This window comes from Chanos chanos, chromosome 5 (genome assembly GCF_902362185.1).
Source record: "Chanos chanos chromosome 5, fChaCha1.1, whole genome shotgun sequence".
Classification (NCBI taxonomy): Eukaryota; Metazoa; Chordata; class Actinopteri; order Gonorynchiformes; family Chanidae; genus Chanos; species Chanos chanos.
The window spans coordinates 40,662,524-40,723,471 of NC_044499.1; the positions used below are offsets into that span (position 1 = coordinate 40,662,524).

A 60,948-nucleotide genomic window follows, 5' to 3' on the forward strand; every position below is an offset into this window, starting at 1 on the left:
TGTTATAATTATAACAGGGATCACCTTCCCCCCGACACACACGCACACACACACACAAACACACACATACAGTGAGAGAGAGAGAGAGAGTATTGTAGCATACCCTTGGGTGATGTGTCTGTCAAGGGTGATGAGAGTGTGAAACGAAAGAAAAGAGAAATGTTAGGAAAGTAGACTAACCAATCCATGATTCTGACTCCACACATACACCGACTGCAGATGTGTATATTATTCAAAACCTCAACACCTCAGAGATGTGTGGAAAGCTCACAGGGCTGAAGATGGTCCACTGATAGGACAGCAAGTAGTCACAATCTGTATATGTCACTGCTGTAGTCCAGACTTTTTTGCAGTGAACTAAGTGTGCTCTTTGTAGACACCAGTACTTCACTATACTCATTATTATCAGGAACATGTTATGACCCACACACTTCACACATTTTGTTGTCTGGTAGAAGTGTGTTCAGTTCAAAGAGAACATAAATTGCTTGTATGGGAAAATGAAAAACTAAAGAAAGAAATGCAAATACTTAACACTTGCATAATATCACGCCTCTTGAAAGCCGTGCTATGCTGATTGTATATACTTCTGAGTAGAAGGACATTAGAACTGTGCTGACATAATTGACATAGTTAATATGAATAAGACTGTACAGCTTATCAACACCGAATCAAAAAGCCAGTGCATTTAGTCTGAATGTACATGACAGAAGTAACCAAAGTAATACAGTGCAGTGCAGTGACAGCAGAGTGAGGTGTCTAGTCTTTTTTATATCTGTCAAATGAGTTACTCCTCCTGGACTAGAGAAGTACAAGAAATTAAAAAGGTTATATTTTAACTTAAAGACATCAACCATTTCAGGCTTATTTTTTCTGTTGCATATTTGTGTATTAATCTGTCTCAGCACTACGGTGATGATTCAGCTGCCAAGTGGGGACCGATGCTGCAGTGCTAAGATGTTAAATCCCCGTGAGTTTGACTCATAACACAGCCCTACTTCAGACAGCTTTGATTACTAAACAGTCGAGAACACATGCCAGCCATGACCTGTCTTCCTCTGCTTATGCAATGTGACAGTGAAGCTGCAGAAAAACTCATCCACCGTGGAATGTAGCTCAGAACGCTAGACCGTGTTACTCACGGTACGCAAGTAAACGCAGAGAGCAAAAGAGTCGTTACGACTGGTCTAATGAGGGAGGAATGTGTTTTTAAAATCAGTTTCACAAACACAGACAAACTGTTGTGTACTTAATCTATATAATAAAAAAAAAAAATTACAATATACGTTAAAATGTCATCATTTGCTGAAATAGATGAGGATGTTCTTTGTACTGTGACACCTTGATGAGAGTATGATGAGAAAAGAGTGACAGAGACATTTGACAGAATCAGGAAAAGAGAACAGCAAAAATTGGCCGAGGGACAGAAGGACAGTGGAAGCAGAGACATGGAAAAAAGACGGAGAAAGACAGAGGGGGTTTTTCATCACTCAGGTTAATTGGCATGTGGGAGAGACTGGGTATAAAAGTGCTGTGATATCTCTTTGGCAGTATTAACGCTGATTTTACGGAGATTGTGCTGAGACATAAAGAACGCAAGTGAGGGTTCACATATGGTCAACATTTTCTCATGTGGTGACAAAGACATAGTGTTTTTATTTTGAATTCACGCACAAGCACACGCACGCGCTAATACACACACACACACATACACACACACACACACACACACACACTGATACGCGGTGTAATATTATTGATCCGTGCTGCAGACAAATATAATGTCTTTTGCTACTGGGTTTTAAGACAAGATATTAGTTTTGTTTGTTCAGGTTTCTTATGTCATATCTTGATGCGTGTACTAAATGTCAAAATATAGACAACAGAAAAGAACAGGACATGCTGTCTGCTGAAATAATGTATTAGAAAAATAGCATGGACAATTTCAATTCTCTCTTTTTCTGCCTCTCACTTTCTCTGTCTCGCAATTTCTCTCCCCTTTCTGCAGCTACAGAAACTGAAGCGCTCTCTCTCCTTTAAGTCGGTTATGCGGAGCAAAAGCGTTGATAACTTCTTCCAGCGGACAAATAATGAACCCCGACCTCCTCCAGATCTTATTACTGAGCGACCTCCCCCTGTGCTGGAGCCCCCATCTCCTCCACCTTTTCAGGAGTGCCCTGTGACCTTTGACAGATCACCTTCATTGTCACCATCACTGAGCCCTAACCCATCATTGTCCTCCTATTCGCCGTCACTAAGCCCCTCCCTCTCACTCAACTCCAAAGCCATGCCCCAATCACAGACACGCCCACAGAAGACACATTTCTTCCAGGAATACGTGTTCCGCAGACCGACTGTCTGCCAACAGTGCAAACAAATGATTACAGGTAATTACACTGACCCTGAAGATACATACACACACACACACACACACACACACTTACTCTCTCACTCACTCACAGAAGTGGACATAAATATGTAAACTGTGTTGATAAATTATTACAATTTCACCCACACATACATGATTACATTTGATTGTTGGTGGCTGGAAAGCATATATATATTTATATATAATGTGAGGTCAGAAATGTATTAGTTACAAAATAAATAAAGGGAAACAGTTTATGGTTTCAATGACGTGTTACACAGTGTGTTTGTTTCCGTGTAGGTAACTCTAAACAGGGATTACGATGTAAAACTTGTAAGCTGGGGGCTCACCTGTGGTGTTCTTCAGAGCTGTCTCAGCAGGCCTGTTATGGCAAGGTCGGTCTAAACACACACGCGCACACCCACACACACACACACTCACATGCATACACAAACACACAAACTCAAACACAGACACACACACATACACACACGCCCACATACACACATACACACACACACGTGCATGAGGGTGCAAATCCAAGCCCTACCCCTCACCTTTATTTATGAGATTTACAATTTCAAAATTTAAATATTTTCATTCTTCTCAGAGCACAAAGCTCATTGTCTTGTTTGGTTTCGGCGGCCGATCAATAACGTTAACCAAAGAGTACTACAACTGAATCTGTACAATTTAAAAAAGAAACACACACATGAAAAATAATCTTGGTCGATCAATTATAGCCCTCAAATAGACAGTGCTAAAAAGTGGCGAACATTCCATTTAACACAGCTGTCACTAAAACCATCATCACCCCGACTGCCTGGTAGCTCATCTAAACTAGGGTCCTGCAGATTTGTGTGTGTCCATCAAAAGCCGCTATTGAATTTATGGATTTGTTCCCTGACGGAGCGAGTACTTTCAGCATCAGCAGACAGAAAATGTTGAAGTTGTGATGTGTTTGTGAGTCAGCTTAGACATGGGTCCTCCAAGGCTGAACAGGGGCTTTTATAATCGTCTTATATTTTGCAAAGTAGGTCATCAAGGTTGACTGCATTTAACTACTGAGTTGAGATGGCGTGAAAAAGGAGAAGCAACATTGCTTAAGGAATATTTTGAGCGAAAGAGAGAGTGTGTGTGTGTATGTGTGTGTGTGTGTGTATGTGTGTGTGTGTGTATGAAAGGCTCAAATGAGGAAAGCAAATTAAGCATGGTACAGAAAGAGTGAGAGCATATGAGAGATGTAGGGAGAGAGGGTGAAAGAAATGAATCATACAATCTTAAGACAGAGCAAGAGAGAGAGAGAGAGAGAGAGAGGAGGGGATGAAATTGTCTGGGATAAGATTCTGTAAAAGCAATACAAGACAAGATCCATCCTGTGCAGTAAGACTGATCATTTTACTTAGTACTCAGCTTCTTCTTGTTCTCTCTCTCTCTCTCTCTCTCTCTCTCCTTCTCACTTTCCCTTTACTTCACCTCCAGCAACCGACATTGTTTCCTACCTTAAAGTCAGTTGGCGAATCAATATCTCCCGTGAGCAGGGACTATACCTAATACAGTGTGAAATTCAGGGTGTTTGTGCAAACACAAGGGAACGGCAGCATTGCAGGGTCATTTGCCCAGTGGCTGTCTTCAAAGCAGGGATGTACTAAAGTGTGTTGACATACAGAAGAGTCCGTTAACAGGCAGATTTCAGTATAGAAAGCACATTCTCAATTAGCAAGAGTTTTGATAAGTTCTTCCTCCTTTTGTTATAATTAATTGTGGCTTTCAGTCTGAAATTCTATGTGAAACAATGTCTATGTTTAGGTACAGTGCTCATCAGTGGCGGTTGAGTAGAATGATAAGATGAAGAAGAGGGGATATTGTGCTCGTATCTGCAGTCCTAAAACTTTAGACTTTTGCCTCTAACAAGTATTACCAGATGCCAGTTTTCAGAGGAACACACATTGCTCATTTGAGTGTAGGTGTAACACTGTGCTTCTGAAAGAAGGAGAAACTACCATTGTCACAGGCCCATCAAAAACTCACCTAATTCTGTCTGTTGCTGAGCTAAAGGTTTTAGGTGCTAGTCATCTTGTGAGGCAGTGTCTTTCTCTCTCTCTCTCTCTCTCTCTCTCTCTCTCTCTCTGTGGTGTGATATGCGAGACCGAAGCTGGGCTGAGGTAATGAGCAGTGAAATTACTCCGATAACTCAGCGCAGATGCTGTGCCTGGCAAGCTCCTGTCTCAGCGCGGGAAATGGAAAGCCTTTTATTTATCGACTGCTCTCCACAGCTGCCGGCGAGATGTGGCCGTAGCGATCCGATGAAAAGTGCTGCAATTACGCCAAGCCCTTTCACAACGTGATTAGTTTAAGGATGAGATAAATGAGACCCTACTGCAGAAGAATAGAGTCCGACAAAGCCTTGCCACCTGTCAGCAGGGCTTCTTTAAATAGTGCTGTTCCTGCTTCTTCCCCAAATTATTATTGTGCCTGTTGTCAGCTTGGCTACCTGTCTCCTTCTGCAAATTCTGCATCACTAACTCCATTTCTCTCGGTGTGAGTCTGAATCTGTCCCGAATAACCTCAGTTCATTTAACGACCTATAAAAACGCTCTCATTTATGTATTTATCGTTATGTAGTTACTCTATGGGTAACATCATAATTCATATTCATAACAGTGTAATAGATACATTGTAATTACTATGTAATAGGTTATGAGACTGGTCATGCTTGTAATATCTTTTTTCAGCAGTTCAAGTGGACCACAGCCTTACGCAATAACTCTTATAGTTCTCTTCATTCAACATCCCCTCTCCATACAGAAATACTCCGGCAGGCAGGTGTGGTCCTTTTAGTAGATGAGCAAAGAGAATTTCCTGATTCTGCTTGGATAGCAGTACTCAGTCAGTCTCTGCTAAGATGCACTGACTGCCTTAGGAAATACATAAAGAAACCTTCACTATATCCATTAGGATGTACCTGAATCTGAATACATTATTCGGGAAAGCACAAATAATGAGATGGAAACAGATATTTCTTCTACCCAAAGTTGCTCGTTATTTTTCAGGGAAAAAAACCATGACTGACATGTCAGCCGTTTCTTTAAACTAATTCATATCATTGTGGATGGCCACAAGATAAAAATGCCCGTTCTTTTTGCAACAGAGGCCTTTGATTCCACTAACTAGTCATTTCCTTTACTACACATTATTGAAAAGTGATCGCCATTCTGTAGTTGCCAAGTCAGGTGCAGGAGCTAGCGAGACAAAAGCCTGGTGTAGCCCTGGTTTACCTCTGCAACCTGTAGTTTTTAGCTGTATGTGTTAATTTCCTCCATTAAAAAAAACCCGGTCGAAAGTCTTTTCATTTACTACTCATTACTGAAAAGTGATTGTTATATTCTGTAGTCACCCCCACCGAGTCAGTGCAAATTACTGTTGTAAAATAATAGTTTATGCTTCCCTAGAAACCTGCAGAACACCTCAAGAATCGCAAACGCAGCACCATTGGAATTTAAGATTATTCCCTTCTACTGAAGAATATTTTTCTATATATCTTTACTGTAAATTGTTTTGCATTTCCAATACAAAAGAGAATGTTCTGATTTTATTTTTTCAGTTTCTGATTGTTCAGTGTCCCCCAGTTAAAGGAGGGGGGTGTTCAGACAGTTCATAAAACTTAGTTTAGTTAAAAAGAAAAAGAAAAGAGAGAGATGAAAAGTATAGTATGAGGATGTGGAAATATATTTCATAATTAATTATATACCAATATTAAATCTATGTGATGCTGTGAAGGCACAAAAAATTGCATTGTCAATGAATATTAGGTTAGAAAATACAACATTTACCCAATTTAACGTGACTTCCTGTATAAACCACGCCCACTTCCGGCCTACTGTGCAAATACAGATACAGAGACAGATCATTTTGTTGGTTGAAAAGATACAGATACAGATAATGACGTCTCTGTACACCTCTAATCTCCATACATAACACAAACACACACACACACACACACACACACACACACACAAAGCCACTTCTCATCTTATAACTCAGATAATACTGACACAGAAAGTCAGATCTGTTTATGAATTCCACACTCCTTTTGCTCCTCTGACATTTCACCTCTACCTCCTCTCCCCCCTCTGTCCTCTCTGTCTTGTGTTCTTTCTCTGTCTACCTCTTTCTCCATCTGTCTATCTTATCTTGACAGTCGGGTGCTTTCAAACGGAACTTCAGCTCTCCTTTGCTCACTAATGACCTTTTGGGGGTCGTTAAGGAGGCACCGCCCTCACAAGGTAAGCATTCTGCCCTTCTTTCCCTGCAAAACACGCCAGTTTTCCTGATTTTTTTCACATTTTCTTTTACTTTAACCTTTTCCCTCCATTTTTGTGCTGATATTCCCAGAATTATCTTACACTGAAAAGAAATTTCCCAGGGGTGAATTCCAATCCATAATTGCTGTCACCGCTTTCTGACTTTCCCCTCAAAGTTACCTGTCATCGATGTTTCTGGTTCCCAGAACATTCTAGATATAAGCAGACTCACTCATACTCAGTGAAGAACACCTCAGGGGCTTACTCAGGAAAGCCTTTTTGAACACACACATGCATGTATGCACACACAGACACACACACACACACACATGCGCGCGCGCGCACAGAAACACACACACACGCACGCACACACAGTAACACACACCTCCATCCTCTCTCTCTCTTATTACAGTCTACCTGCTTCTCTTTTCTCATCAATAGATGAAACTCTCTCCCTCTCTCTATGCATGCATGTGTGTGCAGCTGCACATGGATGCATGTTTAAACTTCATTGTTGAGATTTACTTTTTAAATTCATTCCAAATTTCTCTGTCTTTTATAATCTCTCCCTTTCATTCTGCGTGTGCGTGTGTGTGCGTGCATGTGTGTGTTTGTGTGTGTTTGTCCTTCTGTCTGTAGAGCAGGGGAAAGGGACCGTCGACCCTGTGTACGAGGCTCTGCGTTATGGGACTTCTCTTGCCCAGATGAGTCGCTCAAGCTTTGGCAGCATCTCTGAGTCGCCCTGTCACCATGTAATGACACTATTACAGCTGCCCTCTCAGATGTTTTGGCGTAATCACTGCAAACCTTATCAATATGTCAGCGCCAAGCTCTCTTCTACTCTTCTTCACTTTCTCCATCTCTGTTTTTTTCTTTTTTTTTTCTGTGTAGAGTGGTAATTTGGTTGAGGAGCGCTTGCCTATTGCCGAAGAAGATTCTGTTCCTAATTCAGATGGAGAGAAAGGTGAGAAAAATGTATGTGTGTATATGTATACTGTATATATACATATATATGTATACACACACACACACACACGTATCTGTCTGAGTGTATCTATATGTTCTGATATATGTTTTCAGTGCCACTCTCTCTCTCTCTCTCTCTCTCTCTGTCCTGCAGGTGTCTCTACTGCTGACAGTGAGAAGGCCGATTGTGAAGACAGGGTCAGTCTTAAGGTGCATGATGAGAGGTTACATATTCTGAAATTCATGCTCTCTGATCATCCACACCGCCCCCCAGCTATCTCTCTGCCCCATTCACCCAACTCTATACTGAATAATCTTCTTCACTTTCTCATTTTGACCTTTTCCTTTGCTTTACCTCTGTGTGTCTTCCTCTAATTCAGTCTTCCTACCGTTTGCACCTCAATAGTCACATTCAGAGTTATCATTACTGTAACTGTTACTCTTGTTGCTGTGTTAAAATCAAAAGCTGGTCAAGCCCTGTCCTTAAGGAGTGGTGTTCTCTTATCTCTTTGGCTCTGTGTGTCTCCAGGCCCCTAAACGCATAGAGGTTCACTCCATTCACACATATGTGGCTCTGTACAAGTTCCTCCCTCAGGAGAAAAATGACCTGGAGCTACAGTGAGTGATGCTGTCCTGTTGCTTTCCAGTTGCATCAGTGTGTGTGTGTGTGTGTGTGTGTGTGTATGTGTGTGTGTGTGTGTGTGTGTGCGCGTGCACGCGTGTGTGTATGTGTGTATGTGTGTGTGTGCGCGCACGCGCGCGCGCGCGTGTGTGTGTGTGTGTGCATGTGCATGTATTTATTGTGTTGACACAGTGACAAGCGGGGAATAATAATTCATCTACTAGTACAGGTAAATTTGTTTCTGTCTCAGAGTGAGACTCTGCTGCAGAGAAAAACATCTGATGAGGAGGCAAAAATTGACACCACACTGCGGTCCCAAAGGACTGAGTCCTGCAGTTTTTGTGAAGTGTCTGTATTTCAAGAGCAAGCCAATGTCACCACCTCCCTACACTGTAGTCTAGCACTCAAAGAACCAAGGTCCTTGGAAGTATAATTAAAACCTTGGCTGCGAGTGTCCTTAAAGCAGTGTACTGGTATCACACTGGCATATCTCTGTCGCTCCATTTCTCAGGACAACCATTTATAGCAAAACCTCAGCAGGTGAGACATTTAAGAGGATTTTTAATGTCAATATATAATGTAGTGAATGTCATACATATATAATGTTGTATAAGTTTTTAGTGCAGGTGTGCTAAAGACTTAAAGGAAAAGGCATGAGTCTAAGAACAGGGTCTTTTTATAACGTGAGAAAGAGATGGAGAATTGAAGAAATGGAAAGTCACATGGGCAGTGCTGCAGAGGGACAAAGGACATGTGCACAAGACAAAGAAAAAGAAAAGAAAAAAGGGTGACGTAGGCAGAGAGAGAGAGAGAGAGAGAGAGAGAGAGAGAGACAGACAATGTGTTATGATGTTGCAAAATCTTCCCCGTCACCATCTGGTGTGGTAGTGGGGGGTAGTGAGGCATCTTACACTAGCATGCTGTGAGCTCCACATGTTGGCTCAAGACAAGCAGCTGCACCATTGACTTACCTTAGCACAACCAAGCACAGTACTACACAGCACACAGTGACAGAGCATAGTACAACACAACACTGTATCACTGAATCATGCAAAACAGCACGGAGGACAACACAATTCAATATCACATATTAAACAAAACAGTTTGATATAGCACCGCATGACACAGAATAACACAGCACAATACATTACATCGCGCCTCTGCTGACCACAGCTTAAAACAAAACAAAAAAAAAAATACAGTATAGCACAGAACACACAACTAGAGTCTAGTCCTGACTTTGTCTACGTGTTGTCAAGGGGATCGTGTACAGCAATGTAATAAAGGGAGTAGTAATAAAAAAGAGTTTGTTGTAAAAAAGGTAACAATAATTCACTTATAGAGCTTTGTTTTGAAGATAATGCAACACAACATATAGAAATGGAAAATAGCATAGCACGTAGCCTGGCAGAATGTAAGACTACTGACAGTTAAAATGGTAGAACTTGATACATATGACCTATGACCTAGCATCTAGTGTAACCCTCTCACAACCCTCTTACTTTAATGCACTGTAATTTCAAATAGTAAAAAAACAAAAAAAAAAAACAGACAAAAGACTTAATTTCCAGAAAGAAAGAAGATCATGGTTGTATAACAGAATCTGTTTGAATTAAGGGGCAAGAGAACATATATACTTTTCTTTCAATTATTTACACGCGTAAGCTTGACTGGTTTTCCTGTAGTCTCTGGTGAGAGGCTAGAGGCCTTTTGGGTTCTATGGTGCTTTCCATTTTCTATTTTCAGAATAATTCTATTTCGTTCAGGGTACACTCTAAAGACTCTAGGGAGTTTGTTTCTATTTTTCCACAAATTGTTTTTTTTTCCTCATATTTTGGGCATTCTGCTAAAAATGATAAAGCATAGCATCCACAGGCCCCAAAAAATCTAGAGAGCAGCACAGTCTTTGCTCCCTGACCACAAAAGGCTGCCTTTGATTTCTCCCATCTATGGCTAAGCTCTGCTCACTCAATCAGACACTGTGTGTGTTTTTTTTCCCCCAAACTTTGAATCATTAGTGTAGATGCTGGCTGAATGTATTGTCAAAGATAACATTCAAGTTCATTTTACGGTTATTAGTAAATGAAATGTGCCTCTTTCTTAATTTAATTATGTTTAATTTTGTGGATTAGTGTGTAACTGACCTGAGGGTGTCTAATATTTATGATATTAGTTGGGGGTGGGTCATTGACTTTAAGGAAGAGATGGCTTAAATGACTTTTATAATAGCATGAGGAGGGATTTCTTAAATGAAGGCGTTTGAAATGTTTAATGATGCTTTTATATTTATCGCTAGAGGATATTGATCTAATTTTGCCCTGCCTGCATTTTGTTTACAGCAAGACTGATCGTGTTATTGAACAGTCTCTCTCTCTCTTTCTGTCTCTCTCTCTCTCTCTCTCTCTCTCTCTCTCAGGCCTGGAGATCGTGTACAAGTAACAGATGATTCAAATGAGGACTGGTGGAAGGTGAGTCTCACATGGACCTAAAATGAACCTTCAGCTCCATTCAGTTTCCATTCAGACAACTGTTGCCTATCTTAACCAGTGCGGAGGACAATAGAGCATTGGCAGTTAACTTAATCACTGGCTTACTTGCTCAAACACTTGCTCCCTTACTGTCCTACTCTTTCACTCAGTCACAATGAGAAGGCAAGAGGCAGGTGGAGCCAGACCCATTTTTCACCTCCAGTCACTCAAGCAAAAGCACTTGCAGTGTCTATTCATAGAGGACTGTTTGACAATGGGAGTGTGTAATGGCTTTGGTACAGCACTTTGACTGGGAAACAGCATTTAATGAAAAATTAATGAGCTTTCCTTTCCCCTAATGGAAAGGGAGGTCTGAATGAATGCACGCTGAAATGTCAGCTCAACCTGGAATAAACAGATGCATAGCAACGTACTTAAAGACTGTCCCTTAGATACATGCGCATATAATACAAAGTCACTCTCTCTCTTTCTCTTTCTCCCTTTCTTTCTCTCAACAAACACAAAGGTGTTTTAAAGACACTTTTTCATGCTCTCTCATGCTGATGAGTTCCTGAAAGTATGAGTGAGGTGTACGAAGCTTTGTCATTTCAATGAGTATTTTGTTGAAGTAAAAATACAAAATAAGTATGTGTTCGTGGAGACTTGCTGTAGTGTCATACCAACCTCATAAATATTTCATGAAAACATTAACTTTTGTTGCACTTTGTTATGTATTCATGAGTGGACACAGACAAGAGTAGTTGTACCACAGTATGGTCACACGTGACACTTATCACGTCTCCTCACCTTTTCTGACAGGGACTGGAATGTTATTTTAAGATGGATGACTACAACTTATTTAACATTTGTTGATTTTGCTTAATTTTACTGACAGATTGACAGCTTCTAGTCTCCTGACACAAACTGTCACAAACTCTTGCAAAATCACCCTTTTATGCAGTCTTATGAAAGCATGGAGTGAGTCACAACAGGGGGGGAAAAGTAGGTGCTCAAGAGGAACTCCTTTGCACAGAGATTTTGAGGATTGGTTACCAAGGTAACCAACCTGCCATCCTGTATGTGTGTGTGTGTGTGTGTGTGCTCATGTCTGTCTTTGTATTTGTATGTGTGTGCATTTTTATGTTTGTGCAGGGTAAGAGTCGAGATAAAGTCGGCTTCTTTCCAGCTAACTTTGTGCAGAGGGTTCGTCCAGGCGAAAGAGTATGGAGGGTCCTGCAAGGTTACCAAGGCAACCGTGAGAAAGGTCAGATGACCGTGAAGGAGTCCCAGGTATGCTGACGCATGCAGCACAAATTTACTAGCGCCACCCACACTGACTCAAACAGGCTCACCTACAAAAAACTTTCTATCTATAGAGTTGGATTTCAGCTTACGTCAGTCGTGGGTGCTTTGTGTCAACCTCTGACGTTGTCTCTCTCATTTCTCTGTCTCTCCGTCACTCTGCAGATCTGTGTTGGTAAGAGCGAGGAGATTGATGGCTTCCTGAAATTGAGCAGCGGTAAGAAGCGAGGCCTGGTTCCATCGAAATACTTGGAGGAGATATAAGTTTCTAACCCAAGTATCCTCACCCTACCTGAAATGAAGAACACAATGGGTTTTTTTTTTTAAAAAATAGCATCCCTTGATCACTGAACACAGCACCTCTCCACCTCTCACTTTCACGGCAGGGACTAACCAAATTCACACACGCGCGCACGCACGCACATACACACACGCACACACACGCACACACACACACATACAAATTATATATACATGGAGAGACTGTACAAGAGAAGAAAGCAGATCATAAGGATTGCGTATGTCTTACTTTCTGCGTCACACACTCGCACACAGTCTTCAGGACGCCTTACGCTGGCTAAACCTGGCTGACCTCTGAACTCTCACAGCTACAACCAATGGAACAGCAGGACCTCTGATGGACTGAAGAGGTTCTGTCAAGTGCTCCTCAGCAGTTTTACATATGATTTGAACCGTAGAAGAACTTACTGTAGCAACAACAGACACTGCATACTACATGTTCTGCCTTCGTTTCTCTTTGTAGTAGGACACTGTTACGTGTGTTATGACATTTGGTTATAGCTTCCTCTCCATTAAGATGAGAAAGGAACAAATAGAAGATAATAATGGGAAACTAAACATTTTTGTCTTGCGTTTGCTGAGCTTTGCTCCACTGCAGGATGCCTCAGCCTGTAGAAGAATTATTGTGCGGCAGAAAAGACAGGCACTGGAACTTCTGTTGTCATGACTTGGTAGTGAGTGAGACATAGAAAGTAATGAAATGTCGTCTTGTGTGTGCTGAATTGTTAGCGCATGGTTGAGACATTGTAACTTTGAATGACTGGAGTCTTACATGTTCTGTGTCTCTTTGTTATCACCGCTGTTGTGTTTTTGTCTTTAGGTTGTTTTGTCACATCTGAGTACAAGCTTTTTTTTTTCTCTCTGTGTCATGTAGCACCAAACCTCCACAATGTTATTATTACACTGTCATCTCCTAGAAAAGAAAATTGTAGTCTTTCTCTCCCTCTGTCACAAAATCACTTTCTTTTTTCCCTCTCACTGACCAATTTGTATACTTCAGACACAATGTTTCCTGTCCTTCACCTTGAGTGACTTCCCATTCAGAAGTCACCTTTGGATAAAAGCGTCTGCTAAATGAATAAATGTCATGTAAATGTAATGAGTGATAATGTAACCAGCTGTGGACAAGCAGGTCAGATACAGACCATTAATTGTCTGTTTAGTGCTTTGACATTTATCTTCTGTTTTGCACAAGGCAATTGCAAAGACACATTAATATTTGATGCCAGTTATGCAGAGTTGCTGAGCTCTGCATGCATTGAAGTAAATATGATCTAAGTATTTGGAAACAGAAGCAGAGATAAGAGACTACAAAGTCTCTCAGCTTGCCTAGAGCATGGTATGGAAACCTTCTAAGTCGTCACTCAGAGCTCAGATGATGTCTGTATTTAGTGTTGTGAAAATTCTTTTGCTTGTAGTAATGTGAAACATATTATGTTTACCTTGCACTAGTTCATGGAGGGGCAGAAACAATAGCTGCCTAATACATGGCAATAATGTTTTGGGGTCTTTAAAAAGATGTCAGTATGTCTCAACACATAAAGGAAACATATGACGGACAATCATGACAGTGTTTTTTCACACTGTGTAGGTTTTGAGAATATCACTTTTTTTTTCAAGTGAAAACTTATTTAAGTATGGTGGCTCTACTTGCATTAACTATCTACAATATTAAAAGAAATAATATTGAGAGGGAATGTGGTGGCGATCTACAGTGTGTTTGATGATCAAGGCACCGAGCATTGTTCATCCAGTATTTCTGGCACACTCCTCTGACATTATAGGTGCTTCAAATCTATGAATAATATATGAATACAGATAAACAAATGTATATATGTGTGTGTGTTTGTGTGCGTGTGTGTGTGTGTGTGTATATATATATATATACATACACACATACACACACACACACACACACACACACACACACATATATATATATATATATATATATATATATAAACACACACACTCAGTATGTACTGTATGCAATGCTTATAATTCTACATATGTATATACTGTAGCAGTCACAAAGAGGAGACAATGGGAAAATAGAGTGGATACTGGTAGACTTGTGGACACATATCAAACACATACTAGTTTCATAATCCCCAATGGAAACCTCATATGAGCCCCGGAAGAAGGTGTGTGCTATAGTTTTGTTTTTTTTCTGTTGTTTTTTGTTGTTGTTGTTGTTTTAATTTTTGCAATGTAGCACCAGAAATGAGAATAAGAGTAGTTAAGGTTGCATCTGAGTACAGCTCCAGAGAGTAAAATGAATTCCTTGCGATGAAATCGAGTGAGGATAGACAAATGCACCAGTGCTCTCCTAATTTGTTTTTTAATGATTACGTTTCGGGACCATGGGGTTCGCTTAACACCCCATAATAAAATATCATGAACACCATGGCAACCTTATATTCATATCTCTCACTATCCTGTGTATGCATGGTGAGCTTGAATGTGAGTTCATAGATCACTTTTCAATAAATATCGAAGATAACAACGGACTGGGTGCTTATCCCTTTTTTATTTAATGTGTTTGATTTTTATTGCATAACAACTAAACTAAAATAATTAAACCATGGCTACTTATATTGCACAAATATCCAATAAAACAGTTAAGCCAGAATTGCCCTTTATTTGTTTGTCTGTCTATCTATCTATCTGTCTGTCTATACTCAGCCAACACCTACACACCCCTCATTGGAAACCTCACTCAGTAAAAGTGCAAGTTGCAAAAGGCTTCTGACCCTGAGCACAAAGTCACTAACCTCTAAGATACAAACTGGAGATAATCTATGCTCTGTGTTGATTGAATGTAAATATGCAACGGAAAATTTCTTTGCCAAGCTTACACCATGATACTTTATGAAATGCATGCACGCACGCACGCACACGCACGCACACACACACACACAGACTGAGAGCTACAGGGAGTCATTTCAGCAGGGGTGACACAGCTGAGCTGGAAAAGTTTACTCAGCCTGTCTTAATAAACCTTAATGAAATGATTCGTCCTCAATTAAACTAATTAACAGAGAGGGACTGTCGGGCTGACAGAGAGTGGATGAGATCAGCAGTGACAGCAGGATTAATTCTCATCTCAGTTCCAACATTCCCAACTTCTTCACCGGAATCTTACCCACGTCACCAGCATTCAACTTTTCCTTATCCGCCTCATCAGGAACAAACACACAAACATAGATTTTATTCTGTACATGTTTTTGTGCTCGTAAATTATTATTTTTTCTTGATGTTATTTCAGCATGTAACCCATAATCTGTTATGAGGTTCACATTATCATCAAATTTGTCAGTAAAGTAGGGGGAGGAGTACAGGGAAACACTCAGCTCTAATTTATGCTCCATTATGAAGAAAACTGTAAACAATCACTGAGAGATGAGTGGCAGATTTCTGATTGTGGAAGCATTTGCTTGTCGCGCACATACGTCGAGAGCTCCGCTAACTTGAGAACCTACAGGGCACTAACCTGATCTAGAAATCAGAGTGAAGGGGTTGCCATAGTAACAGCACTGTCATGAAAAAGCTTTGAACATCATCACAGTTTCACTGATGATCATCCAGATTAATCTGATTAGTGCAGTCACCAACAGAGCCAATAAAGGCAGAGCAGCAAGGACACAAAGATTTTGTTTACCCTCTTCCTCATGGGCCTATGATTTCATACTGTGTGAGTGTTGTTAAACCTCTTTCTTTCTATCTATGAAGTCATCTGTCTTTCCTTTTGCGTCCATGCTTCATTTACTCTAAAAAAACAGAGTGGAATCCAAACTATTTTGGGATCCATTATGTTATGTCATCATCTATCTCTCCTTCCATCTATGTTCCCACCATCATACAGCTCTAAGAGAAGACCGTGCTGAAAGGATGGGGGTCCGATTCCATAACTGCAAAGAAATCAAAGGAATCTGAACTAAATGAAGCTCCTGGATCCCACACAGTGTGTGACTGAGAGACTCTCACATGGATGGTTAAACTGTAAAAAACAAACACACAAACGAGCAAAAAAACACTACAGTGACATTGTAGTCTAAGCACAGAATATGAAGCAGGTAAATGCATGCTCTCTCTCTCTCTCTCTCTCTCTCGCTCTCTCTCTCTCTCTCTCTCTCTCTCTCTCTCTCTTTCTTGCTCTCTCTCGCTCTCTCTCTCTCTCTCTCTCTTTCTCTCTCTCTTTCTCTCTCTCTTCGTCTTTCTCTGTTGGTCATACCAGGGGAGTAAGTTTCTGTTCCCTGTAATCTCAGGGGAGCGTGGAGCAGTGCCAGGACAAAATGTCAGAGATAGCATATTTCTTTATTTCTCTCTGTTTGAAATGTCAAATAAAACATATCAAGAAGTACGATAAAAGATGTTATACACCTTCAAATTCCTTTTTTTTCCTTCTATTGTCCTGTCTGTTTTTCTCTGTGGTTTTCCTTTTTCTCCTTGATTCTGTGTGAGCAAGATCACTTCAAAAGCCCTGGGGTTCTCATCGTGTAAAAAGGGTGTAATTTACTTTGAGCAAGAGGAAACAAAATCAAGCACTTACCATAAAAAGCTACTCAGCATCCTTGCAACAAAGCCAATGCCCAAAATAGATAACATGCCAGTGAAGATGAATGTTTGAGCTTTACGAAGCTGCTTATCATATTGAAAAAAAATGTGTTTGAGCTGAAAACATCCATCATATGAAGACACACATACAGCACATACATACACATACAGCACATATGTACACATACATACACATACAGCACATACCAGCACATACAAGCACATACATACACATACAGACTCGACTAGTGCTGTCATACATATATATATGTGTGTGTGTGTGTGTATGTATGTATGTATATATATATATACCCAACCCCATAATGATTTTTAATGTGAAGTCAAAGAGACAAAGAGAATATGGTGTCTGTGTGTGTATTTGTGTGTGTATGTGTGTGTGTATGTGTGTGTGTGTGTGTGTGTGTCTGTGTGTCTGTGTATGACAGCAGTTTTTTGACAGAGCAAAGACCTTGAGCTGCAGTGACTACAGCATTGACAGAGACAGGATATCTGGAGGCATGCATAAAACATTTAGTCTGTGTGTACCTGTTCCATTTTTAATGGCTCTTGACAAACAGGCGCATGCCTCTGAGCTCTTTACCTGTCCCTGCATCAGACACACACACACACACACACACACACACACATACATTCTCTCGGTCTCTTTGACTTAACCTTTGGGAGATTCATTTTCTAAAGAGTGGAAGATTGAAGCAGGGGAAGAGAAGGATGGAAAGATGCTCATTCAAATTTGATGACCACCGTAATCTCTCCTGCTTTTGCATAACCATTCATGTAAATATCAAACTGTAGTTTCTGACCACTATCTCTGAAAGATGTAGACTGTTCTCATTTACATTTCGATAACAATTACCTTTTTGTGCCATTTAAATGACAAAGCAGGTTATTCTACAGTTTGGGGGGTTTTTTGTTTTTGTTTTGTTATTTTTTGGGGATGGGGGGGGGGGGGGTGTTTGCTAAAGAAAACAGTTTGCACCATAGGCCTGACTTGGGTTAGTTTATTTGCCTCTCAGCTTAATCAGGTTGAAGCGTAACGTGACTACACTCTTTGATCTCAGCTCCCTGAATTTCAACTAGATAATAAACTGAAGTTGTCCTCGGATGCGACACAGAGAGAACTCCCCCACAGGGCTGTGTCTGGAAACAGCTCTCATCAATTGTGAAATCTGTCATTTCCTCTGTCCACCCCTCATCTCATCTCTAGAGCCAATATTTACTTTTGATCAAAACCCAGCTGGAGGAATTAGGGAAGCGGGTGGGGGGGGGGGGGGGGGGGGGGGCTGAAGTCAAAATATGAAGATTATACCAAAAAGTTGAACCAAGGTCATGTTGTATAGCTCTTAAAATGGTGGATGGTTGTAAAGAAAAAAAGAGGGAACTCAAAACGCTGAAAAAAAAAAAAGTACTGGAGAAAATGGCTTCAGTATGTCTCATGTTCCCTGAGGTTTGAAAGCATTATAGCAGAGTATGCTGTTTGTGTGATTCAGGGCAAGATGTGACAGAGCTGGATTTGACATGTGTCATGTCATGTTTATGTCCACGGCATGGTTCTGCATTTCAGCCAGGCCATACCTTGACTGATCTGTTGATCATGCGGTTTAATGTAAATCAAGAGTATGGAGAACATGATTCTGAAAATAAATATATTGAAAAATATTGCACAGCACGCTCTACGAATGCCTGAGGCAAGTGTCTTTGTGTGCCTGTGCGAGAGAGAGAGAGAGAGAGAGAGAGAGAGAGAGAGAGAGAGAGAGAGAGAGAGAGATGTGCTTATTCAGCTTAGAAAACGTCTCTTTTTTGTTTCCATACAACACTGTGAAAATATGTTTCAGTAATATACAGACCTGCGGTTCACTACCAGGAGAGCAGTTAAGTGAACTAGAATGAACAGCATATACTTACAGATATTCATGTTCAGTATGTGTTACATCATAGGCTACGGCCAGTTCACTAACTAATGAGAGTTTTAGTCACGGAACTACGTCTCATGCCCATGTTTAAACCTTGGCACTGAGCATCCACATTCTTTTGGCCATGTGTCCGGTATGAAATATTGCTCATCTGTCTTTTGACGACACTTATATTTATCATTGATTAGTCTCCTTGATGGTCTTTTGGACTTTAAAATGGAAGACAATCCCTATTCTCAATTCATCAGGCATGAATCTTTTAGTCACTCCCCTCATGTTTAGTTTGGATCTATTATTAAATAGCTCTGATATGCAGGGAATGTGAAATTCATGGCCATTTAAACTTTCATATTGAATCATCTCTTCCATCCTATAAGTGTGCCACTAGATCCTAATATATTGTCCTCTGGTTGTTTTGGTTACCTTAAAGGACAATGAAATGAACCAAAGACAATAATGACAAAAGGTCATTTCTCCATTCCCAGACAGATGGTTTTGAATTCTGGTCACAGTTTTTTTCCTTCTCACCTGTATCTGTAAAGGGCACCACGTGGGTGGTAGAATTAAAGAGAACGTGTCATTCTGGAGGTCTGGACCAGACTTTGGCAGTGCGGTTCTCAGGCACAGGGGCATGTGTGTTTAATTATCTGAAGTCATCCCTCTGTTAATTTCAATGGTAATATCAATGATTGGACCCCATCACCATTATCTGACATAATGAGACTGGGTTTGGATTCTCAGAGTTGTCAAAGACAGAACTGTCCTGTCTATCTGGTGAACAGTTATACGCAAGGTCACCCAAAGAAATATATATATATATAAAATGTTACACTGAGTTGTTTAAACAGCATCTATAAAATTACTTTTGAAAATGCCATAAAATAGGATTTTATTGCATGACCTAATCATGACAAATCGCAAAAGGGACAGACTATGGAATTTATTTTAACTTCATGTTATGTATAGGGTGAGGGAAATTTATATTTGGATAGCACTTAAAGTGGAAATGAAAAAAAAAAGATATTGAAATTAAAACAAGATACCCGAGCCCTCAAAACTTTGCACTTGTTCACTTGTCAGATCTTATTTCATTACAACTGCCAACCCATGCTACCCAAAAATGACTCTACATGTGTTCTTAAAAGCTAGTTCTCTCACTAACTTATTGGACAGTGCGTGTCAGTGTCACACAGATACATTGTTCATACAAACACACACACACACACACACACACACACACAAAACAACAACACTCAACATTTTCCCTAGACCCCTCCCACACAGTGTTTAACCATATTTTACTCTATGTCATACCTCTATGTCATAGAGAGCTGATAGGCTGTTATGAGTGTATCTTTCTTGTCATAGGTTTAGCTATTTCTAGCCTTCTGCTCCCTCTATCTGTGCCATTAATCCATTTGAATTCAGGATTGTATAAAAATTTTGAAAGCAGAGTTGGAATCCATTAAGTTTCAAAGAAAAGGATTTTAAATCCACGAGACAGATTCTTTTTGCTCTCTGCAGCTCACGTCACGCTACATTGGAGCATCCGAGCATATTAATTTTTCAGTTGGCCTCAGCTTTAATCTCTCTTCTCTCTTTCTCTTTCCTCTTGCTCTCTCTCTTCCACTACTTCCCCTAGGTTATTCTTTCTCCTCAGCACATACAATGAACTTACATTTACGAATGCTTTGTTTTACACAACACATGAAATAAGATCATTAGAGGCTGAATTACAGCTTAATAGAATTTGTTGCCTTTGTGAGACCTGTGTCACAGTGACAACACTGCCAGTGTTCTCTACTCAACTCAACTAATCCAAGTCCCAAATAGTACAATAGTCCACTGTGTTCCTACAGTCATCTTCCCAACTATTTTGTGCATGTATGTATTTGTGTATGAGTATGTATAGTGCGTCCACATACACATGAGTGTGTGTGTGTGGATGCTGTTGGCTTACATGTTGTAACAGTGACTGGATGGATATAACACGAATATGGTATAACTCAAACATTATCTCTTTCTGTTTTCCTCCGTTTTGTCATTCCTGGATAACGTTATTGTAATTTCATTATTTTACGTCTTTACCAAACAGGCACAGCAGGCATAACAGAAACTGAGTCGTTCCTTCACAGGTCACACTGCACACGTGGTATCCATGCTCATAAACAGATGTGGATAATTCCATTTATGGGATGAATATATCCACTCCACACCACTGCAATTACAGTTGAAGTGAAGTTTATTCAGTGTCATCTATTTTGAGCATCATTTGATGCCCTTTATGGATAAAAATTATCCACGTATACATGTAAAAAAAAAATGTTTTTAAAAAAAGGCATGTCAAACTGTCAAACATTCCTTCTTGAGTCAACTGTGCAAGGCTGAAGAAAGACAGTGGGAGAAGAAAAGGGGAGAGAGAGAATGTGTTCACAAGGTCTGTGCGCGTGTGCGTGTGCGTGTGCGTGTGCATGTGCGTGCGCACACACGCGCGTGTGTGTGTGTGCGTGAGATGGAGAGAGAGAAAGAGAGAGAGAAGAGAGAGAAGAGAGAAATAGAGAGAAATAGAGAGGGTAATGGCTAGTCATAAACAAGCAAGATGGAGTGAAAAAGCAGAGTAGATCCAGTAGGGGTGACAGTCTTAAGTTAATACTTTTTGTCAAGAACATTAGAGTCAGTACATCTTCACATTTACTTAATGTTTTCTATTAAATAGAGTGATCCCTTAGGATGATGGTTCAGCAACCATTTTGCCGTAGTAATTAACTCTAATGCTTGTCCTCATGAGGCTCCTCTCAAGCACAACCTGCTTTTCCTGACTCTGTACTGAGTCATGACTTTTGAGAAACTAGTATTCATTCAAGGTGTGAATGAGTAATAGTTCATTCAACCTCATTCTTGTCCAATTCTAATTTATTCAACAGAGTTCATGGTTGTGAGTGACATGCCACTGACCTTCAGGAGGTGCCAGACACTCAATGCAGAGTGCACCAATCCTGTTGATTTCTGCAGAGTGGAAGATCCTGTTATGCACCACAGAATATACTGTCTTGCTGACTAGTCCTGAGTAAGACATCTTACATAATACCGCACCTGAGGTATAGAGCCTATAGAGCAACTTTCTGCTGACGAGTTATGGACAATACTTGCCTCAGAATGTGATTGATACACTTACACACACTTACACACTCTCTCACACACACACACACACACACACACATGCATGCATGCAGCAAGAGAGAGTGAGAAAGAGAGAGTGAGAAAGAGAGAGAGAGAGAGAGAGAGAGAGAGAGAGAGAGAAAGTGACAGCAGACAGCAAGAGAAGGAACTGGGGGATTGACATAGTACTGTCTAGTTGTCTATTTTTAGGACAAGTAAGTTGAAATAAGAGATGAGAAGTAGCTCTGCCTCTATAATGAAGGTGGTGGTCTTCAGACAATGGCTTTTGTCAAGTGCCTGAGAATCAGTCTATCTACACAGCATTTAATGACTGGTACCTTAAAAACTGTAGCTTATGGCTGACTGCTTCTGGTAGGTTTTGAACTTGCAGTAACCTTTCTCTGACTCTATCAGGATCATAGAGCCTTCGTAGTGATTTTCATATAAATCTTCATATGGGGATTTTAATAAAGATGTTAATAAAAATGTTAAATACTTAATCTTCTTGCTCAATCAAATGACTACTACAACCCCCTCAGTTTGTTCACAGCAGTGGGATCTGCATCCACTACTTTTCCACACACACTGATTCTGCAGCAATCTCTGGCTTGACCATAAAGCTGTGCAGTGAAAATGACCAAGTGAACTCTGCTGAGATAATAGTAAATTTTACACTGCTGTGCTCACTGAACCTAGACCTGCTTAACATTTCCTTTCTGGATATTAATGGCATAGCAAAGGAAACTGTGATATATTATGTAGATTAGCTCTGTAAAGGGGTCATGTTTACAGAACTGCATTGTCAATCTTGGTAAACCTGTTATTCAACCTTGAATTATTTTTAGAAATGAAGAGAGATAAAAAAAGAAACTGAGTGGGGGTGGGGTGGGGGGGGCGACAAGGTGAAGTTCTGTGTGTACCTTGTTTAGGAGAGCAAAGGGCAGGAAAGGACATTGGCAAGTCTCTATGGGGTAAAATTACTTACCACGCAAACAGTTTAGCGAGAGGACTTTTAAGGTGGCTGCACAGCAAACAAGGAACAAGAACAAAAACAACAGTTTCAAGAAACAGGGGGTAGAGGGGGAATAATCAGCAAAACCCCAGATACTACTTGTAGCAATCTATCTATCTATCTATCTATCTATCTATCTATCTATCTATCTATCTATCTATCTATCTATCTATCTATCTATCTATCTATCTATCTATCTATCTATCTATCTACAGCCAGATAGTAGACAATTTAGTACAGTAGCTAATAAGAATTACACATGGCTTGTGCATGCCTTATATGTTTTCACATGAATAATTTTCAATTTCTGTGCTTCTGTTTAACTACAAAACATATACTCACACCTGTCCCCACCCCCAAGGAATCACTGTTTAATGTACAAAAGTCCCTATTAAGAGCACTGAGTGTGTGTAGAAACAGGGAGATCAGTCAAGAGCCTCATTCAGAACTTTGACTGGAGTGAAGAGAAGAGAGGTGCAGGCAGGCTTAAGCAAAGGCTCAGAACAGCCACGGGGTCATTCCATGTGACAGGGGCTTACATTATTCATTATGTCTTAGCTTTTCATTTGTTTGTTTGTTTGTTTTCACAATTAACGAACTTCATTTGTTGGAGGTTTTTTTACATTAAATTGATCTTATCTATAAAATAGGTTTTTATTTTGTAGAGAAACGCTGAAAACTCAGTTACAGGATCTAAATATAACCCTTTTTTTCACTTGATCTCAAATCTGTGACCCGCCACGCATAATCTCCTCAGCTAAATGTTCCCAGAAATATTCAGTAGATGAAAAGTACAATTTTTACATAATTCCATTCCATGTTTATGACATTACCATGGTTCTCTTTTTCCCTCCATCTGTCTACCTGTTTATCAGCATATCTGTATTGTGAGAGAGAGTGACAAAGAGATGCATGATTCAGTGAACTGAAGAGAGGATAATGAGAGGTTCAAGGGAGAGCCTCATTCCTATTTCTCTGCTGTGGAGGAGAAGATCGGAAGTTGGTTCAAAGGTTAAAAGGATTATGAGTAGGAACCTTTTCATTTTGGATTTTTTTGGATGTTGCCTTGAACGCACACACCACCCATGCTGATGAGACTGTAATCCAGGTACAGCAGCAACACACACAGGCGTGTGCACACACACACTCACACATGGGTGTGCACACACACACACACACACAGATACTCACATCACACACCCACATACACTCACCTCTTTCAAACAAACCCAATCCTATTACTCAGGCTTAGACAACTTCACAGAGCATGTCAAAGACCACAGTATGAAAATGGCCACTGTCAGTTAAATAACAGAGAGAAGACATACACTTGTCATTTGCCTTTGAACAGTAATCCATTGTGCTGTCAAATTGTTTCTCATCACTGATTCTTGGGAGTGTGCTCTAGGTATTGTCAAGAGGACTTTCAGAGTATTCATATAATGGAGCTCAATTACAACAATGTTTAGGCATCTTTACTGTGACCTACCTACTGCATGGGTTACTGGATATAATGTCTACCAATTGTAAACACAATATGTTGTTTACTACATGACTGTGTCCATGGTAACTGGATACAGTCACAATTTATTCCAGGAAAAGCAGTCACTCGAAACATAATACACCAATTTTATATCTAAGAAGAATTCAAGTTGATAAATGTCATCACTCAGTCCCCACAGCAATGTTGTCTGGAATTTCAAACGTTACGTTTTCAAAGATGGACAAGACTTCAAATGCAACAACAGCACTAGAACAGAAGCTGACAGGCAGGATATGCGGCCAGGAGAGCAGTGTGGATCTACCACGGCTTTGGGACGTCAAACCTTGTCTAATCCCATTAGAGGAGGGAACAGAGAACACAGACAGCGAAGACAGCACAGGAACTGCACGGAGACCACATACAGCTCAGTCGGAGAACAACGCGCTGTGTGTGATTGTTTTTTATTTGTTTTTACCATGGATTTTCATTAACGTAGAAGACTTTACCAAGACATAAGTCTCAAATTGATTCTGATTGTAATTGAAGAATATGTGTATTAAGTTTAAAAGCACAGGACTGTGCTTATAATATCTATATTCTAAACATAGTATAATAATTAAAATATTTATATTTATTATAATCTTATAATATTTAAATGCATAATGAGTGAAAGTAAACTTGTAGTAAATGTCACTGGTTGGGTGAATTTTCAATTCTAAATGAAAAATTGTTGCCACAATTTCCATACAAATTTCATGCACTTTCAAAGTGCTCAGCTCTTTATCAGTCTGATGCTGCAGAATGTGTCCAATTGTATTTTTTACGATACCCTTTTGTGCTCTGAGTGAGCACTGGAAATTAAAGCATGTCTCCTTGACCATTACGTTGGCTATGGCTGTGATACCAGTTTTCCCTCTAACCAATCACAACGTACAGATCTGTCACGAGGATTTCTCTGCAAAGCTGCTTGGGACCATGGCGACAGTTCTTTGCCAGTTCTCAGCCATGTCTCCTGACTAAGAACACACACACACACACACACACACACACAAACTAGATGAGACACACACTGTGTTTAAAAAAACAATCTATATAAACCAAACCTGAGAAAAATAAAGAATAATGCACCTTAACAATTCTGCTTCGTGTTGCCCTTGAAAGAAATTACATCTACTGCTCCTGTCTCCTACTGCTACTGTTATATATTGTGTATTTAACTGTCATTTAGAAAATAGCTAATACCCTCATACCCAACTAAATTACAAAAAGCTCCATCACCAATAACACCTCTAAGAATATGTCAGTATACCCAGGTACCTGAATGAACAGACCACAAAAGAAACATTTTATCCCATACAGTGCACAGAATTGTGGTCACTGACTTTAGTAATTTGACTAATGTGAAGAGCCATCTTTACACTGAATCTAATACTAGTCTCCTTGCTTGGCCTTCAACAGCTCCATTAGCAGGGAAAACTCACTAAAATAGTCAAGAGTGGCATTTAGAGGCAACTTCTATTAACACCCTGCAAACAAGCAGGCAACCTGCTGCTGCTGCAGATACACGAGTGTTTGAGTCTGTGTTACGGGCCTAGAACAGCTGATCAATACTCAGTCTGTCTTCACATTTATCAATACTGATATCCAGAGAGAACATTGGTGGATCTCTTCATTTCCATCTTGTTTTTATTTCCACCCACATCTATGCAATTCAAACACTCATGCACACACATTACAACTGCATGGTCCTGGGAATCTCTTGCAATCAACTATTTTCGGCTCCACGTTTAGCAAAGCTAAGTGCTTTTAATTTAACATTTAACAACTTAAAAGAAAGAAATTAATTTAAAAATATTAAGCTCCTTTCTGCAAAGGCAGGATATTAGAATTTGCAAGCTTGTGATAGACAAAAATGTGAAGATTTGGCTTAACTCTCTCCGACACACAGACACGGCAAGGTCAGAGGTTTTTTATTTGAGAGGCGGCGTGATAGCACTACTACAGTTCAGACAGGACCCTTATCTCCACACTCCAGGCCTTGCCGGTGCACACAAGCGCTGGACTGGCCCGAGACAGAACACCCACACACATAAATTCATTCTTTATAAGGTTCTAGTCATCTCCTCGTAACTGGGCATACTATAATGACAATTAGCATTGAGGTGTAAAGTCAAAGGCTCAGACATTGAATCTTTGGAAAAACCCAATTTAGACCCTTTAGGAGTGCTCAGATGGTTTGGTTTGAAGAATGGGTGGACAATTTCTTCACAATGAGAATTACATGAAGAGCTGATTTGCCAGAATGTCTGAGGTTCTTCTTCAAAGCTCTCCAGCTCTGTCATTTTTGTTTCTTCACTACCACACATCAAGTTTGATTATGTAAATTAATCATCTTATCACCAGGCAAGAAAAACATGAAGGACCCAACATCCACACAAAAAGAATGAAGGTGTTGGTTTGAGCATGTCAAAAACCTACACCTTAAGTGTACAAATGCACCTTTAAAAAATGCTTCCTGATATGACATCTTTCTACTCCAAAAATTACATTTGAATGCTCTGGAATAAAAAACTGCCGTCTTGCTCTCTAGGAACGTACATACACTGCCTTTTTGTTCCTTCACACAAGAGATCATTTAACATGTCAACACCCTCTCACAAGCACCTACAAATACATGATTGCCATCCAGCGTGCAAAGCTGGTAATGCACTCAAACAGACATCACAGGAACACCAACTCACACCAACACATTACAAGAAATTTCTCAACAATGATTCACAATCATATACCCCAAATCCTAGTGAATCACAAATTACCATTTCAAGGAATTTCATGATTTTACTCAAATGGTCTGATTTTTAGTAGTTTGGCCTCAATCTTTATTCCTAACATTCTGTGTTCGTCAGTAAAGTAACAAACTTCCATCTGATGGCATATGGGGCATCTCCAAATTTTTTAGCTTTGTAACACCAATCCCAAAGGAATAATCACAGGACAGTTGATTGTTTTATTTGTATTTTATTAGGACTGAAAAGGGGGTGGTCAGGGAAACATGGAGGTTCACTTCTTTGTCTCCTCCTCCTTGGACAAAGTCTTAATGATCTCCTCTTTCTTAGCCTGCAGGCGCTCCTCACGGCGCTTGCGGGCCTCCCTGGTCTTAGAGCGACGTGCCTCTGCCTGGTCACTGTGGACAGACACATACAGCAGCAATCAGACACAATCCACAAAGCATTAACATCTGCTCCCTTATGTCACCACTCAACCACTACTGTAGGATTTGTTCAGTCTATTTTATTCATGAATCAGTTATAACCTTTGCCCCTCCTACAACTCTGTAGTAATCCAGTACTGTTTTTCCTCTAAACCCCGTCATTCATCTCAAGAATTTTTTTAAGATGGATACAAAACTTTATATACTTGCTATCATATGCTCCAATTCTAATTCAGACCCTGTTTTTAAATCTACCACTACTCTGACCCATGAAAACTGAATTCAGTCACATTTCAATCACATTTAATATAAACCTGAAACTTGATACAAAAATCTACGCAATTTGGGGGGATCTTGTCTTGACTTACGCTAGGAGCTTCTTGCGAGCCTTGTCAGCCTTCAGTTTGTGGATGTGCTCCATGAGGATACGCTTGTTCTTGAACACATTACCCTTGGCCCTAAGGTACAGACTGTGGTACCTGGAGGAGAGGACCAAAAAGCCAGTTTCAAACTTAATCCTACCCAACACTGGGCACAGTTAACAATACAAAGCATCACAAATCAAGTATTCTCACTTTCTCGTTCCTCTGTACATTATCCAATGGGCCATTTGAGTCTAGTTATGAAGACCAACACTATGTTTCTTAAACATAAAATCAAAATTGAAGCAAAAATCTAAATCTAGAGATATAAATGACAATATTCTTAAACTGAAATTGCAAAAACAAAGCAAATTCTATGCACTGGAGTCAGATGTAACACTTGACAAGCAACAATTCCTCTCAAATTAATGAAGTATTCAGTTAATGTATTATAGTGGCACTCACATGTGCCTGTCGATCTTCTTGGATTCCCTGTAACGACGCAGCAGACGGCGCAGGATTCTCATACGACGCATCCAGCACAGCTTCTCAGGCATACGGGCATTAGCTGTACCCTTCCTCTTACCTGCACAGGGAGGCAATGAGTATCAAATGTTTTCAATGTTCATCAAGTGTCACAACAAGACTACATTTTTAACTACTGTGATTATTGTTGTTAAACACTTTCGCAGTGTAATTGCTGTACTGATGGTTGGATGTCAGCTCAGACCTACCGACACCCATGTGCCGGCCCTTGCGACGTGCAAGTGTGTTCTTGCGGCAGCGGGCACGGGAGTGCACGGTGACGGGTTTCTTGATAATAAGACCATCCTTCACCAGCTTGCGGATTTGCTGGCCTGTAAGGAAGAGAAGGCAGAAAAGTAAGTCTGGATTGTTGACAAGTCTACATATGATAAAACCTAGCACTGAAAGATCACTGCCCTGCACAATGATATGGCGAATTAACGGTCAGGCTTCGTAGAAAATACATATAGACATTGTGACTACAAACTTACGGGAATTGGCATTGGCGATCTCATTGGTTTCGTTTGGGTCAAGCCAGACCTTCTTCTTGCCACAGCGCAAGACACTGGAGGCCAAGCGCTTCTGGAGCCTGAGCATGCTGCGATGAGAAAATCAGACGAGACAACTTTTAATTACTTGATACTGGCTAATACTGACACGGTCATCCGCCAACACTAGATTTGAGTTTTGCGTTTAAACTTGTTAAAATCGACAAAACTGTTAAACGAAGTGTAATACTTTCATTGGATTTACAGTGCGCACGGCGATTTCTAGTTCGGAACAAATGCTGGCAGTGAGCAGTAGTTGCTTCCAGTAGTATGCATCCCTCTAACAGTTCTTGGAGTGAACACTTTTACCATTCCTAATTATTAGCGGTTAAAACAAAGTGGCCATCAAGCTCACATCTGAGGAGACACAGCTCGCAAGCGAGGCCCGATGCCACTAGCCAGCTAACATTAGCATTTTTAGGAAGAAGCCACGAGAGCGACTTAGCCGAATGTGCTAAACTAGCTAATGTAATCACGTTGCGATGTTTAAGTTTTATGCAAGTCCAAGATAAACGTCTCTACGTTTCAGTAATTAAAGAATACCATTTTCCAGGAACTGCAAAACTAATACGGCTTGATATTTTAGGGAGAAATCTTCATTCGTCAAAAACGTGGGCCGTATTACAACTTCAACTCCCGTCTTCACCACTAAGGCCTACACGTTTTGAAATAAATATGGTAAACAACAACCATTTGTTTGAAATTTACTATGTATTTATGATTAAATTAGTATCCCTAAGTTGTTAATTAAAATATATGAAGAGCATAAGCGACAGTGGACACTTATTTTCGACTATTTTAATCATTTTCTGTGCGAGCACGGCTTCAGCTCTTACCTCATGGCTGCTGATCTTTGAGAGAAAGGAAAGAATCGAGGGTTTGGGGGACGCTACCATCATAAGGGATATGAACATTATACAAAGCAGAGAGACGTATAGTTGATAAAGAATTCATTTCAGTTTCGAGAATCTTGCTAAAGCTTTTTGCTAAACAACAATGTACGTGTATACTGTAGTGATTTTCGAAGATGAAAAAATTATATTAAACCTCTCAATCTGAAGAAATAAAGCGATATGTTAAAGAGACCCCTATACAATGGTACGCTCCAATTCCATGTTGCCTCTTTGCATTATGGGACTTGTTTAAGTCACCAGTAGATGGCAGTGATAGTGACGCTTCGACAATGAGTTTGGTATGTACAAGTGTACAAATTGCTCATCCGATCATGTTGAACAGGTATTGTGCTTACTGTAGCTCATTCATCGATTACTATATCTCTAACAATGCTCAAATAATGTTATCTTTTTATATTTGTTTTTATGGACATAGAATTCTTAGCTGCGGATAATTAATACACAGTGAGCTAACTGTGCTCATATTTTCATGACACGTACATGTCACGTCCACTCCTGGTATCCATGAGGGCTTACCAGACTAACGTTAAAGAAATGTCCAGTCAGTCAAAACACATTTTGTCCTGTAATTTTATTACTACACACAACTGATCATTTGGCGTAAATTATAATGACATCACAGCACACCATTTTAAATCCTTTATGCTAGCACTGGCTTTTATAGCTGCATTTCAGTATCATATAAATCCAGATACTTGGTGTTAACTTATTCCAATATCAAAGATACACTAAGCAGTGTAAACATAGAAAAGATTCAGTTATAGATGGACATATTCAAGTTTATCGAGTTCAGTAAAAGATGGACATATTCAAGTTTATAAATACAAATTGTAGCAGAAACCTAAAAAGGCTATTTTCCTTCCTACTCTGTTTAATGTTGTATGTATCTTATGTATCTTTGTTGGTCTTTCTGCATTTATGTCATTCATGCTGCTATGTAACAAAACCTACTGGTATTAATAAAAACATTTAAAAAAAAAAAAAAAAGAATCTTAATTGGTTCATTTCCACATATGTTTCAAACTAAACGTGTGTTAGGGGAGGGGCAGTACGGAAGTCTTATGATGACATTTTAAAAATTGTTGATTGCTGAATATTCTAGTTTGGTGAATTAAATTTGGATTAATTATGACATAACAGTACTGTATATGATTAGTACAGAGATACAGTCAATTGGAGCACCTGCTGGGAACCCCACTAAGACCTCTGACCAACATGGGTCTGCTGGTGCTTTCTGAAGTTACTAGAGTGGCTGAATCGCTTGCCACACTGACTACAGCAGTAGGGTCTCTCTCCAGTGTGGTATCGCTGATGGATCTTTAGGTAGCCAGATTGACTAAAGCGTTTCCCACAGACAGTGCAGCAATACGGTTTCTCTCCTGTGTGAACCCTCTTGTGCTTCTTGAAGTCCCCTGCATGGCTAAAGCTTCTGCCGCAGAGACCACAGCAGAATCGCTTTTCTTTGTGGAGTCGAGGGAGGAAGCGGAGCCCTCCTGCACTACAGAAGCTCTTTCTGTACAACAAACCATTCGGATGCTCATCAAGTCTGTGGTTCCTACCCTCTAAAGCTGAACTAATGTTAACATCCTCAATCATGAACCCTTCTTTTTGGTTATTTTGGCTGGTCTGATAGTATAACAGTCCTGAGCTTGAAAGCAGAGGTGGTATTGCGAGTTCAGTCATGTCGCTATTAGTGCTGGAACCTTCCGTGTCACACAGAGGTCTCTGGGAGGCATATACCTCATACTCATCTGTTCCGACCTCAGTTTTGATCTCTTTGATATTTAGGCAGGTCTCATTGGTCAGAGGAGACCCAGCATTTGAAGAACTGACAAACTGAGCTAAAGAGTCTGAATCCATATTGTTGGTGGCTTGGCAATGACCAAGTCTTGATGCAGTCACACTCTGGGAAGATACTAAATCATGTTCCTCTTTAAACATGTCCTGCCCAGTTCTGAGATCTGACTCAGATCTAACATGCTGCTCTTTGTTGTCTGTGCTCCTCTGCTTTTGTTGAGAAACTTCTGGTCTCTCAACAGTTTCCGTGGCTCTGAAACTAACTGCTAGATGAACTGAGTCCAGAACACTGTCATTTCTTGGACACTGAGGACGAGAACGAGCAGAAAGAGACACGCCTGTGAATAGTATATCATTGATGTCCGCTGAAGGACATTCATCTTCAGAATGCTGCCTAAGGTCTGTGTCTTGCTGGGAGGTGTTCAGCTCCTGTGTGCAGTACACAGGATCCATTTGAGTCCTGTTAATAGCATCTGGGCAGCAACTGGCAGCTTGGTCCACTCCTACAGATAAGAGCATGATTGCATTAAGTTTCATTAAATGTACACTGAACAGCAGTTGGCTACAATTAGACGACCACCAGGTGATTTAAATGACTAGTCGGCGTGGAAAAAAGTTCTTAAAAACCAATTTTGTTATATGTTACTTCTATGCTCACCAGAGCATTCTTTTCTCTGCTTATCCTGTAGCTCTTGCAGTCTCCGTTTAAGCCTCTCGTTTTCTCTCTGTGTCCGGGCAGCTTTCTCTTGATACTCCGATACCGTCTCTTTAACCACTTCCAGTACCTCATGTACCGCGACCGTCAGCAGTTTGGCCACTCGGGCGTTCAAACGGTCCAGCTTAGACATTCTAAAATACGATACCATGGACGTTTAGATCATATGAACAAGCATTGGACGGCGTCACATAAAGAAGTGAGGTTAATCAAGAGTATGCAATTACTTCTCCCTACCCCCACAACATCCAACCTAAACACCCTAACTGTACGGATATTGTGTATGTAAAAAAGAAAAAGAATTATACACTGTATAATATACTGTTTAGCAAGGGCGTAATGTTTATGCATAGACACAACACTTTTGTACCTTGCTGCTTCGATCTCGACTCCTCGCGGTCTTCCTCTTTTGATAGTTATCCTACACAACAGTGATTTATCAAGCTATGGAAATCACTGTTCGAAGACATCAACAGATAAGCTACGAATGACAAATACTATGCTATGATATCGCAAGTTATAGTTTCTGACGTCCAAACCAAATAAGTTTACCAGCATCAGCACCATCCTCTATATTTTAATCTACTGTTGCTCAGGTCTAACTAAACTGATAGTGTCAGCCTGATTCCATCCCTTATAACACAAAAATTCATTAACTCGCAAACATTTGCAACCCCCTCAATAGCACCGGAAGCTTGACGGAAATAAGTGTTGTAAGATTGTTCCTACACCTTACAGCGCCATCTCTTGGATGGAAGAAAAGAAGCCGACGTTTCAACAAAACACGAGCATGAACAGCTAGTTCCTCATCCCTTTATTTTTCTGAAGAGCATGCAAATGAAACGACTGTGCTGATCAAGTGAACTAATATACAGTGTTGATGTTCATGTGATGTTGTACATATAAATATATTATATTAGCAAAATGCATATATTAAAATTTCAACAAAAGCAGATTGTATATAGTCAATCAGTTCAATAAATTTGCAATATCAGTTTGCATCATGTCTTTACATAAAGCCATTTAAATTACACTCAGTCACAACGTTCATTTTAGGGTCACATGCCTATGTCACAAAGGGGAAAAGGGAAACCATAAGGATTAAGAAGTGAAAAAGCCATTGTTCACTCAAATGATATTCTTGAAAGTAAACTTCAGCTAAAACCTGAGGAAGATACACAAAACAAGATTTTACAAAAAGTAATGAAATAATGCTTTGACATATATCTTGGCATCTGGGTAAACATTATACAAGTAATTTTCTTTCCCTGTCAAACAAGTCAAATCATACATATTCCCAAACAAGGTCAAACACACAGCATACGACAGTCTTCAAGGCTCGCTTTCCAGTGTAGTCTCATCAAACAAGCTAAGGAGGTTCTTTGGTTCAAAGCTGGTCCTGGCAAAAGGTTCAGGTCTGATCCAGCTCTGTTTCGAGCCCGAAGAGTTCAGACGGCAGTGATGATCCAGGGATTGACTGCACTGGGCAGAACCTCTTGGAGACCCACATAGTGATCCAGTGTGTAGTGGGCTTAAATTTGGCGTTCCTGTTAGTGTATGTCTGGAACCATTGGAGTGAATACTAGAGGGCGTGTCTAGGAGGCTATGTGTGTGTGTAGGTGTGAGTGAGGGACTGAGGTAAGGATGTGTGTTAGAGTCTGGAAGTGGAGTGGAGGTACTTCCCACAGATAACCTGGATTGGATTCTTTTGAAGAGGAGAGGAAAAAAAAAAAGACACCACAGCATACAGAAAGAGGTGAGATGTTTATACCATGGGAATTCATTTAAAAGTCAATTTAACAATGCAAGGTTTTCCTGATCTGTGTAAATTCTTTCTATATGTACTGCTCTCACAACAGTCTTAAATGTATAATGACGTGTACAGGTTCCAGACCCACTTCACTATCTTTTGCATACCTGTGAGAGAAGGTGGGCGAGTGTTCGGGCACCAGGATCTCCGGCAGGAACACTGGGTCATCACTTGGGCTACCTGACTCTGACTGCAAGATGCTGGGGTACAGGGTGCTCATTTCTCCATCTCTCTCCCAACTGTCTCTGGGGGGCGTGCAAGGTGGCAGAGGTGTGTGGTCGGGGACAAATGGGAGATTTAGGTAAGAGAGGAGTTTCCACCCTGCTGATAATAAGGACTGAGGACCACAGGATAATAAGAACTGGAAGAAGAAAAGAAGGAAAGCGGAACAATTCAAAATACTTTTGCACAATCAAGACCGTATGTTTGACACACACTCACAGGTGTTTGCTGCGAGTTTACCTGGCAAAGATTTAATAAGGACAGCAAACTTTCACGTAGGTAGAGGGAAACTTGCCGTCTCCATCGGTGTTTCTGAACAGAGGGCAGAGCCAAGAGCTCCTCTACTGTAGCTCTGTCTCTGGGTTCTGGAGCCAGCATCAGCCTCAATACACACTGCAGTTCAGTTGAGAGGGCTGCAACATAATCGCTCATTAATATCTACAGTAATAATCTCACATAAAGACATCAACTTGGGGAAGGAACAGATCGCTGTGTCTGAATAATAAGTACCATTGGTGAATTCTGTGGGAAGGTAACCTTGTCTGAGTTGTTGCCAACCCTCTCCTCCTTTAGGGACCTCCATATTACAAGCCACTTCCAGGATAGATACACCCAAACTGCACAACAAAATTACAATTTTTATCTCTCACGTATATTATTGTTGTTAAACTTTTAAAATAAAATGTTTTTTTTTTACTATTTCCATAAGTAATGAGAGGTCTAGGGAAGAATTTTACCTGAACACATCAGCAGCAGGTCCATATTCCCCCTTCAATAGCTCAGGTGCCATATACCTAGGGTCTCCTTCTTGCACATCCTGGTTCTCTTTCTCTATCCCCTTCTCTCCCTCAGTCCCTTCCTTGCTACTCTCAGAAGACAACTCCATCAGAAGACCAAAGTCACCAAGTTTGAGACGTCCTGAGCGTGTAAGGAACACATTAGCTGGTTTGAGGTCCAGGTGTGCGAATCCACGGCTGTGTAAGTGCCTCAGAGCAGACAGAAGATCACACAGGTACGTCCATGCAGAAGATTCATCTAAGAAAACATCATAAAACTCACTGACACCGCTGAAGAATTTACAAAAGCAGAATAGTATTTTATTACTGGTAAACCAATTGCTTCTAAGAAGCAGGCCAGTAGTGCCTAAACAAGAGGTGACAGTGATAGTATTGGAAAATGTAAACAAATAAGATACCTGGCTTAAGATCAAAATCAAACATTTACAGGTGTTGTTTGTATTGAAAAGCTTCAGGATGAAAGTGAAGGAGTCTACTTGCAGTAAATGACCATAACAGTGCAAGCAAAGACGAGAGAGAGGATCACAGTGTATTCAATAGGCCCCAAAAGACTGCTCTTTAGCATTCAGCTGAAGTAACAATTATAATAGTATAGGCCTATATTAATAATAGAAAGGGAGAGATGGATAGATAGATAAAGAGAGAGACACTATATACCTGGATAAGGAGGCTGCGTCTCAACATGCAGAAGCAGACTGGTACAACAGAGCTCTGTTTGAATGTAGAGGCGTCCTCCTTCCTCCCAGGCAGCTACAAAATCCAGTATGTGAGGGTGAGGGCATAGACGCTCATGATTCCTTGCCTCCCTCACACTCCGAGCGCGCTCTCCATTACCACGGAAACGCTGCACAGAGCGTTTCACAGCGTACTGATGTCCATCCAAATGGCTCATCACCTGCAAGAGAGTATAAGAAAGACTGCATCACAGTAAAGCTATGAGATTTTCCACAAGGAAGGGCAAAAATTCTACAACAGCGCTGAAAAGGTTATACAGATATTCCAAATTTTAGGTGAATAAGGAATCCAGATGATAGTTGTAACTACAAACTAAATTATTGGTGGGGTTCTCACGTTTTTGTTAAACATAATCAAACTACATCAAACAAGCTGTGGTCCTACACTTATTAGATGAGGCTGCAATGGTCAATACAGTGAGTGATAAGCCGATGCAGCAACCCTACCATTACCCAGAATAATTCCAAACCAGATATACATCTCACCTTGTACACTTCTCCAAAGGAGCCCCTCCCAATCAGGCCTAGGTTGGTGAAACACTGACTAAAGAAGGACTGTGGCAGTCTGGGATCATACAAAGAATGTGGTGGAGGGTTCTTGATTAGGGACTGTGACAGTGGGGTCCAGGGAGATGAGGGGCGCTGAGGGAACACTCGACTGAACGGGGGACATCCTTTGGAAGGGGGACGTGGGGGTAAGGAGTGAGATAGAGGTCTTGGAGGGGAGAGAGATGATGAAGAGTTGGATGAAGAAAAAGGGAGGCGTCGTTTTTTAAGGGAGAAAGACTGCTGGGCATGGTCAAAGTGGACAGGTACAGGAAGGGGAGTTGTGGCAATTTTATCCTGGCAAACTGACATGGCATTAATTGTATTGCTCTGGTAAATGTAAGGGATGATGGTGTTAGTTGTATGTGTCAAAAAGGCAGTATGAGCAGTTTCTGGAAAGAATGTACAACAGAACTGGACAAAAAGGTTTGAGGGACAACTCCAAGCAATCTGGTTGGAAGTCCTACCAGTCCTTTTCTGAATGTACAACCAAACCTGTGGGTGAAAAGACAGATGTCTTGTTTTGACCAAAAGAAACACACAAACAAAAATACAGGCTCTCGCACACACAATTCTTCGTCAACGTTAGCCTAAAGCTGTTAAGCTCAAAACGTCGTACACACTCACATAAACATGAAATAATCGCAGGAAATTTTGTTAGCTGAGAAAAATAATATACATATATTAAGAGCAGTAATTATATAACCCAATGCTAATAAAGTAGGTCAAAATGCTGTATTCAGTCAGTAAGTTATTTTGAATCTCTATTACATAAACTGACATTTACATAGCGAAATATTACAATTATAAAGTACTTACCTGAGAGGGGGTAAGCACGCCAAACGTAAGAAAATATTAACAGTACATCATATCTAGCCTGCCACTCAAAAGTTAAGTAATGTTGCCCTTGACACTTTTAACAAGCGCTACAACCTCGCAACTGGTTCTGTCATACAGCTCGTTTGCTAAAATAATTTGCTAATACTGTTCATAAGCTTAACACATGTAGTACAAACTATATGACCCTCACGTTACAGTTCTAGTGTCATTTACTTTGACAGTATACAATATGCTGTCTATAAAGTTGCAGTTAAATGAACTTTATCGGTAGTATAAACTAACACACTAACGTAACGACTAAGCTAACTTACTAACGTTAACTTGTGTGCTACCTTCAATGCTCGCGCCGCATATTTCTTTCAAAATATCCGCCACGCGCCAAAACGTAAAGAAGCTCACGGCGATGGACAGGACGTTTGCGCTGTTCGCTATGCACTCTGGGATTTTGGAGGAGTAAGGCGGCGAGTGGTGCATTCAACCTCAGAAATGGTTAGTGATTAAGAAAGCGTTTGTGTTCAGCCTCAGATATTGACTTTTGTCGGATTTGTTTGGGTGTTGGTGATCTTTGAGTAATTATACTCCCACATTTAGTTTAAATTTGTGCTTTCAAAAACTGTGACTATTCTCAAGAGTTTGTTGAAAGCTGTTGCCAAGCTACTTTGCTAGCAAGGTGGCTTGCTAGCTAGCTAGGTAGCTTTGCAGTTCACCTCTTGCACCCCTCTTGGGAAACATTTCTTGTGTAATTTATTGTTCGTCCACTTGTGTGTTACACGTTTATTAAGTTTATTTAAACCGTATGTGATTGATTCTTTGGCAGATAAGTAGCTACTCGTATTGCAGCTACTGTGCCAGCTAATGTCAGTGTCAATAAAACTTGCACACTACGACTAAACGGCATGCTTGTGATAAAGCGTTAAGTATGAAATGAGATTTAAATAATTACTCCCCAACATCCTTGTGTGACAGTTTTCATTTCAGAGTCATTAAAATTGACCGTTGTTTTGAAAGCGCAGAGTTGTTTGTTAAAAATAATTTAATGATGTAACACGAAGCTGCGATTTCTGGTTATCAGGTTGCGTGCTTACTGAGCAGTTGTCAAAATAGTTAGCTCTTCAGTTTAAAGACGCTTTAATACTCTGGAAACACGACAGTTATGTTGACCCATGTCATTTACCTTTCCAGGACGTGTTTTTAATGATAAGGCGTCAAAAGACAACAATCTTCACTGACGCAAAAGAGTCCACCACAGTGCATGAGTTGAAGCGCATAGTTGAGGGAATTTTGAAGAGACCGCCGGAGGAACAAAGGCTTTTCAAGGTATTCAGAGAGACTGAGCTATGAATCTATAAAAATATTTTACATAGAATTCCTTTTGTAATATTTACAAAGACTATAGTGTTTAGTACCACTTGTGTATTATTTTAATGTTAGTGTCTGTCTGATACTCTTAAAGGATGACCAGTTGCTAGAGGATAGCAAAACTCTGGGAGACTGCGGTTTCACCAGCCAGACAGCAAGACCACAGGCCCCAGCTACAGTAGGACTAGCCCTCCGCATCGGCGGTGCGTCGCAGTATATTAACTACCTAACTATTGCATTGTCTTTCTTGTCACCTAAGTGGCATCATTTTCATTTTGTAGTGAACCTGTGACAAATATGTGCCAATTACCAACATGTATGTGTCTTCTGTTACACGTCAGCCATTTTGCAAACAGTTCTAGCTTGTGTAGATGTGTTGTGCATACCATTCCCTGTTAACACAATGACTCTTTCTTATTCTCTCAGATGATGCATTTGAGCCCCTCCATGTGGAGCCCTTCTCCAGCCCACCTGAGCTCCCTGATGTCATGAAGCCCCAAGACTCTGGCAGCACAACCAACGAACAGTCAGTGCAGTGAGACAGAGGAAAAAAAGTGATGATTGGAACAGCTGCATCATGATATTCTTGAAGAGATAAAGGAGTTTGGATATAAGAAACCAAAATGGGCATACTAGTCATGTCACCCTCTATTGAACTGAGCTACTACTCTCCAGTATGTCCAGAAATGCGTACACAAAGAAAACGATTAATGTTGTTATGTAATTTACCTTCTCACCTGGACTGACATGCACATTTTGATCTCATACTCACTGTTTCTGTGACTTCATTTTGGACACATATTTGTGTCTGTCTTATTTTTCTGTATAAATGGCAAAGAATTTGAGAGTGTTTGGAGATTGATCACTCTCGTTTATATCACTATGAAGTGGGACTGGGTAAAGGTTTTTAACATAAAGTGGACACACAGTTTAAATGGGGAAGGTGATATAAACTCAAATTACAAGGAGATTAAAACTCATGTATGAATTTTAAAGTTATCAGCACAGCAGTCTTACACCCACCAGAAACTTTCATTATCTGAGGAGGACAACTATGATATTTTCCCATGTTTAGGTTATGAGTCCATGTTTTACCCCATACCTCAGATTGATCCATAGTGCATTATTTAACTTATTTAGAAAACAAACCTCTTTTAGTCAATTATACTATTAAATCATAATTTTGCATAATTTGAGATTTTTTTTGTTTGAATTTTTCTCTGTGTTGTGTGACATTTCTAACTATATCTCACGTTGGACTACCTTGCCAATGTATTTAATTCTTGAGTGTCAGTTAACCTCTGACAACATATCTAATCTTGACAGGATTTCAGCATCACATAAGAGAGACAACCAGCTAACTGCATGTTTGGGAAATAATGCCATCAAAAATGTTGGCTATCGTTGTTTGTGATGGCTACATTTTCTAAACAAGAGAAATGACTATCCTGACCACATGAGCTAACCAAGTATTTTAACTCATATTTTGCCATCATTTGGGAATTTGGTTTCCCTGAACAAAAATGTTGTTTGTTTAGTTGTGATGTGAAAATAAGACGGAGTCTTATCGTCTGTAGATCATCTATGCATCGATACGATACACGATGTGTGACTTTGAATAATCCAGATGTGAGCTGGTAAGGGTAATGCTGAGGTGGCTGTCAAAATGTTCCTTTGGACAACTGTGAGCCTTCGAGCTGTCAACGTGTTGGCTACTGTTGGACTGACTCGCCAGAGTCTAACGCTTTATAATGGATGGCCGAGTTTGGCGTTAGCAGCAAATACCCAATTTTCTATCCCAAATATGGACTAGGAATGTACGATATGACGTCATTTACAAGGGAACAGAGGGGGATGTGACCGCAGTAATTTAGTTACGCCTCTCCCGGTCCGGTCTATCGGGAGACGTTGTACATGAAAAGGTTGGATGGGATGGGAAGGGAAAGGGAAACGGACGGTTTTTTTCCCCTTCACTGTTGCATAGTCTAGGAATATTTCTGAATCATATAACTTGAATGCGGCCATTGAGGATTTGTATGTACTACACCACGAAGAAGGCAGCGATTAAAAGAAAGAACACAATTGCGAAGATTTTACACATCATTCACTTATATTTCTTCTGACCAAGTCAAGGTATAATTTGAAAATCTGCGATGGAAGATTTGGGTATGTATTCAACATAATATTTTACCATCATTTCAAGGCCTACTGTGCTCAAACATGCTACCAACGGCTCGGTTTTTCTTTCTGGCTCAGAAGAAAAGGAAGAAGGGAGGGGTATAGAGCCTCTAGGAAAAAAATGGGAACTTTTTTTCTTCTCTCGAAATAGTTAGTTTACTTTTGAGGGTTGGAGGGGGGGCAGACTACAATATTCCTACTACGCTACACAAAGAGCAACTCGGTAAGAGCCCAGCGACTACCTGGAGTAAAGGAGAGCGGTGACCGTTACGTGCGCGCATATCCCCAGAATGCTCATGCATATCTGACTAGTACTGTACTATAACACGCCATCGGTTTGTTGATCACTCAGAAAAGGAGCGCTGTATCCTTACGTTGACATGTATCTTTAAATTTATGTTCGGTTGAATGTTTGTCTTTGAAAACCCCGTACACATTCTGAAATAAGTCCAACCAAATAAGTATCTGTCTTCTTTGTAGTGTATACAGTTGCCATGTCTTTGTACATGTTCTAGTGTCTGATTAGAGTGTAGTGGTGAGTTTTGAAGAAAGGAAGGGAGAACCTATTTTAGAGAATCACATTTTAACTCTTACAACTTGAAACATCTCAGTTCGTTATAAAGATGGAATCAGCATAACCTATATATATCAAAGTGTTGTTGCAGTGTTCACAGATTAGATAAAGTTGCGATTTTTACAGTCATCTAAAAGCAGTGTTTATGTGTATGGATTGGCAACATAATGTTTTTTCCATTAACTTTTGTTGTAATCTTGAGAGGAGTGATTCTTCAATTACAAGATAGTTCATTTTGGCCCACGTTGTGTGTGCGCGTGTACGTATCTGTGTGTGCGTTTGAAATCACTCGGAACATTTAGTGTCTCACTACATTCTTTTACAGTAAGGCTAATTAGCAACTGTGTATGAATGTCATATTCAAATCCTACTTCAGAACTGTCAATAAAGGCCTTAAGAACAATACAATAAGAGCAAAACAAAATCTGAATCTACCCAGAGCATTGTGTCTGTAAAGTCATTTAAACAGTAAAGATATGCTTATTAAGCAAATTGAATATATTTTTTTTAAAGTCGTTGATGGGTCGAGCGCATCTGGACCAGTTAAACTTGAGTCAGTGATTGAACCATGAAAAGTCTTTGCCCACATCCATCGCATGGTATGTTTATATCACCTTGGAGGTTATTTGGACTGTACAGCTGCATGCATGTAGGGCAAGTGGTTTTCAGAGGTAGTGCGTGTTCCTGAAGACCTGGCCAAACCAAATGAGCAGGCAGATCTAAATATGGTCATAATTCCTATTGAGAAGATTTTTAGCTCCTTATATGAGCAACAGCACTGTGTGTTTGTGTGCTACTGACTCTGTATTTGTGTTATACAGAATGAATCCTCATTAGACTGTATGACAGTGCTCTCTACTACCACCTCATTCATCAATGCCTCATGATTTCTAAAGCCTCTGTCTCATTCAGATATCTCTTTATCAATAGGTTTAGTGCCATAGCTGGAGAAATACTATATACCCAGTTAGTCTATATATAAAATACAGTAATGCTGTTGTAACTTTCCAGACTTTAGCAGAACAAAAATATACATAACTATCCATATCCATATATCCATATCCAAAATATCCATATACATAACTATATTCCAACCCTGTGCCTTTTGATGTTTGATACTCTTTTTTATTTATTTATTTTGTATTTATTCTCATTTTTTTCACAGAATACCAATCAAGTTCATAGTACATGAGACTGCTTTGGTGAGAGGAGTAAATAACAAGCAACGTCTCTGTTCTTATTCTTTTGGCAATGACCACTTTGAGATTAGGCCACAGTGCACCGAGGCATTGTCTTAGAAACTGGGTTGGTGTCTGTGGCATTGATTAGTTGAAACTGGTCTCATAGGTATCTTACTGGGACACAGATTTATTGTATAGGTGATTTATCATTAAGGAAGCAGAACATTGCCTGTCAAGTTCCTCAGGGTTCTCTTCACAGTCCACCATTGCTCTTCCCATGTTCTTTATGCTTGTACCAGATAAGAGTACTTTTGAGCATAAACTTCTACACTTGTAATGACCATATACAGCAGTATTGTACACATGTATATCTGTAGTTTTATTCCTGACAAGGCAGTAGTTTTTTTTCTGTTTTTGTTTTTTTTCATTTGCAGGATCGTGTATGTTAAACAATTTGCAAATGGCTTGACTGTAATTGTTTAGAGTAAGGGTAAACAATTTACAGACCTGCCAAAAATGTTTTGTTTTTTTTTATATTGTGGATTTCAGCCTGTACAGAATGTTTGACCAGAATTTGAAGAGGAACATGAAAAAGAGAGCATATTACACTTGCTCTTGCTACATTTTGATGGCTCTCGTTGGTTCAGCTCCTACATTCATCTCTGAGTGTTTTACTTATCGTGTTCTAGATCAAGTTCTATGGTCGCTCAGTGCTGGTCTGTTTGGAGGCGCTGTTTTATGCAACAAAAATTTGGAATATGCTTCGGCTGTTTTAGATTTGGAAATGTTCCAAGCTCTCTAAAGAAAAGGTCCCTCAAAAAACTTCTAATATTCACCTTTTTACGTTTTACATTCAAATTTTTAATGAAAATTTTCTCACCTTCTTGAAAGGTTTAATTGTTTTAGTGTTTTTCATTGTTTTAGTGTAAGTTTTTGTCTTGTTTTATGTAATTTATGTTTGTCACTTACTTGCCTCTTTTTTTAAGATTTTTATTTTATATAGTAATTGCATGCAGATTTTAAACATGTCTTCTTGATGCCAGAAACACTCTTTTCATTTGCTTTTAAGACACTTTGAGCTGCAGAATTATGCATGAGAGCCACTATACAAAGAAAAACATGGTATTTTTTCTGTTGGAATGGAATATATAAATAATTTTCAATCCTACCACACCCCCTGTGTATGCATCCACAGGAGTACACAGATACATACACACACACACACACACACACTCATTGGTTGCCTTTATTGCAGTCTTATCTGCAAATTATGTTATACACAAATACAAACCGATTTGGGCTCGGCCTTGAGTATTTTTGTTGTCATGTTCTGAGTTTTTTTCCCATTCCTCCAGAGTATAAACAATATCTTAAAGTGTATTGTGTTCATTTAGATAACAAAGAGGGAGAGAAATTTGGTGGAGAATGCATTCTATCAGTTGGCCAGCTCTGTTCCTGTTTTGCTGATCTGTCCATCATAAGCTCAGCTGTTTTCCTTTTATAGGCATTCTGAAATTTTTATTGAGTTGGCTGCATTTCCTGCTAGGAATCACTTAACTTCCTTAGAATATTTCAGGATCACCCCCTTTACCCCTGTGTGAAGCTTGTATATGTTTGGCACGCTGATTCGTCTGTCGTGGATTGCCTGTATAATTAGCGCCCTCTCTTTGTGCCGAACATAATCGGTCATAGTATGTGATAAGCTTGCTGATTTGCTTTATGTTTGGTCACTCAGACTGTCTGTCTTCCTGTAGGCGTGCCAGAGCCATCTAACTACCCTCTCAATCCTCGTATTGTTATGTTTGGTACGTAATTTTCTCTGTCTGCATGTCTTTCTATTTGCTTTACTATCTTTCTGCCAGCCTGCCTGTGTGGTTGTCTATGTCACGTTGCATTTTTTAGATATTGATATGCTTGCCTGTGCGCCTGGCTGTTTGTAACCCTCCTTTCTTTGTCCTAGCTTGCTTTTGCTGCAGTATCTTTTACCTATTTAACTAGATTTTTTTTGGTGGGGTATAGAGTCTTACTGTGTTCATTATCCTGTCTGACTCTTCATTTACCTCATTCATAAGTTGTTTATTTTCACCCCTCTGTTTAATCTTACTCTAATTCTCCTTTCATCCTTTTCTCTTTTATTGCTCTTCCCTTTCTTCCCCACCTCCTTTTAATTTTTTGTCTCTGTAGATGCTCTCCTGGCTGATTTGGAGAGCTCCACCTCTCCCCTGGCTCGATGCCCTGTACTATTGACGTCTGACCCTCCTGCGACCTCTGACACCACACCTGGCAGCACCCAAGATTCTGTGCAGTCCAGGCCACCCCCTCCAGCATACACACCTCAGCAAGTGAGCTTTACATACACACACTCACACTCATGCACTGGCCAGTCAGAGTTTCTGAGGCACAAGTAATTATAAATGAGAGATGCATTTTAGAAGAAACTGTACCATAATGTAGCACTCATGGAATTTTCAGTGATCATCAGTGTAGAACTTTGTAGAACGATATTCTTCTGACTTTAAATTTGTACTTGCTGAAATGCAGTATTTCATATTCTCTATGTCATTATGTGTGTCTTATATATCATGTTTACTATTTATTATTTCCTTATACCTTTACAGACTGTTTCTGCAGCAATGAAGTCAAATGGTTCTCAGAATCCTAACACAGACAAACTTTACAGGTATGATCAGCCTAAAGCTTTGACTTATTTTATAGCATCACATTAAAAAAAAAAAGTCGCCATTTGGATTTGGAGCCTCTGGAGGCAGTGTTATGATCTGGGGTTGCTTCAGTTGGTCAGGTCTAGGCTCAGCAATGTTAGGTGGCAATACAATGAAGTCAGCTGAGTACCTGAATGTACTGAATGACCAGGTTATCCCATCAGTGGATTTTTTCTTCCCTGACGGCATGAGCATATTCCAGGACGACAATGCCGAGATTCATCGAGCTCAAATTGTGAAAGAGTCCTGACCTTAACCCCATTGAAAGTCTTTGGGATGTGCTAGAGAAGACTTTACGAAATAAACGTTGTGATGTTGAATAAGGTTGTTGTGAATAAGGCTTAAAGGTGGTCCAACAAAATATTTGGGTGTGCCACCTCTTTTTTTTTGTCCAGGCAGTGTATAAGTGGCTGTCACTACAGTCTCAATAATTACAAGAATATACTGAGAATTTCCTCTTTTAATATTATGATTTCATGGTAATTGTCAGTTTATTTAATAAAGACCAGTCCACTTTTGATTCACACATTTATTCCCGTTGGTGTTGCCGAAGTCAACATTGTTTGAACTTGTTGAGTACACCCAAGATTATGAGTATGATATTATATGTTTTAGAGTTGAGCATTATGCATATTTCAGTTGCATTCATTTGTTTGAGTCTCATTGACTCTGCTGAAGTATCACACGTTCAGTTTTCTATCTGTCGGCAGGGCCACTGATTCATTTTAAATGCGTTTATGACATATTATTCCTTCACCCCACACAGCACTGTGTGTAAGCCTCGCTCCCCACGCACCCCAGATCCTCCTCCTGCCTTCTCCTCCTCTGTCCTGGGAGGAGGCCTCAGTGAGCTGGACCACCTACTGCAGGAGTTAAACGCTACACAATTCAATATCACTGGTGTGTGTACACGTTCTTGCACATTTTTGTTCTCGCTTGTGTGTAAAAGTGCTTTTCCATTAGATCAGTTTTTCTCCCTGTTTGCCAGATGAGATTCTGGCCCAGTTCCCGACCAGTAAGAAAGATGACAGGGATAAAATGAAGGATGTCCAAAGCTCAAAGACAAGCTCCCCGTCTTCAACTGGGTATAGTACAGCTCTGTGTATATTCATTAATGTACATAATGTATACTGTGACTTTACTGTTCATTTTTGACCTATAAATGTGTGTAGTTGTCTTCTAATTTTGCACTAGTGTAATATCATAATGATTCATGTCAGAGGAGATAACTGATACCATGTGTGCAGCTCAGCTAAGCCTTCAGCCACGTCTGCCACTCTGGAACTGGACAAACTCATGGCCTCCCTGTCTGACTTCAGAGTCCAAAGCACTGTGAGTATTTATGTGGCATGTGTTCATGGGAAGCATGGTCTTTTGTGCCCAGTCAACACATTTCACACAGTTTTGCACAGTTCTCACAGAGTTTAAAGCAAGTTAGAAATGATGTTTTTAGGTCTCGTGGCAATAAGACTCCATTAAGAATCCTGGAAGCACTCTTTGAATAGATGTTTTAATAGAATTACTGTAGTTAATTAGTTACTGCAGTAGTTAACGTACTGTACTGTTGTGTTGATGTTTTAAAGTTATTGTTGTCTGTTTCTAAACTCACTTGTGCTTCCTTATCGTTTCACTAGCCCGCTGCCCCCGTCAATCCGGTGGTCACATCCCCACAGCAGCCTGCCCAGCCTCCCCCGTCAGCCTCTGGTGGATCATTGGACAGTATGCTGGGGCTTCTCCAATCAGATCTGAGCAGGCAGGGAGTGCCTACCTCGTCAAAGGGAAACTGCTCTGCCTGTCAGAAGCCAATTGTAGGACAGGTAGTGTTCACAACTTCTCCTTAGCACAGGTGGATTTTGGAGGATTTTGATATGCGTCACCTTTGACTTTTATTCATGAGCTGATGATATATTTTGCAGGTTGTGACAGCCCTGGGGAGGGTCTGGCACCCAGAACACTTTGTGTGCTCTGAGTGTGAGTGTGAGCTCGGGAACAGAAACTTTTTTGAGAAAGATGGCCGGCCATACTGTGAGCCTGACTACTTTACCCTGTACTCACCCCACTGTGCACAATGCAACAAGCCCATTCTCAACGTAAGTATGAACAAGTGTGTCTGCACTTCTACTATGTTGTGTATGCTGTGTGTATTCATAGTTGTTTTTACGTACATGGTCATTTCACCATAGCTTATCATAGAACCTGAACATAAATCTCCCTTTAGTGGTCCCTGTAGTCCCTGTGCCTTTTGTCTGTGCCATTCAAACCTCAGTTGTCCCCATTCCTGTCTGCAGAAAATGGTCACTGCGCTGGATAAGAACTGGCATCCAGAATGTTTCTGCTGTGTGAAGTGCGGTCGGACATTTGGGGATGAAGGTATTGCACTTGAGTCTTAAGGCAGGGATTCAGTGCTGGTTCAGAACATTCACATATTCAAAATGATTAAAAACTCTGGTCAAAGGCTGGACATGTAGACACAATTGAAATAAGTTTAAGCCTCCTTAAAAACTAAATGTACAGTATGATAGAATAGTGAATAACCAAAAGTTATTTTCCCCTGAAATATTTGTTGATCATCTTCCAGGATTCCATGATCGTGAGGGTCAGCAGTACTGCCAGCAATGCTTTTTGTCCCTCTTTGCTTCCCGTTGTCAAGGCTGTTCTCAGCCCATTATGGAGAACTACATCTCAGCCCTCAATTCCCTGTGGCATCCACAATGCTTTGTTTGCAGGGTGAGTGAGAGATGTCATATTTGCTTTTTTTGTTTATTGCAGTTTATGAGGCTGTATTCATATCACTGTTTCATATCACTGTTTACATAAAAATGTGTAAGACGTGCGCTGTTTACAAAAATCATGTAATATTTCACCATTTATGTATTAATATACACAAGTTGTTTCAGACCTTGTTTTAAATGACTCTGATCTCCACTGTACATGTATTCAAATGATGGTGGAAACCTACAATGACTCAGAAATTACATGAGATACACAACCATGAAATGTAAAGCCAAAATATCAAGTTTATTTAATGTGTGAAATTGTCATTGCCCTGTAGGAGTGCTACAGCCCATTTGTGAATGGCAGTTTCTTCGAACATGAGGGACAGCCTCTTTGTGAAGCTCACTACCACCAGTCACGCGGCAGTATGTGTCAGGCCTGTCAGCAGCCCATCCTGGGGCGTTGTGTGACAGCCATGGGTGCCAAGTTTCACCCTCACCACCTGGTGTGTCACTTCTGCCTGAAACCACTCAGCAAAGGCTGTTTCAAAGAGCAAGAAAACAAGCCCTACTGCCACCCCTGCTTCCTAAAGCTCTTTGGATGAAAGCAAATGAAAAGGAGTGGTGAGAGGTGGGAGTAGTGAAAAAGGAGAGAGGAAGAAAAGGAGGACATTGGATGGAAAGAAAAGAAAATGAGCTCCGTTCCCATTCTACTTTGTTACGTTTCACTGTGTTAAGGAAAGATGTTGTGTGAAAGAGCATCACAGAAGAGAGGGAGCAAAAGTAGAAGATCACGTACAGCTGCCGTTACTCTCTTTTTCTCTCTAAACCTCCACAAAAGCTGAGAGGAGCGAGGAGGAGCACACGCAGTATTACGCAGATTCCCTCAGTCAGTATTGTTCATTTACTTTCCCCTCCTCTTTTTTTACTGCCAAAGAGGAGACTCTTGAGAGATTGTTTCAAGGGTCATAGGTAAAAAAAGAACATCACTAAAGCTTGCTTTTAGGGCTATATCAAGGAAACACAACACTAGACATGAACCAGAAAAATATATTAATCAAAAATGTATTGAACAAATGATCCATTCTGTCAGTTCAGTCAGTCGTAATAAGAGACAGGTCAATCAGAAGCAGAGAAAATAATATTTCATCAAGCAACTCTATGAAAGCTTTTGGTAAAATTTAAAGAAAATGAAAAAAGGCATGATATATAACACTAACTTCCATCAGTTGCTGTTTCAAATGCCACCGGCAGTTTTTGGTATATAAAATTCTTAAGTGTACACATTGAATGAAATTTTTAATAAGAATGGCGAGCAACAACAACAATAATATTATCAGTTTATGAAGGAAGACTGTAATGGAAGACTTAAATTTAAGTGTGTAAAATTCCCATTTAATATATTGCCGTTTTACCGCTGCAAATTATACTTGTCACTGCTACTGCATAAATAGTATATTGCCTATCTGAAATGTTTTGTTTGTGCTGCAAATTGCAGAAAAATATTGTTATGCCAAAGATTTCTTTCAACTGTTTACCTTTGTGCTATGCAATTGCTAATTATATACAACGAATGCTGGTATAATTACATGGTTTACTATTATGAGTTTACATTCAACATTACCAAAGATGTCAATAAACATTTTTCCGCATAAAGGTTGCGTTGGTTTATTTTGTACAAATCGGCAGCGACCGCATGGTTCTAGATCAATTGTGCAGTCTGGGCCAATGCGAACTTTGAAAGTGATGTGTTTTTTCTTGGCGGTAATGACCTAGCACCTACACAGTCAGTTGTAAGAGGACAGAATTCGAGCATCTGTACAATCGCTTGTAAATAGAAAAACCCATCTTTCAAACGAAACACTTCAATCTCTGGGTCACTCTCCGGATAAAAGTAACATGCTGCATGCACGGGGCTGAACGTAGTAGGTGACAAGCACGATTGGCGATTGGATCTGGTTGCAGTAATTGAGGAACCGCCCCATGTTGCGCAGATGTCATTTAAATACTCTAATGAGCTTTTTAAACATACTAGTGTTTGGGCGGTAAACCAGCTTTGTAGCGTGGCAAAACTGAAGTATTTTCACGTTTTTCTAAATGGGTGACTCTGAACAGACCGTAAGTTGACTTTTACTTCCTGCAAAGATGTTTTTAGAGCTATTCTTTCTGAAAATACTCTAACTATTGTACCTGTCGCATAACCTCAAATTGGACTAATTAGATGTAGAATTGGTCTACTGTCCGGTTTGAGTTACGTTCAGCTCGACAGTTGCGCCTTGATCGATTAGGCCAATACAAAGCTGTTCTTCTTTTACTTATCAATAAATATTCAAGAAAGTCGATAAGGTCAATGACGTTTTTCAAGGATAAAGCGGAAAACCGCGCTCCGGAGCCCGACTGGCCAGAGGAAGGAGGCCAGTGGAGTGATGGAGAGGGCGGAGAGATGGAGGAGTGCGGGCTCCTGCAGGAGATGGTGGAGGAGGATGAAGAGATTGATCTATACAATGAAGAGACATTTGGTCTAGGTAGGTTACGAGGTACATGATCTAGGAAAAGCCCCGATATCGGACTAGTTTATCCTGTCCTGGCGTTATCGCTTGTCGATGAAACGTACCCCCGAATAAGCCTACATACTTGCCAGAGTTCTGCACAAACCTGTCATTCTCATTTCTCCAACAGTCCTGGTCTCAGTTTCTGATCAGCAGGTTTTGGGATTGCTTTATTAAATGTAAACCATAGCTGTTTATACATCAAATGTCTTTTAGATGTAGACATGGGCGCAGAGAATCCCGAGGCAGATTCCACTGACATTCTGCTTGTTCGTGGTGACCAGTCGCCAGCCCCACCTTCATCACCTCCACCCTCTCCAGCTACACCATCTCCTCCAAGGCCTAGACCTATACTTCAGGATACTGCTAGCCTGAGGAACAGAGGCAGATCCCAGAGAGGAAGACTGGGGCGAGGGCAGATGTTTGAAGACCCAGCAGTGATGAAAACAGTAAAGGGTCGTCCTAGCTTAAAGGTTTGTCAGTTTTAAACTTAATCAGGGTTATACACTATGATTTGGCACCTCATTTTACAATAGGCAATGGATACGATTTTATTTCTGTTGATTTCTTTTGGGGTGTGTGTGTGTGTGTGTGTGTGTGTGTGTGTGTGTGTTTTTTTTTTAAATGGGCTTTCTCTTCAGAGTCTGGACAGTGCCATTGTGGACTGTGGTATCAGTTCCTACTGGGAGGATCTTGAGTCCGATGCAGTGAGTGAAACATGTTCACTTAATGTGTAGGTTGTGGCTTTAGTGTGACTGGCATTATGTTGAACAAAGCTGACACATACTCTCTCATCACATGACTTGCTTGTGTATCACCTTCACAGTGGGTTATGCCATTATATGGTGCCAATAGACAGAATGCAGGATCTATACTGCAGGTATTTATTTACTTTTTTTTTTTACAGGTCACCCACACTCTCTGACATCACCTCACTTCTTTTTGTCCCTTATCTGCCTGTCCATCTTTGATTTGTGATTGCTCCTTTCTGTTGAAGGACAGAGCCATTGTTGGAGTGATTGACAGGCATGCACATGCCAGGATCCCAGCAACCTCTAGTTTCCTGTCCTCACTCAGACCATTTTCACCCACCAGGGGGCGAAGAGGGTTACTGAGAGGACAACCTCCTGTCAGATCTTTTGGCCAAAGAAGCCCATCTCAGGTATGGGTTATGTAAGTTTGCAAAATACAACAAAACAATCCCGGACCATTCTTGTTCATATAATCAAGGACAGAAATGAAAGACAGCACTTCAGCACAGTCCACAAAGTGTCATTTTTGCTGGGAATTGGGGAATGTATGCTGAGGTTTTAGAAATTGCCACTCTGCTGAGCAACTGGGATTCTCTCACCTCAGCTACACTTGAATCCAGTGATGCCTTGCTCCCCTCTCCACCCACAAAGACCTTTTGCTTCCCAGCAGCCTTATAACCAGGTGACAATACAAATACAAATCTCATACATTTTTATAGTGTTTGCATTGATTTTTTTTTTTTTTTTTTGTTCTGTTTTACCTCTTTCTCTTTGTATGTACTTATCATTGAACATCTAGAACAATCCTTGCAGCCACAGAGAAGCCATTTATATACATGATATACATCTCTATACAGTATATGTGTGTGTGTATCTGTCTGTCTCTGTAATCAGTGGGGTTTTTTTTGTTTTTTTTTACACCAGTCAAGAAGTTTCCTGTCCCCTTCACATCCTCGCACACCCACCCCTCAACCCCTCACACCCAAAATGATGCAGCTGCGGTTTGGTGCCAACTCCCCCAGTCCTGCTCCTTTCTATAGTCCCTCCTCCAACCCTGTGCAGAGATTTAGGTGAATCACTAGTTCAATCTGGAGCTTTTTCTTGGATTTATGCACATCTAGACAAACCCATGTCTTAAACTTGTGATCTTAGAAATAAGTACAATTAAAACCTACTGTATGATGGTGTTCTGTCTGGAATGCTAGTCTTTATTTTCACTGAGATATTCACCATTACATGGAGTTAAGAGATCTTCAAATTTGTGCAAGGTTCCCAGGCCCTGTGACACAGCTTCATCCTCAGCATAAACGCCTCTTGAGTCAGCGCCAGCAGAGGACATACAGGTGATTTGCTCGGAAACTGTATTGGAGCTCTGAATACCTTATTGTGAAACATTCTAGAAGTGCATAATACTAGTATAGTTAAAGTCAGAACTTTATTTTCCCACAGAAAGCCGGAGAGTTGGGACCCCTTTTCTCAACTCATGTCTGTTAAAGAGAAGGAATGGATAATCAGACTGCAGATGATACAGCTACAGAGTGAGAACCCACACCTGGATGATTACTATTACCAGGTACCCACAAAATAAGCCCGACCAGGCAAGATTTACATTCCATGTTCTTCAGCAATAATATTGATGGGTTTCTACTTATAAACGGAGCCATGTAGAGAGAGAGTCGCATCAACGTAATTTCAAAATGCTTGAATGTGATTCATGACTTCAGAAAAGTTCTTGCCGGGCAGTATGAATGTGTAAATATAGAGAGACAGAACTGCAATTTTTGGTAATTAGTCGTCATGCATTGATTTACAATATTTATATAGCACGCTGACATGTATGTAGTTACATCAATATGATTTTTTTTTTTTTTTAAATAAAATTCAGGGATAATCCACTGACATGCTTTAATGTACACATCAGTTCGATTCAGATGTGCTGATAATACAATCTGATTCTTTAAACATCTTACCCTTAAAGTGCATCACACGGTCGATTCTGCTGTGCTGCTAGTATTTGCTGCTAACTTCCAGGAGCTATTGAGAGGCTCCACAATCTGCCATTGCTGTAAAAAATTGGAGAGATTGAGAGACATTGGAGAGAACGGAGATAATGCGACTCTCTCCCTACATGGCTCTGGTTTGATTTGTTTTATCTTGAAGGTTGTTTCTTGCTAGAATATTTCTCAATTTAAATCACAGGTGTAGTCATGGTTGGACCTAGCCATATATGATTCATAATTACCTGTATCATTAGGTATTGGTGTCCTACCCGTACACAAATGCAGAACCCAGACTAACAAAACTTTTGTCATGTAGGTTTCAGCTTCCTTTAGCCACACTGTAGGTTTAGACTAGCAAAAAATGACTACGAAAGGTCACTTCCACTTTTAGAATTAAATCACTATGACCTAATTTACCTCTGTAATTGTGGACAATTTGTTGGGAACAAAATGCCCTTTCAGAGCATTACAAGAAAATGCTAGAAGTCAGTGTTAATTAACTTTCGTATAGACATCTCTCCCACCCCAGTCTCTGATATGACCCCCCTCCCAGGAGTACTACCAGAGAATGGAGGCTAAGATAGCTGAGGAAGAGATGTTGGGTGATCGATCAAAGAGGGAGCCACCCAAACTGACAACCCCATACGTCACCAAGACAGTCTCATATACACCAGGTCAGTTTTAGAGACCTTGTCATGTTGAATTATAAAGGGTTTTCTGTTTTTGTCTTGTAGCTGAACACATTAATATCCGTGTTTTTTTTTGTTTTTTGTTTTTTTTTGTAATGTCATTAAATGACCTTTTATGACCTATTTTTAAGAGTTATATTAAGTTCACCACAACAGTATTGCTCATTTGTTTGTGTCTTTTTTGGCAGTACAAACAATAGTTGAGGCATTGTGTTTCAGTGGTCCATATTGAGGGTTCTCTGGGGCAGGTTGCCGTGTCAACATGTTTTTCTCCTCGGAGGGCGATTGATGCTGTCCATGCACACTCACCTGAGGTGAGAGGGAACACAGCTTGATTAAAACTGAATGAAATGCACTTGTATTGCCAATATCTGACTGTCCATATGAACAGGAGCAGAAAGACACCAGACAGAGGTTGGAAGTGCTGCACAGCCTTGAAAAGGTAGGAGGGGCTTTTCCTTGGATAACACAACACTTTTCTCGGTACTGAGTGGTCCTTTAAAATGCCTGTTGCTCATCTCTGTAGCAATTGCAATGTCAATAGGTTCTTTGTGTTTGTCCCTCAGATGTATATGGTATTGTTGGAGGTAGAGGAGGCTGACAGAAGGAAGTCTAGAGCACCAAATGAAGTAGAGGAGAGGAGGCTTATGGAGAACATGGAGAGAAGGGTGCAGCAGATCTACAGCTGGCTACGCAACCCCAACCAGCTGTAAGCCTCAGTCTCATATACCTGTACTGGCCATTTAATCCTTGTGTAATTTCTGACGTGTTCTCCGGTTTCCTCAGTGAGTCAGGAGAGGAGTTTCTACCCTGTCTCCTAGTCTCAAAAGGGAAGAAGCTTTTGGCCAGGCTCCTCCCCTTCCTGTCACATGATGCTGCATTGCATGTCGTGGGTGTGGTAACAGCACAACTGCCAATATTGATGAGCAGAGACACAGATGAGGTGTGCCAAACTTGTTAGTTTATCATTGGCTATAGGATTAGAACTTTTTTCACAAATGGCTGAGCATTATCTCAATATTAGCATGTTCCAGCAATGAGCTTGTATATTAGCTTCACTTGCTTACTCTCATGGTCCATTTCAATATACTACAATGTGTTTTACACATGATGAATTTGATTGTATAAGAATGAACTTAAAGTGTTATAAATCAAAAAAGGATTTGATCCTCCCCCCTGCAGACACTTCCTGTTTTGTATCCTGCACTTCGCACTGTTATTGGTGGCTTGTCCTTCAGTCAGCTCATTGGTGTCCTTAAGGAGTTTACCACATTGCTGCCTGAGTCTAAAGACACACGTCTCACCCTGGCCTGCCAGAACAAGGTCTGTATTTTACAAAAACAGCGTCAGCAATCATTTCTGTTTGTGTGGTGGATGTATTTTTTTTGTTTGTGTTTGGGTTTTTTTGTTGTTGTATTTTGTCTTGTAAAATGAAGCTTCAACCTGTTCAAGTTTTTGCTTTTAAGAGTCTACTTTCTCTAATCCATTCTGTGCATGTTTATGTGGATGGAAAAACCCACGTAGATCAACCAGAAATTCTTAAGTTGAAAGCTGCATGGAGCCCAAACTTAATATAATTAATTAATAAATATAACTTCACAATAATAGAAAAAGTGCTTCCCCAATCCCAGCAGCCCATCAGTTATATTCTGCCAACTATTTTCTTTAGCTACGTGGGCTACTTATTGCAATGGTATATGCTGCAATGAAATAAGTTAGACAGATGTAACATGCCCATTTTTGCCACTACAAAGAGATCTATCTTTTGGATTCGGTTTAAGTGCCAACTATAATTGTGTTCTCGCTTTCCCTCTTGCCGCTGTAGTTTGGTCTCTCTCTGTTGTATGCCCTGCTCTCTCAGGGAGAGAGGCTCCTCTCTTCAGACATCCCCATGGAGCCCACCATTGGAGACTTTGAGACCTGGTACTGTGTGTGTGTGTGTGTGTGTGTGCGCGCAGGTGTACGTGCAGAGTTTTTCCACTGGTTTTCAAGAAATGATAATATCACTTAGCTGGGGGATGAGATCATGTAGTTGGGGGAGCTTCTTAATTTGATGCCATGTGATGGGAAAATTCATGTTCCAAATTAGTCTGCTCTGTCTTATCCTCAAAAGGACCGACACAGTTTTCCTTGTGGCCCGTCAGCTGTCCCAGACGTCTCTGGTGGAACCTCTCCTCTTGCCCTCCAATCTGCTTACACTTTTCTGCCGTTACCTTGACAAACGCACAGTTCATCAACTCAAGAGCAATATGGAGTAAGTGCAGTATGGATCTAAGAGTGTCATAATGGCATATATGCCTTAAAAGTAAGATGTTTCAGACGTTACACCATCTTGGCTCTGTTTCATGTCAGAGGTGGTGTTTGCTTTATCTGAGTGCCAGGCAGCACTTCTGTTTGGGACATACCACTCTGAAGTTCAAGCTTTTTTTTGTCCTCATATTTATCCTGTAGGTTAACAAAGGCTCAGTGATGACATGGATTTAAGAGTAATATGGACATTAATCTTCTGTTGCTTCTGCAGATCAGCCACTGGATACCTGGCTGTAGCATCATAAGGGCCCCGGACATCACTCTGCACCCTCTAGACCCTGTAAAACACAGCCTTACTTGATGGCATTTGTACAGATTGTGTTTTGTAAGGCACTGAGTAGTCCTGGCCTGAATAGGTGAGGTAATTCTTGGCATAAGATGTCAAGCATTAGAAAGATGGTTGCCTCTTTTCTACTCAAATGACCTGTACTCCATCCCACTGCCTTTATTTCTCGATCAAATGTCCACTTTTCCTCTGTCCTGTGGTATGTTTCTTTTTATTTTGCTTACTTTCACACCATCCAATAGTCGTTTCAGCTGAAATGTGCTTCAGACAAGGTTAAACGTATAGACATAGATGTACCCATGTCAAGTTGTAGTTACACAGGGCAAGTAGGATTTGACAGTACTGAGCACATCCAACAGATGGCACTGGTTTGCCACTTCATTAGCTTATGGGGCTTGCTGGTCTTGTTCTGGAAGAAAGTGATGTAGGTTGTTTAATTGTACAGTTACACTGATTTAGGTGATGGGATTTTAGTTCTGTTATAGGTGAATTTTGTACCATTGTCTGACACTAATTTCCAAAGAAAATTATCATTCTTGTAAGTTTAGGTTTTCAAAAAGAAATTATGGTTTCTAAAAAAAAATGTACATATCAAAATGCATGTTTGCAGTAGATTTCCTTAATATTTTTATTTTTTGTTGTAATTTTTATTTAATCAGTTAATCTGGGAGTAGTATGAATATAAAATACCCTTACTGTTGTATAGCACTTGCAAAATAAAAGAAAATGATCAAAATGTTGCTCAGATGAGTTATTTAATTCATCCTACTGACAGAGTTCTTCATGAGCTTCCCCTTGTAATGAAGCAAAACTGAAGGTAGAAAGAATGTCTTTTCGTTAGTGACTTGTTTTAAATGTATAAAGGTAAAATCCTCAAGTCCACGTGAGCAGCCCATGCATCCCCGATCTTTTAGAAGCATTGAGGAGAGGCACAAAATGAACTCGCCTAGTTGAATACTCCTTTGGTTGCACCCAAGTATATTTATTTATGCCCTTGCTCTGGGTTTTTTTTTTTTTTTTCATAGTTTTTGGTATGTGCCAAAATAGCCTTCTCAGTTCATATTAGAATTGGGTGTTGGATACTCTTTCTACTAAGGCACATTTAGAGAGGGAGAGAGAGTTTCCTCCCATCATGCTGGAGTATTCAATTTTGATGGCGATTATTAATGCGCTATATCTCTGCACCCTAATATTCAGTGTCATTTTTCCTACCTACTGCTCCGTGAGCATCACGTTGCAGTTTGTTTGAGCAGTTCTCCCTTACCGTGAAACCACTGCAGCCTGTGAGTGTTCTCTCTTTTACCATCCAGAACAGAATTTTAAACACAGTTCCACTTGACTGCACTAAACCCCACAGCACGATTTGTTTTTGGAGGAGGGACTGTAAGCTGCTTTGTGTTGACAGAGGGGAGAGCCAGGGGAGTTGAGAGGACAAAGAGAAGACTGGACTGGTCTGCTTGGCATTCATTTAGTTGAAATGACCAAGTTGTCATCTTTCAAAGGATGGGAAAGTGTGTGTGTGTGTAAAAAAAAAAAAAAAAAAAAAAAAGGAATATATATATATATACACATACATATACACACTCATATATAACTACTGGGCATTACCAGTGTCAAATCCATTTCTGGTTGCTGTAATAAACTTTGTGCCCTGTGCCACAGATTCTATTTCTTCCTTTTTTTTGGTTTATACCCCTGTAATCTCCTGTTTGTGTTTGGAATAGTCTGTTTGCAGATCACATGGTAGGTAGGTTCAGTCTGTGATGATTGGATTCCAGCAGATTTTTGTCCCTTCTAAATAATTATGAAATTTCTGCAGAATTAGTGTGTAAACTCTTCAACCAACAAGACTTCTATATTTCCTCTATAGCTTTCATCTGTTTTTCTTGTGAAACATCATTGTTCATCACTCATGCATTTTATGTCAAAAAAAAAAAGTGCCATACCTTCTGCTGCAGCTGACCGTGTCCTTGGCTGGGGAGTTGGTTATGGTCCATCTGTTTGCCATTGCTTTATTATGCACTGAAGACTAAGTGTATATGGAGTCACATGAGCAAATTCCTGGCACTTCACATTGATTGTAGTGTAATTAATGCATAGTTTGCAATGTGAAAAAAAACAGTTGTGGAAGGAAGTGTGTGCCTGTCTTCACCCTTACAAACTGACATGGCTGTTGTGCACTGACACGATTCCAGCCGCTGACCAGTGACTTAGGTCTGACGGATGGGTTTGACTCCACCACAAAACAGTACATTTGCCCTGAACAACATCGCGTTCCATCCTACTCTGGACATGCACCTCTGACTTTGGTCTGAGGTCTGAGGATTATGCAAGGAAAAGGAAGAGGTAAAACGATATTGAGTCATTAGTGTCACTTAACTCTGCATCTTTATGTCATCTCTCTCTCCTTTCGTTTGGCTGGCTGATGGATGGATGGAGGCAGTGTGTGAGTGAGGTGATAAGCCTGTCTGGTGCATAAACGTCATCCTGTGAAATTCCTAAAAACGGGAACCTGGAAAAGCTGAGACTGGCAGGGCTTGATACTCCTCAGGAATGTTAGGAGCTACGAAATCATTCTGCAGAGCAAACAATGCTGGAGCCTCCCAAGTGGCAGCTGTAAGTTGCAGTATAGGATTTTAAGCAAACAAGCACCTTTTTCACAGTGACATGGTCAAGACTAGAACACACATTAATAAATAGTGACATCAGGTCATGGTAGTAAATGAGAGCTCAAAACCTTTTACTGCTGTAAAATTCAAATGTTTATTGTTTTAACTATAAATGTATCTGTGATTTATGTTGTGGATTTGTTTCACATTTCATGGTTTATACATCATAAAATGGGCATAAACCTAGACCTGGCAAAGAAACATAGTCAATCTGGCCCTTGTAATTCAAATAACTAGACTTGAAGCAGAACCATGGATAATTTTGGGCCAGTGCAGCCTCAACTGTTTTTTTTTTTTTTTTTTTGGCCTCCAAAAATATAACTGTGAGTGACACAGATTTTCTGATTTAATCAAAGATCTCCTTGCTCACAGAAATGGTGACTAGTCTAAATGTATTGCTTTGAAGGACAGGGTGTGTGGGCTGAGCGTGAATGTGAGGTGGAGGGACTGGCCTGTGATGGGGAGGGGGAATTTGAGTCTCCAGGGCCAGGGAAGATGTGACGGCCAGTTGCTACCGTCTAAACATTCACATTATGTAACGCAAATTGTTCCTTAGAGACTGCCTATGGCCATCGCCATCCAAAAAACTTCGTTTGCTCTCTCGAACCTGAAAATTTGGTTACTTTTAGTTGCTCGATCTTTTTCACTGTCCCTTCCTCCCTTGCACACCCACCTCCCCATTCCCCTCTCATTCTGTTTCTCATTTTTCAGTGTCCCTGTAATGGTGTACCCCTCGTCTGTTTTACAGTGTTTTCATGTCTGTGTTTCCTCGAATCTCTAGACATTGTAGACAAATCCTACAGTTGGCAGACTGAACTAATATTGTCCCATTGTCTGGGAATAGGCCGGTATGCAGGAGCAGTAGTGCGGTTTTAGTTGGGGGGTCAATGAGGAGGACGGGGGACACTGCAGTGGTATGGGGAGAGGGAGGGACAATGTGTGGAATGTTTATATAGAGGAGGGTTGTGAGATGGGAGGGGAACTGACTTGATGTCGGTGTACAGTACAGTAAAAGGATCATGAACATGAGAGACATTTTGACGGAGCTATGCCGAAATATAGTCATAAGAATTGTAGGGCCTTGGCTAATGACGTCAGGAGTGAGCACGGTGTCATTAACGTTAAAGGAATTTCAGTTTTCTTCAGAAAGTGTGATAGGGAAAACAAATTGAAAAGCTAAATTTTGAGCCTGTTATCCAGCCAGAAAATTGTACTAAATACTTCTTTTACTGAAGAATTAAGCAAACAGAAATACAAAATTATGGCACTTTAAGGCACTGTCAGTTCAAATATAATACTTCAAGACTGCTTAAGAGTAATCTTGGCATAGACAAGATTATAGTTCTGGAGAGATTTTTTTTGCAGCAGGCATGTACATAGTGCAGGGATGTCTGACAAGGTGCTGAGGAGAGGTCAAAGCCTTTATTTCTGTGTTTTATAGAGGCAGATGGTCCAATGTACTGCTGAGGGCATC

At 40.3% G+C, this 60,948-nt stretch overlaps 6 protein-coding genes across 6 annotated transcripts in view; 4 read left to right on the forward strand and 2 right to left on the reverse strand.

Annotated features, from left to right (window-relative positions):
• The window catches only part of LOC115812536 (SH3 and cysteine-rich domain-containing protein 2-like), a 16,599-nt gene extending 4,305 nt beyond the window's left edge, over window positions 1–12,294 (forward strand). Inside the window, exons 2-11 of the mRNA XM_030775014.1 lie at window positions 2,009–2,387; window positions 2,669–2,763; window positions 6,570–6,654; window positions 7,312–7,424; window positions 7,564–7,636; window positions 7,793–7,848; window positions 8,168–8,256; window positions 10,677–10,728; window positions 11,881–12,018; window positions 12,196–12,294. Of these exons, the coding sequence (XP_030630874.1) occupies window positions 2,009–2,387; window positions 2,669–2,763; window positions 6,570–6,654; window positions 7,312–7,424; window positions 7,564–7,636; window positions 7,793–7,848; window positions 8,168–8,256; window positions 10,677–10,728; window positions 11,881–12,018; window positions 12,196–12,294 (1,179 nt within the window). The remainder of the gene's footprint in view (window positions 1–2,008; window positions 2,388–2,668; window positions 2,764–6,569; window positions 6,655–7,311; window positions 7,425–7,563; window positions 7,637–7,792; window positions 7,849–8,167; window positions 8,257–10,676; window positions 10,729–11,880; window positions 12,019–12,195) is intronic.
• A 15,180-nt stretch (window positions 12,295–27,474) lies between these two features.
• On the reverse strand, window positions 27,475–29,975 carry LOC115811139 (60S ribosomal protein L19). Its single transcript, XM_030773223.1, has 6 exons — window positions 29,955–29,975; window positions 29,062–29,168; window positions 28,780–28,902; window positions 28,511–28,631; window positions 28,052–28,162; window positions 27,475–27,656 (listed from the first exon to the last, which is right to left on the reverse strand). Exons 1-6 carry the CDS (start codon window positions 29,957–29,959, stop codon window positions 27,533–27,535), a joined length of 591 nt encoding a protein of 196 aa, XP_030629083.1. The 5' UTR covers window positions 29,960–29,975; the 3' UTR covers window positions 27,475–27,532.
• Window positions 29,976–33,876: 3,901 nt separating this feature from the next.
• Window positions 33,877–36,965, reverse strand: pkmyt1 (protein kinase, membrane associated tyrosine/threonine 1). The gene is made up of 7 exons (XM_030775018.1): window positions 36,594–36,965; window positions 36,031–36,268; window positions 35,314–35,611; window positions 35,087–35,193; window positions 34,817–34,989; window positions 34,462–34,691; window positions 33,877–34,249 (listed from the first exon to the last, which is right to left on the reverse strand). The coding sequence occupies exons 1-7, from the start codon at window positions 36,963–36,965 to the stop codon at window positions 33,877–33,879; spliced, it is 1,791 nt and encodes a 596-aa protein (XP_030630878.1).
• A 974-nt stretch (window positions 36,966–37,939) lies between these two features.
• LOC115811856 (elongin-B) lies at window positions 37,940–40,027 on the forward strand. The gene is made up of 4 exons (XM_030774250.1): window positions 37,940–37,982; window positions 38,676–38,810; window positions 38,947–39,055; window positions 39,279–40,027. Exons 1-4 carry the CDS (start codon window positions 37,980–37,982, stop codon window positions 39,389–39,391), a joined length of 360 nt encoding a protein of 119 aa, XP_030630110.1. The 5' UTR covers window positions 37,940–37,979; the 3' UTR covers window positions 39,392–40,027.
• Window positions 40,028–41,005: 978 nt separating this feature from the next.
• On the forward strand, window positions 41,006–48,863 carry LOC115812889 (transforming growth factor beta-1-induced transcript 1 protein-like). The gene is made up of 11 exons (XM_030775443.1): window positions 41,006–41,018; window positions 44,970–45,127; window positions 45,404–45,465; window positions 46,272–46,405; window positions 46,494–46,590; window positions 46,753–46,852; window positions 47,140–47,322; window positions 47,422–47,595; window positions 47,794–47,875; window positions 48,084–48,232; window positions 48,558–48,863. Exons 1-11 carry the CDS (start codon window positions 41,006–41,008, stop codon window positions 48,822–48,824), a joined length of 1,419 nt encoding a protein of 472 aa, XP_030631303.1. The 3' UTR covers window positions 48,825–48,863.
• Window positions 48,864–50,569: 1,706 nt separating this feature from the next.
• Window positions 50,570–56,764, forward strand: patl2 (PAT1 homolog 2). The gene is made up of 18 exons (XM_030775019.1): window positions 50,570–50,744; window positions 50,991–51,241; window positions 51,410–51,475; window positions 51,595–51,648; window positions 51,766–51,930; window positions 52,125–52,202; window positions 52,445–52,590; window positions 52,789–52,863; window positions 52,970–53,093; window positions 54,074–54,194; window positions 54,429–54,523; window positions 54,601–54,651; window positions 54,776–54,918; window positions 54,996–55,152; window positions 55,392–55,532; window positions 56,035–56,132; window positions 56,323–56,463; window positions 56,731–56,764. The coding sequence occupies exons 1-18, from the start codon at window positions 50,570–50,572 to the stop codon at window positions 56,762–56,764; spliced, it is 2,115 nt and encodes a 704-aa protein (XP_030630879.1).
• The last annotated feature ends 4,184 nt before the right edge of the window (window positions 56,765–60,948 follow it).

Bases quoted from the DNA above. Each gene is read 5' to 3' on its own strand.
- LOC115811139 (XM_030773223.1), bottom strand. The intron at 28,632-28,779 runs GTAGGTCTGAGC...CTCCCTGTGCAG, and splicing joins GGGCCGGCACATGGGTGTCG to GTAAGAGGAAGGGTACAGCT. The intron at 28,163-28,510 runs GTGAGTGCCACT...CCTCTCCTCCAG, and splicing joins AAGAAGATCGACAGGCACAT to GTACCACAGTCTGTACCTTA.
- pkmyt1 (XM_030775018.1), bottom strand. From the start codon at position 36,965: ATGTCAGTTTGCCAGGATAAAATTGCCACAACTCCCCTTCCTGTACCT. The intron at 35,612-36,030 runs GTATATAGTGTC...ATGTTTTCTTAG, and splicing joins GACGCAGCCTCCTTATCCAG to ATGAATCTTCTGCATGGACG. The intron at 35,194-35,313 runs GTAAAATTCTTC...TTTGTTGTGCAG, and splicing joins CCTGCTGCTGATGTGTTCAG to TTTGGGTGTATCTATCCTGG.
- LOC115811856 (XM_030774250.1), top strand. The intron at 38,811-38,946 runs GTATTCAGAGAG...ATACTCTTAAAG, and splicing joins AGGAACAAAGGCTTTTCAAG to GATGACCAGTTGCTAGAGGA. The intron at 39,056-39,278 runs GTGCGTCGCAGT...TTATTCTCTCAG, and splicing joins ACTAGCCCTCCGCATCGGCG to ATGATGCATTTGAGCCCCTC.
- LOC115812889 (XM_030775443.1), top strand. The intron at 46,406-46,493 runs GTGTGTGTACAC...CCTGTTTGCCAG, and splicing joins TACACAATTCAATATCACTG to ATGAGATTCTGGCCCAGTTC. The intron at 47,876-48,083 runs GTATTGCACTTG...ATCATCTTCCAG, and splicing joins TCGGACATTTGGGGATGAAG to GATTCCATGATCGTGAGGGT.
- patl2 (XM_030775019.1), top strand. From the start codon at position 50,570: ATGACGTTTTTCAAGGATAAAGCGGAAAACCGCGCTCCGGAGCCCGAC. The intron at 51,931-52,124 runs GTATGGGTTATG...CTCTCACCTCAG, and splicing joins GCCAAAGAAGCCCATCTCAG to CTACACTTGAATCCAGTGAT. The intron at 54,652-54,775 runs GTAGGAGGGGCT...TTTGTCCCTCAG, and splicing joins TGCTGCACAGCCTTGAAAAG to ATGTATATGGTATTGTTGGA.